General features: G+C 43.8%; 2 protein-coding genes across 8 annotated transcripts; one reads left to right on the plus strand and one right to left on the minus strand.

Annotated features, from left to right (window-relative positions):
* Positions 1-390: 390 nt before the first annotated feature.
* ACSBG2 (acyl-CoA synthetase bubblegum family member 2) lies at positions 391-22,303 on the plus strand. 5 transcript variants are annotated; one of them, XM_041127997.1, is made up of 15 exons: positions 391-409; positions 8,927-9,056; positions 11,461-11,540; positions 12,136-12,377; positions 13,401-13,489; positions 14,070-14,190; positions 14,639-14,719; positions 15,231-15,380; positions 15,582-15,758; positions 16,375-16,556; positions 16,822-17,055; positions 17,784-18,001; positions 18,949-19,088; positions 20,054-20,300; positions 20,699-22,303. In XM_041127997.1, exons 2-15 carry the CDS (start codon positions 8,932-8,934, stop codon positions 20,812-20,814), a joined length of 2,202 nt encoding a protein of 733 aa, XP_040983931.1. In that variant the 5' UTR covers positions 391-409; positions 8,927-8,931; the 3' UTR covers positions 20,815-22,303. The 5 variants fall into 5 exon arrangements, with proteins under 5 accessions (XP_040983931.1, XP_029889181.1, XP_040983932.1 ...); XM_030033321.1 differs by lacking the exon at positions 391-409 and adding an exon at positions 4,222-4,307; XM_041127998.1 differs by lacking the exon at positions 391-409 and adding an exon at positions 6,342-6,361.
* Positions 22,304-23,041: 738 nt separating this feature from the next.
* MLLT1 (MLLT1 super elongation complex subunit) lies at positions 23,042-55,684 on the minus strand. Of its 3 annotated transcripts, XR_005933722.1 has the most exons (13): positions 55,529-55,684; positions 52,259-52,439; positions 49,410-49,492; positions 40,450-40,593; positions 38,677-38,802; positions 36,375-36,920; positions 32,568-32,664; positions 31,637-31,748; positions 30,232-30,331; positions 29,937-30,008; positions 28,117-28,188; positions 25,247-27,598; positions 23,042-24,992 (listed from the first exon to the last, which is right to left on the minus strand). XR_005933722.1 is itself a non-coding variant. In XM_030033355.2 (12 exons), exons 1-12 carry the CDS (start codon positions 55,538-55,540, stop codon positions 27,470-27,472), a joined length of 1,674 nt encoding a protein of 557 aa, XP_029889215.1. In that variant the 5' UTR covers positions 55,541-55,684; the 3' UTR covers positions 23,042-27,469. The 3 variants fall into 3 exon arrangements, 2 of the variants coding, with proteins under 2 accessions (XP_029889215.1, XP_029889216.1); XM_030033355.2 differs by having other exon boundaries at positions 23,042-27,598; XM_030033356.2 differs by having other exon boundaries at positions 23,042-27,598; positions 32,568-32,655; positions 55,529-55,682.
* Positions 55,685-55,916: the final 232 nt, after the last annotated feature.

Here is a 55,916-nt window from a genome sequence, read left to right on the forward strand (position 1 = left end):
GTGACCATGTGTTTACCAGCATATTTTATCAACGCATTCATTCTCCTCTTGTTAAGCTTCATGTGGAAACTGCTGAAACAGTGTATTGCCCCCCCCACCCCCGTTATCTTTCAAGTCAATGTCCTGAGGTGCAACTACATCTCGGGTTGAGTCACTTGCTACCACTGACTCTGGAGTTGGAAATTTGTGAGCGTTATCAGAGGAATGCTAGCCCAGAATAGCTTACAGATCCAATGCCAAGGCTGGATGGGAAGGGTGATAAAAGTGAAAAGTTGTGTAAACTGTCTTGGGTCATTTAGGTGGCAGATATGACTTGTTCCATATGGGCAATGATTAAGCTGAAGAAGAAACTTATTTCCACTCTCTCTCTCTATCCACAGCTGTATGAAGAGATGATTCTTTGCTTAAGGTAAGAAAGAACCTGCAGATGGAATTTCTTCTGTTTCACCAGAAAGTGGGGTGATGTTCTGTAGGTCACAGGAAACCTGTGACCAAGATGAAGAAGAACGCAGCTCTCGGCAGCAGCCAGCTTGTGCCGCACCAACAAACTAAACCCTGTCAGGAAGAAGTTTCTAACCACAGTCGGGTGATTTGACATACACATGCCTAAAGTACCACGGCCCCAATCTGCATTTATCCTGGGCCTTGTCAAGGCACTTATCCTACCGCTCTTGTCTTGTGTGGGATGCCTCTGTCCTTGATGGCATCTTCTTCCACCTTAGTCTTCTGCTGCAGCATGTTAAGTACTTTCAAATGTCAAGGCAAGACAGAAACATGAAGGCATCATAGGATCATTTAGATTGGAAAAGACCCTTAAGATCATCAAGTCCAACCATTAACCTAGCACTACCGAGTCCACCATTAAACCATGTCCCCAAGTGCCACGTCTACACATCTTTTAAAAACCTCCAGGAGTGTGTCTACACTCAGGAAAAGGTGACTTATATCACAGTAGCCGACAAGCTGTGGCCTCCCAGGCATAGACAACCAAGATGCTGCTGTCCTACTGCAAGTGATCCAAGCAGACTGTTAACTGGAGGTTTTATCGAAATCATGCATATATCTGCATTTTCAACTTGTTGCAATATCTGGGTATCCTCACCATAAAATTTACCAACAGGAACAAAATGGGTTCTAGGGAGTTTTTGGTCCTCCCTTCAAGGTCGAGCCTGTGTTATCGACAGAGCTCGAGGCTGCTTAACTTGCAGCCATCGCCCTCTCTCTCACAATCTTGCTTACAAGCACAACTTAAAGGTAATGTGAAACTTTGGTTGTTAAGAGTCACCCTATAATGGAAAGGCATCTTCAAAGGGGAAGGTTTTTTAGCATTTCTTGAATACTCCGTATTTGCCTGGTATCTTCTGCAAGCTTGGTCCACAGTGAGACTCTGTAACCAAGAACTCTTCCCCAGCTCTCACACTTCACAACCTGCCTTTTCTAAGGGCAGCAGATGCGACAGTTCCTCAAACCTGTGTCAAACTAAAATTATAACTTTATACTAGTATTTGACAATTTATTTTATTTGGATAATCTATATTAACACTCCAATGTGGGCTGGCTGACCATTTAGACAATGCATTTCAATTGTTAGGTCTGCTTTACAGAGCCAAACACTGAGGCACTATGCTTGCTTATCTGCTCCTTTACTGTAAAATACACAGCTTTGCTTTGGATGTTGGTCTTGGCAGGAAGCACACCACAGGGCATGGCTTCGTCTGCAGAGCTGTGTTGATTGGCCTCAGATGAGAAACTGGCCTTTATTCCCTTTGAAGTCCCAGAGACCGAAAATATCTATGCAGACAGTAGATACTATTATACTTTTCTTCACTTGCGTCTCTCCTCCCTGTAGCCAACAAATGCAGGATTAAGACATGTATTTAATGGCTTTTTTTTCCTTTTTTCTTTTCCCACGTGCCAATCGATGTAACTTATGCTGGTTGCAATTTTCATGGCATGAAAATTCAATAAGATTAATCACGAGCCAGTGATTGGAACAACTGATACCTGCAAAGACTTTCCAGTCTTTCCTGGCCTAGCCAGCCATTGCTAAAATTCAGCCCAGGCGAGCGATTCTGTACTGTGCTAATATTTCCTGGAGCTGCTCGGGCCACCCTGCTCTTGATGCCTTGGAAAATGAGAACCCTGGGACTCCACTTGAGTTAATTGCTAGTAAATATAGAGCCAGCAAAGGCAATACTTGACAAAGGGTGCAGCTAATCCAGTGCATTTGCTAGTTTAAGCTTAACTACTCCATGTTTGTTTAGAAAGGGCAGGGCTGTGCTACCACCGGTCAATAATAACGGTTCTTGTAGTTACTCCAAGGTATAAGCTGATCCCCTGCAGGCAGTGAGAATGGCTCCTCTCCTCCCCGTGGCAGAGTTGCCTGACGACCATCTGCACTTATCTTTGCTCTTATCTGGTCCTTCACCAGTAACATGGTCCCCTTTGGTCCCAGAATTGATGGGAGTTTTGCAAACACCATGGCATCTACCTTGGTAGCGATGCAACCTCAGTTTGATAGACAAAGACACTGGGAGCACAAAAAGCAGCTTGCCCAAGGTAATTTGTTGGCTCAGGGCATGGCCAAAAATAGAACTGGTTACTCCTGCCACTTCAGTTAACCTTTGGGCCGTGCCACTGAATCTTTCCTTGGTTTGCTGAGAATTATGTGCCCCTTGTCAGCACAGCAGATACTGGCTAACGACCAAGGCATGACTGGAGTAAGGGGGTTAGTGGTCTGCTAAGTCTACAGATCTTTCCGATTTTCCAGATGCTGTTTGTATCCTTGGTCTTCAGAATAGATTTGCCATCTGAATCGAAATGGGGCCATGCAAAGGATTTGGACAGGCTGCAGAGAGGAGAAGATGAGATAACTGGGGGAGAGAGGGCAATATAGTGGAGCTGCAAGGAAAGGCTCAGACTGCAAGAGATGGCAAACAGCCAACAAAGCAAGCACTCTTGGGTGCCTGGACCTGCAGACGGCACAGTGCAGGGCTCCTGGGGCTGACTTGGCAGTCACCGTCTCACTGCGCTGCTGCTGTTTTGCAGCTGCAATATCCTCGGTGCTGTTCTGTCCTCTGGACCTGCTGCTGCTCCAGCTGCGGCCCTGACCTTCTGGCAGGAACTTCTCTCATGACATATTCCTTAGGTTTGCTCATCAACTAAATGGCACGAACCATACCCTCCCCACCCCATGTGAGTGGGGAATATGTCTGGGCGGTGGGGGGAGGGAGAGAAGAGTTCACAGGAAAAAACTCGATGTTTAGGAATTCTTGGTCTGCACGAGCAAAATAGCAGCAATAATTCATTCGACGGATATAGCTGTTTAGCTAACAGGATAAACAAAATTCTGGCTTTTGTGCAACTTTATCAGCTAGAAGCAACTGAGAACAGTTAGATGATCTACCTGACCATAACCGTTTTAAAAAAAAATGTAAGAAATGTGCCACTGGACTTCAGTTTCAATCAGCAAGACCCAGGGAGGACAGGAGATGGTGGAGCCGGCACCAGACCACAGGTTCTGCCCCGGGTCCGGTAACGGCGTGCCCGCTGCCGCCACGGCCAGAGCCGCCTGATGATGCTTGGGCCCGTAACGCTGTTCCGCACAGATCCAGCCCATTTCCTTCGCTTGTGCTGATCGGGAAACAACCGCATGGGGCTGGGTTTTGGGGGTTTTTTTGTAGGGGGAGAGGCCCAGCCTCCTCGTCCGCCGCAGCGAGCAGCCATCGCCCCACCGTTTCTCTTCCTCTCGCTTTTATTTCTCCTCGCTGGGCAGAGCAGGCCGCCCAGCAGCCTGCTGCCCGCACAAACACCTCACGTTTGCGGCCGAGTACCGATTTCTGAGGTGCAGCCGCGCACCCCGGTTTCGGGGTGACGGGGGCGACTTCACGCCTCTCCCACCGCTGCGCTGGCTCAGCCCGTCCTGCCTTCAAGCCTTAGGGGAGCTGAGTTGCGTTCGGAAGGGCCGCGGTGCTCGGACCGGGGCCGGCGGGCGACGCTCATCTGCGGCCCGGCCCGGCGGCGGGGGGGAACGACCGCGGGTGACCTCCGCCGCGGAGGCGGGAAGCGGGAGACGGAGGGGGGGGCGGGGAGGCGGGGCCTCGCCGCCTTCCGACAGGCGCCTCGCCCAATGGCGCGGCCGCGCGGGTCTTTCGAGCGGGGCGGGGGCGGGGGAGAGGGCGGGGCGGAGGGAAGAGACCCCGCCCTTTCAGGGCGGTGGCACCGCCCCCGAGCGCTCTAAAGGGCCCCGCGTGGCGGCGCGCGGCAGCCGCCGTCGTGCCGGGTGGGGGGTCGTCCGCGTTCCTGAGGTAACGGCGCGTGCGCGGGAAGGGGGGGGGGGGCGGGCGGTGTCGTCCCACGCGGGTGGTCCCGCCTTCCGCTCGCGGTGGGGTGCGCGTGGCGAGGGGCGGTTTCGGTTCAGCCGCCCCCTCGCGGCGCGGGAAACCCGCTAGCGCCCACGCGTGTCGTGACAGGCCCGTGTCCCGTCCCCTTCTCCCCCCTCCCGGCGCTGGGGGGGGTCGCGGGTCAGCGGTCTCCGGTCTGGCCGGGTCCACACGATGTCCCTGTGGACCTCTGGGTGTCCCGAGTGGGAGGGTGCGCGGCCGTGGGGCTGGGGTGGGTGTTGAACCCCTGCCTGAGCCCACCCGTCTCGGGGGGGGGTGGTGGTGTGTGTGTGTGTGTGTGTCACTCTTTCACTGCAAAATTAGTCTTTTTGGCAACTGCCGAGCTAACTTCTCTCAACGCCCCTTTCACGAGTGGGGCGGCCCAGCCGACAGAGCCGAAATACTTCCGAGTTTTTGGTTAAACAAACCCACGGTCCGTTTGCGGCCGACCCCTCCGGTCAGGGGGGCAGCGCTGTGGGCTGAGGCCGAGGAGAAGGCCCGTGCCGTCCCCGTGGGCAGCGGTCACCAGTCCTGTCCCAGTACGGACGGTGAATTAACGTGAGGTGACCTGAGCGTGCTGGGATGCTCCGGTCCCGACTGCGTCACCGGCTCCGAGGCGGGCTGGACTTCAGGTGGAGATGCAATCTTGGGCGGTGTGGAAGCTGGCAGAAACACGGGTGATGTGTCTCTGAAAACGTATCCCTGTGCTTTCTTACTCTGCCTGAGGGGATTTCCCACCCGCGGGCAAATGAGCGCAGATGGTGTAGTAAAGCGAAGAGCGGTTTAGGAAATAGGAACTTAAGAGTCTCCTGGTGAGTCACATTGCTGGGGATTTCACCTAAAATATCCCGGTGTCCTGGAGAAGCCTTCTGCATCAAATTTAGAATAACAACTTCGGCGGTGGCCGATGCCTCCCGCCCTCGGTGTCAGCCCACGCCGGTGCCCTTCTTGGGGTGGGCAAGCCCTGGGTCTGGCTGACAAAGTGATGTTCTGTGGGCAGCTTTGTTCAGCCCGAGCTCAGCTCTGAAGGGGCTGCGGTGAAGTCAAATGTCTGCCTGCAGTCGTGTCGTTCGTTCAAGATCTTTGGCGTGGTATCATCCTTATAGAGGTTGGGGTTATTTTATCTCGTGTTCTCTCCGCTCCTGCATCAGGAGGGCATCAAATAATTTCCCAGCACAGCTGTACGCCGACCTGTGGTACTGCCCAGGAGAAGACTTCTAGTGCTTAGGAAGTTTTTATCACTGCTCTTTTAAAAATGGAATTTATTTAAAAGAGGAAGAGGGTGTTGCTTGGCTTCTGTTTCCTCACTTAATAAATATTTAAAGAAAAGAAAAGAACAAAAAGGCCAAGTTTCAGTTTTGGTGGAAACGTGGAAAGGCAGTGAGAGAATGTGGCAGTCTCCTAAAGCTGATCTGCACAGCAAAAATTGGACCGGATCAGACATGATGTCTTTACCAGTAAAAAGAAAAGAAATCAGACACAGGAAGCAAAGTGGGCTGTGCTGGAAAATGTCAAGATGGCTGATGAACATATGCAGTAATTTGAATTTGAAGTGATGTTTTTGAAACTCTGTGTGTTCTAAGTAAAGGCATGTTCAGAGCCTATTATAAATTAAACCTTCACTCTTGTCTTATTGACTGTCATAAGTTTGCACATAGAACTTTTACTTTGTTTTGTCAGTGAAGCTCCGCAGCAGTTTCAGTGGAATCGTTCACCAACTTCCAGTTCTTCTAGGATACAGCGCTCCCTCAAAGCAGAAGAAGCTTTGTATTTAAATGGCTTAGGTTGTCACACAGGCTTAATTAAAAGGGAGGTTTCTTTCAGCAGGTTTTTGTTTGGGGGTGTGTTCTTCATGTTCCTGAGCATCTGTGGTGCATCACAGTGTGTTAACTCCTCTGGAAACAGCATGGGGCAGGAGAGGATCATTCATGATCTCATTCACCCCCAGTGAGCTACCGTGAGCGTTGAGCATGGCTCTGGTAAGCATGTCCATGTTTTCCAGTGGCTTGTGTAGCATAGCTGTGTTGGTAACTGAGCATCAGAGAAGGAAGGGGCTAGCTGCAGTACTTAGCAGAGTTAGTGAGAGTCTATATATTGGCAAATTTTTGTTTCTAACCTAAATTTGTTATATAAAATGCACGACTGACTTGGGATTCCTGTGGCCTGCGTTCACAAGGAAATTTAAATTTACACAAGCGGGTTGCACTTCAGCTTTCTGTTTCGTGGTGCAGGTGTACGTGGGCACTCCAGAAGTTCTGCTGCTTGCTGGTGCAGCGAGGTGCTGCTGCCCTCTTGGTGTTGAGGGCCATGTGGCATTAACACCTAGATTCTCCTTGAAGAACCCATCCTGCTGGATGTAGTGGTGACAGTGACGTCCTGCTGTCTCTCCCTGGACTTTCAAGATGTGCAGCCTCGTGTCCCCGATCTTTGTGCCGTACCTGCTGTGCCCACACTTGGGAACCAAACACCCATCAGCAGGAGACCCTGCCATCGGGGTTGTGCCCCATACAGGGGGTCTTGGTGAAGAGCACATGCACAGCGCAGCGAGGGCAGAATGCAGTTATGGTCTCCAAAACGCTTTTTCCCCTTGAGTGGCTGGGGATGATGCAGAAACCTGCAGCCTACCAGCCTGTCTGGGAAATGAGACTTCTGCCTTTCTTTGCCCAACATGTTTCCAACCAACCTCTGCCACCCAAGAGCTGGCTGGGCTGTGCTGTGAGATAGCCGGTGTGAGGACACCTCCCACCCTTTCCCTTGAAACTTTCTTGCTGTGTTAAAGAGCAGGTGGCAAGAGAAACTATAATTAGTGCAGAGGGAAAAGCTTCCTTCAGGGACATGGGGAGCCTTAAACTCCTTGTTGTGGGGCGCTGGGAAGGAATGTGGGTGCAGTATTGCGAAAGGGGGTCAGACCTGATGACAGCTTCGTCCTCGCCTCGTGCCTGGGACTCTGCTTGAGCAAGAGAGGGGGTGGTGACACCTCCAGCAAGCACCACGCAGGCTGGTAACTGGCAGGCTCTTCTGCATGTGGGTTTGAGTTCCCCCAGGCTGGGGAGGGAACTAAAACCCAGGTTTCACAGGTCTGGGTGGCTGCTCCTAGCACTGGGTGCTCTGTAGAGATAATGCCCCTTTTCTCACAGCTGTCCTATTAAAAAAAACCCGAACAACCCAGAATAAACCACTCTGGTGTTTTAGCCTAGAATGGGGTGTTGGGTGATGTCTTGTCAGTTATTGCGGAGCTTCAGAGATGGGATTTTTGGAGACATCCCTTTCTCAGCTGCTTGTGAATTCAACTATTTTTTGTGTTGTGAATTGTAGCCTGTAGCAGCGCGTGGCGTGAGCGGCGACGTGTCCTTGCGTAGATGAGTAAGTGGAGGGGGGGGGGGGGTGCTTTGGGATGTGGTTTTCTGGGCTGGAGGCAGGTCTGCCTGCTGTGAATTGTGGCTGGCCGTGGCTTTCCCCACCCGCCAAAGGCAGAAGGCTGCAGCTTGGCTGTGTCGGATTCGTTGGATAAAAGGGCTCTTTCCTGTTGCTCTTGTCTGTCATCATTGAGACAAACATGCTCTTCACATTGCCCGCTTTAAATTGCCTCTGTCTAATGCAGGTACAAAATAGCATGCTAAAATCCACTTTTTTAAAAAGACCAAGGTTAATGAGATTCATCTCCAGTTGGTTAGAAATCTCTTGAAACAATTAAAGCTCAGCCTGTCAAGTCATAAGCATCAAAGGCTTTTGACAAATGTAAACCTTAAATAAAATCAAGTTGCTTTCAGTGTTAGAAAACATTTCGTTTGGGTGACGACATCCCCTAATGACAAAAGTACTGAGTGCAGCGTAGGAGCTGCTGAACATGTAATGGCTGCAAAAGCACTGATTTTTATGAAAACAGGTTAAATCTCTGGGGTGTCCCAGAGCTGTGTCCCCCCGAGAGGGACCCCAAAGCCCGCCGTGTGCCCAAATCTGATGGGCAGGCATGGGGCCAGAGCTTCCTTAAGAGGCGGCGGTGTGGGGTGACGAGCCGCTTCCAATTGCGAGGCAGGCAGCACATGACATAAGATGCTTCAGATCTGCCTCCTGGGCGCTAGTTTAAAAATAAAGGATATTACACATCATCGTCAGCGCTGGTCCGGAGCGGCTGTGGGAGGAGAGGCTGCACAAAGGCGATGCGTTGTAAGGCTGGACCCGGAGTCCTGTGGTGGTGGGTTTGAGGGGAGGGTCTGAGAGCCGAATGGGAACATTTGGGGCAAAGGGAGTGTAAAATTTAAATTGTTAGGCTCGCGGTGCTCTTTCAAAGCTGTAATTGTCACGCTTGTGTTCGGACATGGGAATGGACGTAGCATCTACCGCTGATCAGGTTTTTCGAACGAACCGAGCGTGATGTGGCGTGTGCCGCGTCTGGTGTTAGAATTTACCGTATTTCATGCAAATACAGCAGTCTCGAGTCGTGCCTGTTTTGGGATTGCCTTAGTCAGATAGCTACCTCAATGGAAGCTGATTTTACTGTAGCATTTGATTGTATTTTAATTTTTTTAAACCTGTTTTTACAGGGACAATGCTGTGTGAGTCAGATGCACGTATGGCACTTGCGGAACCAGTCCCCACAGCTTATTTTAATTCAGATCCTCAAGGGAACTGTGAGGTGTCACTGGATGATGTACTGCTCAACTCTTCAGCTAGGTTTGTCTAATTTAAGATTTTATTTTCTCTCTGGTGACTTGTATACATAGGATATAGTTTGTATTCTATCATGTGTACTTCGATTAATTAAGATTTTTTGGGAACAGAATTAAATTTGCTGTACATAGCTATCACACAGAGTATGGAGCTTGAAGTAGTGTGCATTTAATATAAACTTAAAGCACAGGAATGGTAGAATATTCTGTGTAAGTCAGAAAGATCATATCTTACAAAGGAACCTCACATAATTGTTAATTCTATGTAATTGGGAGGCCACTGAACAAATACTTAGAATACCTAGCAAGTACTACATTGTTTGTGAAGTGGTGTTGTAAACAGAGGCGTGCCTCTGTAGGGGATAGCTTCTGTGCAGTACCTATGCTGATTTTCATCAAAGTAGTCTCTCTGTAAATCTAAGCAGACTCTTACTAAAGAGCAGATTAGTGTTTAAGGGTCTATATCTCACCACAGTGTAATGGGATATAGCTGACAAAAACCTCTTTACTGCATTTTTTTCAGGCTGCATTTGAATCACATGTAGTAAGGGGGAGAAAAAGATGACTTGATTGACTGTAAGGGAAATAGCTGGGGCTTTTTTGCCCATATTACTGGGTCATTTGCATACTTTGATCGTAAAAGCCGGTGGAGAAATGGTGCAGAACTATTGCAACTGAGGATTAATTTGTGCTGAAAAATGGTCTCAATAATGAGGAGGAAACGCGTAGTAGGGAACATCTCGTAATTGCTTTGGGGGAAATAAAGAAAAAAAACCTGTTTACTTCCCTCTGGTTTCTGGCTTGCAGATTAGTTAGGGGAAGCAGTTCTGCTTTTGGACAGTACATGGGAGTAGCCATGTCAAATCTTCTTTATGCTTTAAACCTTATCGTATGCCCAAAGCAGTAGTAGTTGACTATCCCCTAGAAATTCAGAGAAAACATAAAACAGAGGGAAGCAATTTACCCCTTACACTGAAATTCACACAGTGCCTTGTGCTGAGTTATCTTCTCTTTGGTCTAGTAGAAAGGGAAGAAAATGTGGGGCTTGGTGGGAACCCTGCCTGGATTAGGCTGAGGAGTTCTCATGGGACCAGAGGAGCCCCTGCCTGTGTGCAGGTGTGGTACGATCGTGACAGGCCGAGATGTCGGGACTTTGGGTTGGGGGTGTTGTGATGTCAGTGGTCTGCACCCCTTCTAGAAGACCCAGGAATCTGTGCTAGGGAGAAACCTTGCACCAAACATTGCGATGGGGAAGAGTGAACACCTAGCACTGGCATGAAGAAACAAACACCTTCGTGATGGCCTGGAGCGAAGGGCCCCGGCAGGGCTGTTTGGCGAGGCAAGATGGAAATTTTGGTTCTCTGGAATATAATCTTGGGTCAACTAAAACTTGGACCTTAGTGCTACGCTGATGGCCCAAGTGGGGTATTGCCCAGGGTAGGGGAACAAGCATAATCTGCCTGTAGCTTGGAGGGTGGGATGTCCTTCTAGGGAGCAGAGCACAGGAACTCGAATACCAGATCTCGCAGGGTCTGGCTTCTGACTCGTGGTCTGAAGTGGGACATGCGACTTGATTATTCCTTATCCTCATCACTTACGGCTGTGAGAAAGTCCGTCTTGGAAGGGGACAGAGGAAGAACACTGTTCTACAACTGTGGGCGGGTGGTGTTTCACCAGATAGTGCAAAGCTGAAAGTAAAAGGGGCAACTTTTCAGCTGGCACCGCAGGACAAGTTCCTGGTGAGGAGCATGGCTGAAGTAGACGGGGGATGTGCCTGTTTCCATTCCTTCACAAACATCTGGTGGGAGCCCGATGCACTAACTTTATTAGGAATACCTAAGAACAAGATTTCCTGCTAAATCAATTTCCTGCTCTTCAGCTGGCCTGGCCTTCTGCAGGAAATCTCTGTGGGTTTCCCCACAGGGTGACGGGCCAGGGGAATTGCTGTACTGCTTAGGAGAGAGGCTTCGTTAAACTCGCATATTGCAGACGGGAGATAAGCACCAGATCCATGTGCCCCTTCCTGCCCCCCTCCCCCTCACTGCTGTATATGCTTTGTTTCAGGCACCTAGAGCAGACCTCTGGTATTAAATTATCACTGTTTTCTGGATGACGCGTTTATGGATTCTTCTGCAGCTTATCTGAAATGATAGCTACAATTAGGACAACATACATGTGTTTAAAAGCAGTGCAGGCAAAGCTTGCACACTCTCTGAGAGGGACCTCTTTCGTTGCCGTAGCCATGCAGGCTAGTAAAATTAATAAAGTCATCTGCAGAACATCAGGAACCACTAATCTTGTTTGACACCCAGGGACTAATATAATTAAGTGATGGAGCAAGCATGCCTAAGGTGTTCTTCAGCCAGTGTGCTAAAGCTTATCCAGCGCTAATTGCTTTTGCCTTGCAGAGCTGTTGAGGCCCACAGCATTGAGACAGTTGAAGATACTAAGGTGGAGGGATGTCAGGTAGACACGCTTGGTTTCAAAGGTAAGTAGAAGGAATTTTTAGTTACTGTGGTGTGCATAAAATTATTATTGAAATGAGAGAGGGATTTATCAAACCGTAACAATGGAAGAAGAAACTCAAATTGCAGGATGGTCTGTCCAGAAGCCTCTTGAACTTTGACTTTAAAGCATGCATGTGCTTTGAGGAGTAAGATAGGCAGTGTCACTGCCTAATGCTTGTCTACCAGGTAATAATGTACTACTTTCAGTCCTCCTTAAAAAAAAAAAAAAAAAAAAAAAAAAAAAAAAAAAAAAAGTACAGTGTATATGATTGTTGCAGGAACCTGCCACCTTACCAGTACAAGAGCTTTAGGGCAGCCACGCAGATTAGAGGGGGATGTAACTGGGAAATGTTTAACGAAATTTTGAAAGTGCTTTAGAGGCTTTATCTGTTAGTCCTGGTATAAAATACTGGGAGTCATATGGCAAACTTGCCAAGAATAAAAGGTCAAAAAAGGGGCATGGGAGCGGGTATATTAGCATTTGGTTTCATATGTTTGATACTTGTATTTGTATTTCTGCTATGGCAGCAAGCAATTTCTAAATGTAAGATGTTGAACACTTTTCTTTCAAACCAGCCCCTTCACCTCCTGCCTCCAGTGTGTGGACAACACGACGAGATGGAGAGGTCAGACTGAGGATGGATGAACAGGGCATAGGCAGTGAGCCACCAAAGACCGTTCATGAGCTACTGCAGGAAGCTGTTAGTAAATATGGTGATTATTATGCCCTTGCATCCAAAAAGGGTGGCCAGTGGATAAAATTAACATTTAAGATGTACTATGATGAGTGCTGGAAAGCAGCAAAAAGCTTTCTGAAGGTAAGCTTTTGATTAATTCTGCTCCTCCTTCATATTCAATTTAACTGCTGAAACAGCTGTGGTCAACTATATCTTAAAACTGCAAATTCTCTGAGTGAGTCTTAAAGTGACAGGGAAATACCTGAAAAAGCCATGAACAGCTTGGTAGTTACCACAGTGTTTTTGTTTGAATTTCTTGCAAGTTGCTTCCACATTCAACTAACAAAAAGTGCATAAGGAAACATTTAAAGAGAGATGTTTGAGGTATATGTCAAACCTGGACAACACCCCTCATGAGGTGTGTCAATTTTAATCTTTCTAAGAAAAAACTTGAAGGGATGCTTATGAATCAGACTTATATGTCCAAACTGGCTGAGCCTTTTGCCTGTACTGTTTGGAGTTAAGACACTCAGGGAGAGAAACCAACATTACATGTGCTTACTGTTATCATTATGAAGTCTTACTTCTTGAAGTTAAGGCCACTCTGGTTTTACTCCTATGGTGGGATCTTCCAGTCTACATACTTCCACTCTGGAACAAAACCAGAGAATGGCTGAAGGAGATTTAAAGACTGGGACTTCAACAGCTGGAATTTCATAGCAAAGTGTCTCTGACTGTCATTGGAGCTTGTTGCTTGTGTCATTATTCATATCTGACATATCTAACCTGTACTAAATGACTAAATGTTTCAGTAGATGTTGTCTGACTTGACCTCTCACCTTCTCATTGCCAGCCCAGAGGGAACTGATGACTACCTGGATTGCAGTTTTATAGTACCGTTAGGATCAGTGAGCTAGTGATACTGAGTGCAGAACCTAAGCAAATCCTTTTTTTTCCCCGCCTACTGATAAAGTGGGACAGTGTCTGATCTGAAACTTAACTGGTTCCATATTAGGTCTTGGGAAGTTCTTCAATGTGAATTATCGTATATAATAGCATGAATTTTTCCCTTGACATTGTGCTCACAGCAGAGATCTGTAAATTAACTCTAAGCATTCTTCAAAGGGAAAACAAGATTGCTGTAATCTCATGTCTTGTTTACAGCTGGGACTAGAGCGTTTCCATGGAGTGTGTATCTTGGGATTTAATTCTGCAGAGTGGTTTATTGCTGACATTGGAGCTATCCTTGCAGGGTAAGAATGAGTGTTGTCCCTTGACATGCATTTTGCTTTAGCATTCAGATAGTAATTTCAGTATTCATGTGAGAAGCAGTTTTTGATTAAAAACCCACAACAAACCAAACAAAAAACCAGAACAAAACCAACAGCTTATATTTGAGTTTAATGAAGATAGCTAGATCCTAAACTCTTTCTTTATTTCATTATGAATTAGTGAGACAAATTAATTTTTTTTTAGCCAGGTGCTTCTCAGAATAAGATGGACAGTAGGTTAATCCAAAAGCATGCTTACTTACACTGTGATTAAAAATATGATGGGAAATGCCAGAGAATCACAGCACTGGATTTTGATACCCTTCTTCCACCTGAGACATTTTGGTCCCTTACACCATTCTGACATTTCCCATGCCCCAGAAGAGAGCCTTTGCTCTTGGAATTAAGCCCTCCACTTTTTGTTGTTGTTCTATGGGATATTCTTCCTAAAGTTTTTCCTCTGTTAAAGTTTTAAATGGTCTGAATTTTGCCAGTAACTCTGCTTATCCTCTAATTCTGTGTTTTGCTTTTCTGTTTTGTTTTTTTTCCTTTTCTTTTGTAGTGGAGTGGCTGCTGGTATCTACACTACAAACTCTCCTGAGGCCTGTCATTATGTAGCAGAGAACTGTAGTGCTAATGTTCTGGTGGTGGAAAACCATAAACAGCTGCAGAAAATCTTAGAAGTAAATACACTTTTTAAATGGCTGGGGGCTACAGCATCCTATTGACAGATGTGGGAGGGTAATACCTGAGGGAAATGGTGGACCTGAAAGCAGAGGTGAACCCATCGAGCCTACTTGGTGTGCTCCCTGTTCAAGCCAGATGAGTAGTCACTAATGCTAAATCTCATGAGAGGTTAAATGGTGGTTCCACAGCTTAGCAAAGCCTTGAGCTTAAAATCTGAGAAGCCAAAATGAACAATTGAGCATCCCCTAGGTTGTCTGGCAACATCGCAGTCCAAATGATTACTGTCTCCAGTGAGGGTTCCCCATTCTTTTTCAATAGCACAGATGAGATTCTCTTAGCTTTACTTAAAATGGCAACTAGCAGTAGCATGTTAAGTGGTGGGCTACTTAGGCTTAAAAGGGACAAGCAGGATTTATTCCTTCTTAATCTCCCTTCTTAACACAGATTCAGCATAAACTACCTCATCTGAAAGCTATTATCCAGTATGGGGAAGAGCTAAAAGAGAAGAGACCAAATCTGTACTCTGTAAGTACTGGGCATCTTAATGGCTTGTAAACACTGGCTGTGTTTAGCTGACAGCTTGCAAGCAACCATCACCTTCCACGGGACTGTCATCATGTGAGCTTGTGTGGGTTTTAGTGAGGGATTGCTTGCCTCGCTGAAGCAGTAGATGTCTACTGTTGTTCAAACCTCGATAATCCATGTTGTAAGCGAGGGTGTTAGCATACTGACCTCTGCAAGGCAGCCTCAGGTCCCACAGTTATTCCAGCTCAGCACTCCTGGTGAATACCAGGGTTGCTACAGAGCTAGTAAGCTTCCATAGGGTGGATCAGTCTCCTTTTCTGCTTCTTGCCATGCCTCTTGTGGCAGTCAGAAAACATTGTGGGGTTAACTGCATATTTACAACCTCTTCCAGATTATGCCAGAGGTTTGGATGTAGGAGACAGTTTCCTTATCTTCATGTGTAGCAAAGGGTTTAATTTTGCACGTGAATGATAGCCTACAAAGTGATTGAGCTCTTCTCTTATATACACAGTGGAGTGAGTTCATGGACCTTGGCAAAGATGTTCCAGATACGCAGCTCCGTGAAATCATTCAGTCACAGAAGCCTAACCAGTGCTGTACACTAATATATACCTCGGGGACAACTGGACAGCCAAAGGGAGTAATGCTCAGTCATGACAACGTAAGTATCTTTTTGTATAGCTGCCCATTCCAAGAACTGTGACCTTAGGTGGGTGCTGAGGGAGGGCACAGATCAGCTGAAAAACATGCCTGATGTTAAGATCACAGGAAATTGTAGACTTTTTTTTTGTGAGCTGCATGTTCTGTGTTGTGCCTCCTCGGAAGAGCTGTCACTAAATACTGATGTGGGTTCTTGTTACAGTTGACGTGGACGGCATTGGCGGCAGGGCGTTGCATAATGCTGACAGATGCTAAAGAAGAGCAGGAACTGCTGGTCAGCTATCTGCCGCTCAGTCATATTGCTGCACAAATGTCAGATATTTGGTTGGCAGTGACATTCGGTGTACAAGTTTTCTTTGCGCAACCAGATGCATTAAAGGTAAAAACGTAAGATAATAAAAAACCCTATACCCATCCACCTGCTTGCAACTGGGCTTCATGCTTGAAAACAAACATGGCTGACTTATTTCATCATTCTGAAAGCTGTGCTAACTCGGTTTGTTTGCATAGTGACCAACTGCTCCTGTTTAAGGGTCTGTTGGTTTGACAGGTATAGCTGCTCTGACCTTTGCCTTTTGACTCTGTATCGCAAGCTAGGATAAGCTGACCAAGCACTTCACAACTAGGAGCTTCTGGGTGTCTCACCTGACACCAGTTCTCCGCCCCGACAGCTTGGTTGAGCAACGGCTTTGCATTTGCTCTGTCCACATTGCAAAATGCCACCACCATTAAATCTGTGTCCTGAGAAGAGACCGATTCTTCTCTTGGTGTGGTGTCAGTGTTGGCACTGAAAGCATCGACCCTTGCTGTCTTCTCCAAACCACTGTGGCATTTGAATGCTCCTGGGGTTCCTTTCTCTCGGTGGCACTGTGGTTGAAAATGAGCAATTCCTCGGAATTGATGGCCGAGTTGTAGCCCTCGGCTAATGGCCAGTGCTGACCTGAAGTCTATACTGAAGCAATTTTGAAAGCTGTATTAAATTCCGCTTTGCTCAGGGCACCTTGGTAGACACCCTGCGGGAAGTGAGGCCAACTGCTTTTCTGGGAGTTCCTCGTGTCTGGGAAAAAATGGAAGAAAAAATGAAATCCATAGGAGCAAAATCGTCAGCATTCAAAAAAAAAGTGGCATCGTGGGCCAAGGGAGTCGGGTTGCAGACAAACCTGAAGCGGATGAATGGGTAATTATGAACTACACTTAAGGGATGTTACAAATATTAGGAGAACTTTACTATCAGATCAGGAGTTATATCCCATCTAACATGCCAGACTTATGGACAATAAAAGCCAAATGTAGTGCTTGGACCAGAGGGGGAGCAGCAAGGGCTGGCGGGGAAAATAATTAATTTTTTTACTGAATAAACGAAAATAGGATGAAGATGAAAGGAAGAAGGGGGAGAAGTTCTACTTGGTGACTGAGATCTTGTAACTGTTTTTCTCCTACAGGTATTCGGAAGTCCCGGTGAACTTCCGCATAGCCAGGCACTTGGTGTACAAGAAAGTGCGAAAGGCCATTGGGCTGGACCGGTGCATGAAGTGCTACACGGGGGCTGCTCCCATTACCAGAGAGACGCTGGAATTTTTTTTAAGTCTGAACATTCCTGTGTTTGAGCTGTACGGCATGAGTGAGAGCTCTGGGCCTCACACGGTCTCTCTACCTCACGCATTCAAGCTTACCAGGTAAAAATATCTTTCTGTGAGTAGAGCACTGCTGGCTGGGAGGAAGAGTTGCTTTAAGGTTTCTCTTGCATCTGGCATGTCCATCTTGCCTGATGCAGCTCATCCCCAGAGTTTTCCTGCCAGTAAAAAGTCACTAGGGAGCCAGTTCCTTTGGTCACATCTTGCAGATGGTGGCATCTGCCAAGGGCAACAGCCATGTTACTTAAATTTAACTTGGCCTGGATTCTCTAGGAACTGAAGAGGAAGCAAAGAATTCATGGGAAGAAGGAAGAATTAGTAACTCTAGCCTACAGTTCACTTTATTGTCAAATTAATAAATGCAGTAAGGCTCTGCTGTTGCTTTGAATGACTTGTTCAGTCCCCGTGGGTTCAGTCTGCAGAGTGAATACCACTGTCAGTAAAAGCTTGCTGCCAAGGACATAAGTCTTCTAATTCAAAGCTCAGGTGTATGGGAACAATGGGTGGAAAACACCAGGTGTGTGAACACTGATCTCTGCAATAACAACTTCTGTAGTTCCCCTTACATAAGCAGATGCCTTTTAAGTTTGTAAGTTCCTTGCTGAAGCAGTTGTAATAAAAAGCTGCCTGGCTTTGTTCAGGTGCTTTAGCTTGAGAGGGTACTGCTATAATCTCACTCTGCTGCTCAGCTATTGAATTAAAAAAAAAAAAAAAAAAAAAAAAAAAAAAAAGGCAGCAAGCCATGGGTTTGTGTTTGTGTTCTCTTTAAGCTGTGGAAAGGAAGTCACAGGCTGCCGGACACTGATTCATAAGCCAGATGGAGAAGGCAATGGGGAGATCTGCTTCTCAGGAAGGCACATCTTCATGGGCTATTTGAACATGGAAGAAAAAACCAAAGAGGCAATTGATGAAGAAGGCTGGCTGCATTCAGGTGACCTTGGCAAGCATGATAAAGATGGATTCCTCTACATCACTGGCAGAATTAAAGGTAACACATCCCCTGACTTTGTTGTCTTGAGGTTGCGCAGTACTGTGATATGATGCATTCAGACCCTGCTAATTATGTGGTTGTGGCTTGCACAGAAGAATAAATACTTTTCCCTCTAAGTTTTTAATGTGAAGATGGCTGCAGTGTGTCCTGCCACTGAGCCTGTGACATGGTGTGCGATGGGAGGAGAGGGATGACCTCTGAAACCACTGTGTGTTTGCAGAGTAGGGAAGAAATCCTCTGATTTCAGAAGCAGTAGTTAATGCTTTGTTAGCTTGTTTTACAGTGCTGAACCTGTCCAGGTCCAGCTGTGCGTACTGCCAGCTCCCTCCAGTTTCAGCTAGCTTTGCTAGTTGATCGCTAAGAGAAAACAACAGCTTAATGCAGTTGTGAAAATGGCTTGCAGCAAGGCAGTTCTTGGGACACCACTTTGACCAACCCCAAACAAATGCAATTTCGCGCAAGATTTCAATCATCAAAAAGAGATAAATGGTCACGCAAAGGAGCTGCTTGAAGAAATCTATAAGACAGCCAAGAAAGGCAGGCTCTCCTCTGCTCTGCATCACACTGCGTAACTTCAAAAGCTCCGCTTTGCCTCAGCAAATCTTTTACTTCAGTTTCTGAACAACTTGGGTACCAACTTACATTACCTTAGAACGTAAGGTGACTGTGGCAGGGTACTAGGGCACTAGTACACCATAGCCCGTGTTCCCAAACTGCAGACATCTCCGGAGCATTAAAGCAGCTTTTGCAATGCTGTTTGCATGCAGACCTCGGTCTGATCTCTCAGCCAGACTGGAGTCCTTCTGGTTTGCTGCCTTCTCTGGATGTTGGGACACAGACTCACTATTTGATCCGGTAGACACAAAGGAGCTAAAAAGTTACTTCAGACTGTGAAGGAAGGGGGAAAAACTCTAAGCATTAATCCAGATTTGACTGTTTTCCAGAGCTCATCATCACTGCAGGAGGTGAGAACATTCCTCCCGTTCCAATCGAGGATGCTGTAAAAAATGCTGTTCCCATCATCAGCAATGCAATGTTGGTTGGAGACAAAGCAAAATTCCTTGCTATGCTTCTAACGCTAAAGGTAATGGAAAAGAGGATGGGAATCCACCTTTGTTGCTGAATGTGTTTGATTCCAGTGAGGAAGATAATTGTTACACATTTTTACACTGTCTCCTAGAAGCAGGAAGCATCGTGGAGTATGACTTGTAGCTGACTTGCAAACAGCAGTTGTAACTGTACAGAAAAATGAGTGTTGCCACTTGATTTTCTGTTGTTCAGGGCAACTGTTTCTCTCTGTACCCCAGAGGGCAGAGACAAACAGAAGTAAAAGACCTAAAAGTGAGACTGAAAAAAAAAAAAAACCCTTTCTGTTTTTCTTACCCATTTTGAGTAGCTCCCAGAGCAGTCTGGACAGTAACGAGCTGTTAGTGTTTTCTTTTTAAGACATGGGCTTTAAACTCCACAGTGACGCATCTGTGGTGGCCTGCACTGACTTCTGTCTAGAGACCTTGCTGGCTGGTGAGTTTTCAGGACAGTGCTAATTTGCTCATTAGCGAGACTGACTGCCAACCTCCTCGCCCTCCTGCGGGGGACGCAGAGCCAAGCCCTGGAGGTGGTGGTGCTGCGCTTGTCTTAGTCAAGTGCCACATGCATTGACTTCCAGCAGACCATTAGGCTGCTGTGGGATATAGGGAAGTCAACTGTAGCCTGGAAAAAAGGTCCAGAAAAAAGGGATCAACTTGGGATAGCACAGGAGGAATTTGCGAGATGAGCTCTGTACCCAGCTTGCTCCTTGGTATTGACATGGCTGCTGAGTAGGCGGAGATCTGATGGAGTTTCATCTGCCTTTTGCCTCAACGGGTTTTCACTTGAAGCAGTGGTTTGCGTCAAGCGTATGAAAATTGCAGGGGCTGCTTAACGGGACAGTTGGCACTGGGGTGGGGAAGGAGATAAGGCAAGGCGGCTTCCCATGGCGGTACGCTCACTCGTATGAAGGGAATCAAGTGTTCAGCTATACAGCGTTACCTGTTCTGACTTGGCTTGCAGTGCAACGTAGATGTAGGAACTGGCGAGCCAGGAGACGATCTCACTCCAGAAGCTATTGAATACTGTCAAAAACTGGGCAGCAAGGCTACAAAAGTCTCTGAAATCATCAGCAGCAAAGACAAGGCTATCTACGCGGCTATCCAGAAGGGAATTTTGGCAGTCAACGAGGGTGCTGTCTCAAATGCTCAGAAAGTCCAGAAGTGGGTCCTTCTGGAGAAGGACTTTTCTCTTGCTGGTGGAGAGCTTGGTGAGTGGTGGGTGGGGAATTTGGGGTTACCCCGTCACCCCTTCCTTAGATATTAAACAGACAACACAACCAGGACCCCGAATACACAGAGCTACCCATGGTCCTTCCTTGCTGTGGCTTTTCCATGTCAAAAGTTTTGGGGAGGGTGGGATGAGCTCCCACTTCTGTCTAGCTGAGCTGAGCTGAGCAGTGCTTACCCTTGGTTCTGTGTTGTCTGTTGCAGGATGGTTGTGCTGTTCCTATTCACAGGGGAAGGAAAGGAGATTTTACTAATTGCAAAGAGGAATTTAGAAGTCAACGTCTGTTCACGTCCTCCAGGCTTGCTTCATTCCAATACCGGTTTGTGTCCCAAAATGGTTCCGTCACCATTAAAATCTTGTGCTGTATTTTCTCCTCAGGCCCAACAATGAAGCTGAAGAGACCAGTGGTGGCACAGAAGTACAAAGACCAAATCGCTCAGTTTTACATGGATGCGGATACACCAACCACACCAGAGAACGCTCTTCAGCAGTAGCGTGGAGGCTTTGTGCTGTGGACTGCAGCAAGCCTGGAGGACGATTCCCCTGCTGTCAGCCTGGGCTCCCCAGGAAGGATTCCCTGGGTTCTGTTGAAATAAATGAGACTCAGTCATCACACCACCTTTCTGCATCGCTTAACTGTACATTTTTTGGCCCGTGTACTGCAGTGTGTTGTGTTTGTGCCCAATGTTTTGCTGTGTCTGTGTTCTAATGCTGAGATATTCCCAAATATCTCTGCTTCCTATTTTTGTTTTTCCATTTTCATAAGGGCTATACAATATTTATCTTAAATCCATATTACATGTTATGTTTTAACCAAAGTTTTCTTTTCCTGAGCTGAATGTAAAACAATCAGGAACTGCACTTTTCCTGCTGAGGGAGAAAGGCAGATTTCTTTTTATAGCGGTGTACTTCACTCCCCCCGCCCCATGCATGTTTAACTGCATGCTGATGACATCTGAATTATTTTAAACCTCTTTACCCACAAACTGTCTTCTGTCAAAGATGACAAATGCTGTGTGACCACACACACTGGCTCAGTGTGTATGTGGAACCTCACATTTACTCAGTTTGTCTGTGCAATATTTTGAGTCTGTTTTATCTTTGAGTTATAATGAAGCCATAAATGTATTGTTGAAGTAGTATACATGGCCTGTGCTCTGGGAAGTGTTTTACACGAGGGACTACTTACAAGGCTGTGTACAAATGTGTGTGAAATCTGTCTGTAGTCTTACAATCATAGAAATGCTGTCTTGAGTGTCCTGAAACAGGTGGAACGCTGGTGGGGTGGGGTTGGCTGAGGCTTTGTAGAGAGGAGATGGTTGCTCAAAGGCTGGTTCTTTTGGATGTCTGTGATCAACCATTCCAGCAGCTGTAAAGGCCCTTTACAGTGAGTGCATTGGATGGGGGGGACAGAGGTGGCCTCCTCCAGAGCTCTTGAAGGTTCTACAAGGCTCACTCCAGCCTGCCCAATGCCTGGAGGGGCTGTTAAGCCCAACAGCAAATGAAGGATTGCTTTTAACTAGAAATCTTTAGCTGAATACAAGTAGAACAGCCAGCCCTAGTTTTTGGGTCTGAGTAATGTTTCCCATGGCCAAAGGCAGAGCACCAAGCGCTGTCCAGGTGCTTTGAAGGGAAGCAGCCACACTATTAAGTAACACAAATAGCTCAAGCAAACTGCTGGCTGCAGCTCATAGCTGTACCTACAGCACTACTCGGTATTGAAACCTTGCTGTGGTGGGCAGTAACAGTACCTGGAATTGGGCACCTTAGGTGGGGTTTTAAACCTAAAACTTTCTGTCTGATCTGATCAGTGAAATTCCCCTTGCACATGTGCCTACAGGACCTGTACAGAGTGGTAGGTAATGCATTATTGTAACCGCTGCTGATCTGCAAACTTTTGCGTTCTCAGCTGTATGAATCTGAAATGTCTCCAATGTTCAGAGGAATGCATAATAAATAAACTCTGCAGTTTGTGTCTCTTAATACTTCAGTAACTTCTGCAAAATAACACTTGACTCTGTGGTGAGGTCAGGGTCCAAGGTGACAGGGCAGTGAGCAGCAAAAAAGTTTGTTTGCCTTATCACAGCTGATCCTTGATCATTATCAAGGGTGAAGATCTCCTCACAGCAGCAGGAGGAGACCCACATGTACAAAACACTCCAGCAGTCAGAAGGGGAATTAAGCTCCTGGCCTAAAGCTTTGCTGACAGCCTGTGGCCCAGGACTGCCTGTGCCAGAGCTCTGCCTGTCACTGCGTGCCAAGTTCTGAGACAGTTTGGGAGCAGCAGATAACCTCTCTGCCCCCATGGAAGCAGAGAGGGAAGGCGTGCACCCACCTGAGACAAACCTCTGTTCTGGCCTGCTCGCTCCACCCAGCACTCACGGCTCCTTCCTGCTGCTGGCAAACTGCAGGGAACCCAAACGCGAAGCTGCAGTGGCAACAGGATTTAAGGAACCGACTTAAAACTCCACCGGTTTAACAGCCATCTGAGTCTTCCCCCAGACATACCGTGCTTAAAACAAGTTTCCTTTTCCTTTGCTTTTCATCTCCTGTGCCCCGGCGTGGTGCTGCCTGCAGGCAAGGGGCTGGCAGAGCTGCAGAGCAGCCCCTGGCCTTGCAGCTTCTGTATTGCTAACGGAAAACTGTCGATAAGAAGGCGCTTTGGGAAAGCCTCATTGCTGTCCATGGAGAAGCAATACAACAAACAAAAAACGCTTGAAGTTTTACTTTTCCATCTTACTTTATTTCACTTTTTCTAGAAAATTCCTCCATAGTTCCACAAATTTAACAAAAAGTTTAAAATTCAGGACAAACAATCCTGTAACGTATTACAAACATGATTTTTTTTAATCTTGAAGTTAGTCTTGGGCCAGCTGAATTTCTTACAGCCGAGTGAAGAATTCATTTCCCAACACAACTTTTAAAATCCTCAAGTGACAAGGTATTTAATACCTCGGCTCTAGGCAGAAATACAATTAAAAATTATCTAGAAGTTGAAGTACTTACATTTTTCTTTAGGAGTGCAAACTCATCTTGTCAGTTTTTGATGGCTATTTCTCGCCCCCAGGAAAGCAATACCGATCGATTTTCATCTTTTTAGAAGTAATACTCGTACAAGGTGCACGATGGTTGTCTACAGCATCGACACGAGCGTGCCAACTAGTGAGTGCCAGGCACCTGGGCTAGGAGAGAGAAGCTTCGTCCGAGTACACCGCCCGTGCTCCAGTGCGTTCGCCAACATGGCAGCTGAAATTTGCAGAATCAGAGTGACTCGGGTCTCTGCTCGCAGAGAACGTGACAGGGCAAGCTCCATAAGGGAAGTTTAAACCTCTCTCACCATCAAATACGTTCAAGATCTGACAAAAACTGCTTCTGGATTGTTGCATCAATTGCTTTGCTAGTTCTGATGCTACCACCGCACACAGCAATAGAAGAACTGGTGGCAAAATCATTGCACTTCCATGTATTCAGCCTGACCACGGCACAGCCAGTCTTGTTACCTACGTGTCCAATATTCCTCAGCTGGTGTTTTGGGATCCAGCCAGCCTTACTATCCTTTTTTTTTCTTTTTTTTTTTTTAAACAGTAAATGTCAGTAATCAAAGCCTCAAGGCTTAATACATACGCAGACCAAGACAACAGGAAAATACTCCTGACCCCTCTTTTGCCCTTCAATACAAAGGCCAAGGACAAAGGAAAAGCTGTGTCCTGATCTTACCTCCAACACGATCAATTCAAAGCAACTCTGAAAGCCTTCAGACTGATCAGCACTTGTTCGTGCCCTCAGTAACAAGATGAAGGACACTGAAAAGTAACAGAGTTCTGTCCATTTTCCTTGGAAAAACCATTATGGCTAGAAGTCAATTTTGGATATATTTTTTTTTCCTTTTTTTAACAATGCAAGCTACTACACATCCTCGAAGACCTGAAGCAATGCTGACAGCAGCACCGCCACCTCCTTCCTATAGTACAATAATCCATCCATGCTCTCAAGAGTGACACAAGAACAAACACTTTATCCACAAATACCTGTACACGGCATGTTCAGAACAGCATTCAGCCAGCCTATAGAGAATCTACACAGGGAACTCGTTCATATGTAACTAGAAGGGGACACAAGATGAGGCCCAAATTTGACCATTCTTTGTTTGCAGAGTCATTCCTCCTGTGGTCCCCGATGCTACCACATACCCCATAAAACAACAACTCTGTAGAACAACTAAGTACTTGCAAGAAACCTTTTAGTAACAAATCAGCATGTGCACACAATGAAAAAGAACTATTGCTGGGGGAACAATCCTATTTCAGGTTTTCAAGGAGATTATAAACAGTCTAAAAAAATCCATGTGTAAAATACTTCTTATAAAAACCAAACAAAATTCCTATCAATGCTCATTAGACTTCACGAATAAAGTCGGTTCCAGGACAGGACGATGCCACAGCCGCAGGCGGGAGCCCCGGGCACTTCCAGCCAAGTTCAGGAACACCCTCCCACACGTGTTCTTGGACTGGCTGGGAACAGCATGACCATTCAGATCTTAACGTGAGAAGAGGGCAGAAGGGAGGTGGCACCTCCGATCCCTCGTGGGGTAACTCTGGAGGCTACTGACAGTCCCAGGAGAAATACTGCCAGGATGGGCAACACAGATGTAACAGCTGTGGGAGTAAGTTACCTGGGTGGAGAGAGGAGGCAAAGACCTCAGGGGATCTCGGGCTCAGGCTGAGCTACCACCGCTGCTCCTATTGCTTTGGGGACAGGACAATGTCACCAACCCCACCCTTCACTGGGGGCAGCGGGCAGGAGGCATCGCGCGCCAGGGGCTGCTCTGCACGCCCAGGGAGCCAAGTCTGGGGCCGTAGCGACCGCGCAAGGCCTGCCTCCTCCACGCCACAGACCCAACAGAGACCACGAGTAGTTCGCACGTACCCACCACGCCTAACACAGCACACGGGAGAGTCTGTGACACTCGTGGACTGCGTCTGCCGTCCTCCACCGCAGTGCATCCCACTGCCAACCAAGACAGAACTGCCGCTCCTCCTCTTCCCACTGTCCTCCACCTTCTCAGCATGTGTACATTTGCGCACAGGGTTTCTATCCAGGCTTGGCATTGTCCATCAAGAAAGAAAACAGCTGAGATCACTGTCGTGACAGGGTTTGCACCTGGTATGAGCTTGATTTTTTTTTTTATATATATATATATATATATATACACACATATATATATATATATACACACACACACATACACACACACACAACACATGAAAGATGGTACAAAGACAAAATTAATGGGAATCGGGTCAACATGACCCAACTCAAACAAGCTTATCATCATATTGCCACTTAAGTTGATTAGTTGCAACATTTCCATGATAAAGAAAGGGGTAACCCAAAACAAGGGACTGTAATTTCATAATGGAGAAGGGACAGCAAACCCTGGAGTGATACAACCCCCCAGCTCCCACATGGGGCTTTCACAGATATGGGAGGTCCACTCATGAGCAGAGGGCTCCTCTGGACCGCTGCTCTCCTCCTCACTGCCTGCAGCCCACTTAACATTTGGCAAAAGCTTACACACTGATTGGAAAAACTGAGCAATTCTTAGAAAAAAATCCCACCCCCCACAAAAACCCCCAAAACAAGAACAAAAAAACCCCCAAAACACAAAAAAACAAAACAAAACAAACCCAAAACACCCCCAAAAAACTGAAATTAGGGAACAGGGGTGTAATACAGTTTGGATGAAAGCTACGGGACTTTCCTCACACCAACCTAGACAACACTTGGAAGTCAATACTAGTTTAACTAGAAATATATGAATTATTTTGGATTAGTGTTTACTGTTTCCTGCCATTTCTTGAACAGGCAGCAGGGCGGGAGAAGGAGGAAGAAACAAACCTGACTTCACTTCTTTTTACATCAGCGCTTTCCAGGTGTGTCCAAAAGATAAAATTCTCCCTTGTTTTGGTTTTCCCAAAGTACAGCCACTACTATAGGGGCCACTGTAGGAGATTCCTCTTTGAGAACATAGAACAAAACCAATCACGTATTTTGGCAAAGTTATTAAACACTGACAAATGAAAAGACGACAGGTGAGCCCCTTCCAGAGCACAAAATGCTTTGAAGATTGCTGTTCAGCTTCCATACACTAAAAATTGTCCACAAGAGGCATTTTAACAAACAAGTCAAATCTTATTAAGCGCCCTTCCCCTGCCATAGCCATTAAAAAAAACATAACAGAAAAACACACCCTTAAGATCGTAAGACCCAACTAGGCCCTTCTTATACATACAGTACATACATATATATAATATATATATAAAATATACAGCTTACAGTTTTGTAGTCCTATTACAGTTAAAGCAGACTGAAAGGAGTGAGACTTTGTTTAGGAGCTCAGATCAACAAACAAGACATCTCAAAACCCCAGCGGGAGACAGCAGATTCTAGAGGCCTCTTCAAAGAGCACGAACTGTCTCTGCAGGAAGCTGAAGGTCCTGCGCGTGGAACGATGCCCTGTAGGAATCGGGAGCCAAATTACAGCAGTGCTCTGTACCGAACCGCGGCAGAACTAACTTGCAAGTGATCAAAACTGGAATCTGTCCACTTTCCTCTTTAGCAGACCAGCAGGACCCCTGGGAAGCCTCCTCTGTCATCAGTCTCTTGGCTAGCTTTGTAAAAGCCAATCTCGCTTACACAGCATGAACGCTTCTTCACAGAGCTGGAGGAAACGGGACTTGCTAGAGCTCTCCGCAGGCAGGCTGGTCCCTAGATTTGGTGAAGAAAACATCGTCCACACTTCTTCAGATCTCAGAGACGCCTGAAAATGTGCTCTTAAAACACAGTTTCTCGAAGTAAAACCAAAAAGGTCACACTGTGCAGCTAAGTGCAGCACATCTTTTGCTCTACTCAGGACCTGTGCCCAAGCGTACTTATGAAGCTAGGGAGGACAGACTCAGCAATATGGGTGCTTGTTTGAAGCCTACAAGAAAGTGCAGCTGGCTGTGCATTCATAGAGCATGGCTGTTCTCTAAGGCAGTGCTTCGGGTGAATCAAGATAATAAGAAGGCCTAGTTCCATGGGTTCGTTTCCTGGTACCAATAAACGGGATTTCTGGTTTCAAAAGCAGCCTGCTTCTAAGGCCAAGCGTCATGTTGCTACTGCTTCCAAGTAGCTCTGCAGCTTACGGACGGTTGTCTCATCCAAGGAGAAGAGGTCAAAGTCAAAGGTTGTGTTGGTAACATTAAAATGCCCGGTTTCCTCAATGAGATTTACAATCTGTACAGAAAGGAGACAAGCAAGGATGTATACAGAGACCCCATAAAGATTAAGTACAGCAGAAAGGCCAGCAGATACAAAGCAACCCATCCAGTCCTTTTCTCATCCTTTTAGAATAGCCTCAGAGATGAGAATGTCTTGCAACATGAAGGGAATGCTCTCCCAAAAAAGCAAACCAGCTCCTCCTGCATGCCTGACTAGCTCAGTCTGGGAAGTGAGGTGGGCATATTTCTTTCCTTTTAAATTAGACCAAGAGAGCCCAGCTTTCGGACTGCTACCAGGATGGCAGAGGAAAGATGCATAAACCACACTTCTGTATCTTTTCCAACAAAAACATTGCATGCACATCTGATTTTTTTTTTTTTTCTGACATATCTTTGCTTTCCAAGTGAACCAGACTCTCTCATGAAGGAGAGGCAAGTGAAAGGTCAAGCATCACAGGGGTCCAGCTGAGACCCTTGGACACAAAGATTACCAGAGTACAACAGCTTGCCAGAAAGCTGACAAATGATCTCTACCTGCTGTAGCACATTGCGCTCTCGTAGTGCCATTAGTCGCCTGTGAAGCTCCACTAATTCATCAGTGTAGGCCTGTAAAGGAGGCATGAACAGAAATAGTGACATATGTGGCATGTTGGTATGACTGCCAAAGTGACTTTCCTAATGAGGATCAGAGGAACTTGAGGCCCTTTCAGACATGTTCCTATTCCCAATTTTTCCCCTAAATTTTTTACTGCCTCCTCCATCCTTATCAAGTGCCAGGAGACTAAAGACTTCACATAAATAGGGATGGTCTGAAGACCATCAGCAAGACTATTTAATGACACCATTAAACAAACACCTGTAACCAGCTTTAAGAAGTGGTCAGAACCTTTGAGCTTAGAGGACCTCAACAAGGTGAAGTTCACCTTGGTGAACTTCAGTGTGAGTTCTTCATCAGCGGGTTTTACTAATAAACTCCTCATTACCTGAAACTACCTACATCAGTAACCAATATCCCAGCAATCTGTTGAACAATGATTTGTGTTTCGGTAAGGAAAAATTCTTTGAGTGCACTGCATTCCCTGGTAGTTTTACGTACACCACAATGGTAAATGCACAACTGTTTAAAAGCTCAACATGTTAATTGTTCTTATATAAGGGTCATTTGTTTTTTTCTCTCTTTTTTTTTTTCTTTTTTTTTTAATTTAGGCAGCCAACAAGGCAAGTTTCTGTTGGCACACTATCGCTTACAGGGAATAGATTCTTAATCTGTAGATTGAGAGTTGTTCATGTCTGTATCAGCAAAACTGAACTAATTCAGTAACTGTACCAAGGCAAAAAAAAAATCCTAAACTCATCCCCCCCGCAAAAATTTGTGAAATATACCCCTCCCCAGCACATTCACACAGAGACAAGCATTTTTCCCAAAACACCCAAACAGTACTGAATGCTATGCTTGTTGGGAGAGCTAGTATCTCTTATAAAACCTCTGACAGTTGGAAAAGCTGATGGTATTTCAGGCACTCTCTTCAATGGGTCTCAAGGGTGTCCCCTTCTATCTGTATTAAGTAGTCTAATAAAAGATACTATTACCTACAAACCTTGCCCCAGATAAGCCATCTCAGCTATGGTTAACAGCGGAAGATTTTGTAGCTAGCAGGAGACTCGGACGCAAGTACCTCCAAGATCACACTTAAATCTAACATGAAGTGATTAACCTATGCTGTATTGTCCTGTTGAAAAAGTGTTCACACACACAAGTGAAAGCTAAAGACTGATTCTTTGATTACTGTAAGGACCTCAGTGATTAGACTAAGGAAAAGTATTAAGCTCCCATTTAATTGATTTCTTTACCAAAAAAGTCACAGCGGGAGAACCTTCTGGACAACTTGGGGTTTGGCTATTTGCTTGTGAGTTAGCCATGCCTTACGAGCATGTACACTGCTCTGCTTTCAGTGGAGGCAAGAAAAAGGGAATTTCATTGAACAAATAAAGGTTTCAACTAACCCAGCAAAGCAAGCATCGAGCAATATCTAATTTGTAAGATCAAAGACAGGTGAAAACTGCCTTTTAATGAAGAGGCACTTGCCACCACAGCAGTGGCCAGGCCATTGGTTCAGACAAAGGGCAAACAAATAAAACAGTTCTAACATTTTGCATATGGGAACAAACTGGGTGTCCATCTATTTAATATACACAATTTCTGCAGCGTCACTCTCCAAAGCCTGTCCTTTCAACATCTGTTTTTCATTACACTCAAGCTTTCAATCTGCCGAGACAGAACAATGTGAACAGGCTAGGCTGATTCAAATTGTTTTCTACACAATGTTCTATGATATGCAAATCCTCAGACATACCTTGTCATATGTTCCCTTCTTCAGGATCTTCTCTGGCTTGTTACAAGACTCTGGGCTTTTTCTTCCAGATGCCTGAGGGCAAAAGAAATCAACATTAAGGAGCAAAGTTAGTTCAGACAACCTGGTGGTTTAATGGCTTGGATGCACAGCACTGAACAGAGAAATTACCTGTCTGATGAAGACAGGGTAATAGGGAAAATTTGGTGCAAGTCAGAACTAACACCATGGACTGAATACAGTGCAGCAACCAAGAGTGGTGGAAAGTAGTATTGTAAGGGCATGTAGGATGCAGTACCTTGTTATTTGCTGGGGGCAGTTTCTGACCAGGAGGTGGCTCTCGACTTGGCAGGCAGGAATCTGCACTGTTATCACTGTCGCTGTCACTAAGGCTCAGTCTGAAAAACAAGCAGCAGAGAATTAGCATCATCAGGTAACAGGAAACTTACTTAGCTGTCAACTGAACCACACAGTGTTAAGTGAAATTTTCTTATTTATCATAGACTTATAAATTGTCTGGGAGAAACAGTCAGTCTGTAATTTCCAAGAATCCCTTTCTTCCTAGCTGATGTCACCTTTGCCATCTTCCATTCCCTCAGCAGGCAGAGTAGGGAGTTTTAGTTTACACTCACAGCTAGCAGTTCAACTCTTTCATACACAAGTCTGCTTAGAACAACTAAGTACCACCTGATTTTCAAAAATGGCAACTGTTCATTTGGGGGATTCATTCCAAGATCACCAAGTACCTGCATGATTGGCTTACCAACACCTCCACTGAAAACATAGGCCAAAAAAAAAAAAAAAAAAAAAGCATTTAGTGTTTCTGTTGTGACCTTTGAGATTTCCTATTTATTCTCGTTCTTCTTGTGGCCCTACAGATGTATTATAGCAGGTATCCTACTTTTGATGAGCCTGAAAAACTCTTTATTACCTATCCCTTAAAGGTCTAAAAAACATCCTTCAAAGTCTCTCCATTCCTCTTTTAGTTGATAATGACAGAGTGCAACAATGGCTTTTTTGTTTGTTTGTTTTTGGTGAGCACAAGCATCACTTGAAATTTGCAGCTGCTATCTGGGCCAAGCCTTTGGTTTCAAATATTCAGCCTGAGACTCCAGATTTGGCTACAACAGCGTTTCCTGAGGGGAGAAGGATGAAATTCAACTATTTCCATTGACTAAAGCAGGAAACAGCTGTTAACCAAGTCCCATAGGAGTCAAGTAACCAACTGTCAGCATGCACTATCGGCAGACTAAGACTTCTCAGTTTTGTATCAGTCACATGCAGTAAGAAGAGCACACATGCTGACAGCCTCCACAACACTTCTCTAATCTCTGCAGATCAAAGGTGTCACACACCATTCAGCTCAGCAGAGATCTGAAGACAACAATTAGGTGACTATTTTAAGGGGCTCAGTCACTAACACCTGCAAAGCTCAACATGTACCACTTTGCAGTGGCTTCCTCTCTTTGAGCTCCGGTGATCTCTCTTCATCCAATTCTGTTCCCAGCCTGCTGTTGTCATTGACTCTGTATCCCTACTCTGTGCTAAGTACTCCACACATCTGCCCTTTCTCTCCTTCTCTCACACTTTCCTCTCACGCATAGCCCCATCACTTTGATTCCTCTCTCCAAATGGAGGGCACACAAAAATACCAAACATGGAGGGCAAGACCACAAACATCTTTCTTCCTGATTTGTTACCACCTGGAATCCCGGCTGACTGGGTTTGCTTTGACTGCTGCCTCTTCTCCAGAGGAGCTGTCATCATCATCTGACTCCTCAGACTGTAGATCTTCCACCATGGAGCGCAGTGGGCCTGGGATCAGAGGGGAGAAAGCAAGTCAACACCAGGACAAGTGCAGCAGAACTCCATCCAAGCTATCTGATCTAAACTGGATTAGTGATTATTAAGATACCTCAAGATTTCTCAATAAGACGTCACTGGTATTTTCATTTTTCACAAAGATATTGCTAAAAGACACTGTATTCCAGTCTCAAAACTAAAGCAGAGTTGACAAACCTTACAACTGCCGTAAAGCCACCCTAGCCTCCCCCCAAACCCTCCCACTCTCTTCTGAAATGAAAACAAAAGGACACATTTTTCATGCGTTTGGGGACTATTTTAAATGTCACTCAAGAGACAGTACTTGTAGTAACCCAGCATATGCTAAGGTTAGAACATTTACTATTGCCGCAGTATATCTCTTTGCATTGTTAGTGGAGGAATCTGAAAAAGAAGCTATGTTATGCACTGGCAAAGTGATGAATGTCACATTTATAATTTTTAATAAAACATATGAAATTGGAGAAGAAATCTTCTGGTGACACTATAGATCAAGCAGCAGCAAACACATTTATAAACTGAGGCAGAAACCAAAGTCAACAGGGAAAGAACCAAACCCAGAGAGATACCCTACTCATAAATTAACTGCCAAAACAAGAAAAATACTTGTTCATGATTATGCTACGACATTATTGCCTTTTCTTGCTGAAGTGTCACAGCTTCAACACATGGTTGCATACAAGAAACCATATTAGACTTATATATGTTGCTGGGAAAACAGATCTAATTCTCATGAGCCTTTTAAGGTTATGCAAGGAAGATTTTTAACAAATTTTATTTCTTGCAACACACCTTGACTGTGGTTCTGAGATGGCTCGAAATCAGAGTCAGAGCTGGAGTCGGAGCTGGAGCTGGAGTTGGAAGGGCTGGACTGGACAGACTTAACCCCCCATAAAAGGGAAAAAAAGAAAAACAATCTTAACCTTTCTAATCTGGAAAACCAGTGCAGAGCACAAAGCACAGTGAGACAGAAGCATTTGAGCACTCTACAACATCGTACATCACTGAATGCAGCTCTTAGAATTACAAAAAACATACAAAATGCAAGGTGAATAAAAACAACATTTATGAAAACTGTAGCTCAGCACTCCTGGGCAGTGGCATCAACAGCTCCCACCAAAACTCTTCACGCCACTAGTTTCAAATAGCCTCAAGTGATGAAATATAACATCTGAAAAATGTCAAAGTGAACAACCCCTTACTTTGAAGTGTGAAAGATGACTTGTACACAACCTAGAACAAATATCAAAGCCCTCTTAAAAAAGTGTATTTATTGTAACCCACCAACATTCCCTCTGAACACCCTGTACTAATCATTAAACACAGAAAGGACACCTATCCTAACTGGCTCACTTGACTCCAAAATTAGTTCTAATTTATTAGTATACCCTCAAAGCAGTTGTTTCTACATCAATTTGAGCAATCCACTGTACTGTTTCCAGTTTATTGTGAAAACATAACATAACCAGTTAAACTCTTGTGAAACCAACTCCACTGACTGTCAGCATTCAACAGAAATGCCAGGAGCATATGCAGTAAGAGTTAGTAAAAAAGATAACACGAACTACTGCTAATAACATCATCCAGAAACAAAGTTTTAGTGCTATGTATGTGTTTAACATAAAACCAGATATTGTACAGCAATCACATGCTTTAGCTTAAATGACCGCGAGGTGGCAGTGAAGGCTAAATCAACTATTTCATCCCCAATAGCAGCAGCGACTATTACAATAATCTTAAAGGTTTTTTGTTACTCAGTAGGATCTAGTTTAAAGATTCTCAATGTACTGTAATATTATCTTGCCTTTTTAAAAGTAATTCCCTTGAAATTTAGCATTTCAATTTCATTGCACCATTCCTGGGAATACACCTATTACTTCCACTACCAAATCCTGATGCTAGAAAAATCACACATTCCCATTCATCAAGAAACTTTACTACAGAAAGTGTTAATACTATAAAAACATTGTAAACAGGTAGGAAGAGGCACATTAGCAGCTTTGGGCATTAATAAATGAAAGCGGTAGCAGGACTTTCATCCCAATACCACCCTTCCGTATAATTTATCACCCAAGTATTGTTAAGAGTTTCATTTATTCAGCTGTAAGAAGGCAGGGGAAAATGTCAAAAAGACGTATTACAACCCTTGTGAATTATTCAGTAGCAAAGGAGAATAATTTGACAATTCCAATATCTGATATATTGGCACACTGCAGCAGCCCTATTTGTTTAGAAAAATTACTACAGGAAAGCAAAAGAGCAGTATTTTCAAGACAAAGGAGCACAGCTCTTGTGTCTTACCCACAGATTCAATCCTAACATCCTTCATTCCTGATAATCTAGCAGGTGTTCCCTTAAAATGACTTAAGAGGACCTCAGAAGCAGAGGCTGGAAGTTGTATAGACCCCCGTCTTTCCTTTTGCCATTAACCCTATCAGCTATTTCAACCAGGAGGCATCCAGCCGGACATGCTCTGCATGCTCAGGCTGCAGTTACTGTCACCGTGATATGACAAAAGCACATGCCGACAATGGAAAAAAGCAATCCTGCTCTCACATCTCAGCCTCTCCCTTTTGTCAGCACTAGCATTTAGGCAGCCAAGCATGAGGCCAGTTCGGGGAACTGGACTTGATGGGGGAAGGAAAAAAAGGAGAGGAAAAAAAAAAAAAAAAGAAAGGACAACTAACTTTCAGCAGGAGCTGAAATGGAAGGAGAAACTCCTCCAGCCCATTGCAAAGTCACACGAGCTCTCATGCCAGCAGCACAAATGAGAGCAAGACTGTTCCTTTCAACAGCAGCCTGCAAAGATGTCAACTCAAAGCAATCGTGGAGTTGCAGCCTCAGAGCATGTTGCACAATACGTTGGCTGCAGCAGCAAAGCTGATTTAAGAGTTTCCGGGCCCCGGTCCACCTCCAGCTGCTCATTCGCTTTAGTGATGTGGCTTACCACACAGATCCACAAACAGCTGTACCAGTACAAACGATGGAGTAGCAAACTGCAGCGCTGGGAGCAAAAAGAACCCCCCAGGGTGGAAAAGGAATTCAAACAGTCTTCTCTGCTGATGCCAATGCATTATGCAGTTATACCCTTAAGCTTCAAGTTCCACAGAAACCTAAGCTGATCTGACTGGCAGCTGCCACGGTTCCCCCTCCATCACACTGAGTATTCCTACCCTTCTTCTGGGCTAGCACTCAAATACCTCTGTCAAGCATCCAACAGACACAAGAGCTGGTGCAAGAGAGGACACAGAAGCATAGAAAGCTTGGTGGGGCAGGACAGGACTGCAGCAGACGCTGTGGACCCACAACCACAGTTTGTGGTTTCACGGAACAGTCTAAACAGCACTATCAGCTTACAGCTGCGTGGTGAGTCCCAAGAGGATGGATGACACCTAAGAAATAATGAAGTACAAGACACTCAGGACTTAACAGAGATCAGCAGAGTACAGAAGCTCGCAGTGAGAGCCATGTATCTGGAACAGAAATGACAGGGCTGCTACACACTGATGCACTTCAGGTATAAGGCTAAAAGTGGAGAGGAGTGGCCTCTTTTTAACACACAAGCTACACATTTAATCAATCTGGAAAAAAATCTTTGCAGAGTAACTTGAATTAACACTTCCCCAATAAACTCTTCTACTGGGAATCCTTTGCAAAAAATCCTTTCTGAAATAAACACATCAATACTTACTGTATCATGGTGCTGATTAAATCATAATATGAATTGTCCCTAGAAGATTTATTCTCGTAAAACAAATCTTTCTAAAAGTGGTCAGTAGGAAGCAGTTCAAAAATTAATGTGACATTATCCTGTGAATCCTATTAGAAGATATATGGCTTCTTTATAGCTAATACAAAATATACAAGCAAAAAGTAGCGAGAGTTTGGATTTAGGTTGCGAGTTTCCCCTCCTACTTTTTTTTTTTTGTCTTCTTTTGGAAAACAATTTTAAGACGACAGAGGATGAGGAATGTTTTTAGTTGTAAAAAGGAAAAATATTTAGACAGCTTTTAAAAATAGTAGTACAATAACATAATTTGTTTTATGTTTTACAACACAACTTATTTAGGTTTAGTGGCATGCGGTTGTATTTTGAGCTTTAGCCAATAGCATGTTTCTTACAGGCCATGTCAGGAATAGGGGGTTTTATTTACATTTTAATACTGGTTGTTTTTTTTTTTCCAGAAACAAAACTGAAATTATTTGCTCCTTTTCTGAATCAAGATCACGTTCAAAAACATTATGTTATCATAAGCAGGTAGAAAGCTTATCTATGCGTACTATACTCTAGCTCTATAAATGTCACTGCAAGGGATGAACGAGAGACCATAACCTTAAACTCCAACTTTTAGATAACTCTGCCTGCAGATAAATCTAAATAGAACTGCATATCTGAAACAGGAGGTAAACCAGGCAGCAGTAACGATAAATACTGATAGGATTTTCAAAGAAGAGTTTTATTTGAGATACAACCCAGCCTAAGCATTTGCTAGTCTGGTTCTCTATCTTGCCTAAGGGAGTATTTTTGAACATCATCTTCACGCGTGGATTTAAACAGCATACTTATAAAATTCAGGTAAAGGACAAATCCCTACTCACCTCTGACTTGAAAGAAGTTTCATCCTCTGAATTTGACTCCTCCATTTCCACAGGCTTTTTGATCTCCTTGGCCTCACTTTCAGATTTTACCTTTTCCACTTTGGCATTCATCTTCTCCTTGGTTTGTTTCTTCTCTGGATATGAGGAAGACGAGGTTCTGGGAGATGTCCCTAGGATATTCTTTACCCCTTTGGAGCTACTCTTTTTTTGTTTTTTGGCACTAGGCTTTGGTGACTCGACATTGGAGGGCCTCTTGCTGGAAGACTTTAACTCCGGCTGTGGCCCGCCCTTTGGAGAAGTGTTCTCCAGTTTGGTCTCCTTCACGGCCAGTTTTGGTTCCTTGAAAGCAGCTTTTGGAGGTGCCTTCTCCTCCTTAGGCAGTTTGTTCTCAGTTGGTTTTCTGGAGGAGTCCTTCAAAGGCTTGTTTTGTTCTCTTTCAAGGTCTTTGGAGGAGTTTTTGCTCTCAGAGTCTTTTCTTGGCCTCTCTCTGTGCTCCTTGGTTACTTTGTGTGGCTTGGATGCCTTGCTACTTTCCTTGTTTGCATCCTAAAATTCAGCAACAGAAACATGCAAGCTAGGTATGAAACTGAAGCTCTGCACAGAATTATAAACACATTCTCATAAATCACATTGAAGCATTTGTTTCATGTAGACATCCACCCACAGATACCTAATGTACTTATCTACCTCTGAGGTAAACATCTAGATTTCCCTAAAGCTGATAGAGAGAAACTGACAGTAGGCACTTACACATCTACCTTGGAACAGGATGAAACATGTTTCACAAATGCCTGTTCCTTTCCATGGTCTATAAAAGGAGGTCTATAAACATCTATAGATGTTTAGTTCAGATTTAATCTGCAGGGTTAACATCTGAAGCCAGATAAGAGGAAACTCACTCTAGCTGTGTTACGCAAAGGTATACTTCGCACCATATTTCAGAGAAAAAAACCCCAGCAACTAAAGAGGTTTTTTTAAGGTTAAATCACATCCATGGCAAACGCCAAGTTATGTTCGCAGCCTAGCCCCCAACTCACACATCAACCACATCAACCACACCGCAACTTCAACAAAAATGCTGAATGTCCCTACAACGATAAGAGAGCCGAAGTCTGTGATATCAGCAGGCATTTTATCACCTTTAATTAAGAGCTTTAAGACACCAATCGTTAGGACCCTGCCCATCCTAAGAGTCAGGTATACAGGAAGGCAAAGGAGTAATATCCTTTGCGAATTGTATGTGAACTCAAAAGACTTATAGAAGCGGGTCTTGTGGGGAGACACTGGAGTATGAACTGGGCATGCTGAGACAGAAACACACATGCACCTCTGAAGGCAACCTGGAGGAAGAGAAGCAGGAGACTATTGTCTCTTTGGCTACTGGTGATTTTCACCAGAGCTTGGGTCAGAACCCTTTATTTCTCTTCCGTCTTCTGTTTTCTAATGCTTTATTTCTGACCAAAATTAAATCAGCCACTAACAGATAAGTCATCTTTATTCTGTTTCATAACATCAACGTCAAAAAGCATGACTGAAGTGCCAGAAGTGTTTAGAGGCCTGAAGAAAATGGATATCAGAATTGATTTACATTGTAATATGAATTGCTGTTAATATTTGTGACTGTTCAGGCTGATAAAGTGTACGTAATCTGCTTCAAAACACATCGTTTGTGGATTGTTTCTCCTATGTAGAATTATACAAAAATAATGCCATCACGTAAGTGAAAAAAAGAAAACTTAAGGTTCTTCTGAAGTCTCAAGAACTAGATACTGGTGGATGCAAACATCAAATCTTGAAATCACTAGTTTGACCAAGTGCAGCATATTTTATGTTCTTCACACCACTACCCTAAGCAGTCCTAATGACAGAGGAACTGCTGACTCTCTACTCAGCCTTGCTGCTAAGAGATGCAAGGACTCAAGAGTGCAGCTTTACATGACAGACAGTGAAAGACCCACATAATTCATCCTCAGCATTGAGGATACAAGTCAAAACAATCAGAGAGGACTTCATTCAACTTTATCTTCTGTAGCAGATCAGGAGGAAGATATGGTTCACCAAAAATTCCCAGTCTTGGACATTTAATTTTCTTTTCAAAATTTCCCTGGAGAGAAGTCTAGCAAATCATAAAAGGGCCTCCTAAATTATGATAAGTTCCAGACCATTACCTAGTGAACTACAGAGTACAAGGAAGAAGGTTGCAGAATTAAAGTAGCCAGAAACATCTGCTAAACAAACTCTTACTAGCAAGCCCTGAAAGACTTCTTCACCTCAGGATGACACAAAAGCATGCTTCACTGACCTTTGACCCATGGGAGGGTTTGGTCTTCTTGGGATCAGAGAAGGCAGAGAGTGGTATTGTGGGTAACATAGGATAATCTGGACTTGGCCTTGAAACAGTTTCTGCTCCTTCTGGCATTACCATTACCTAGTAATAAAGAGAAGAAAAATTATGTATGAGTAAAGTCGTGTGGACTATTAACACATGATTATGTTAAGTCACTTGCTCAATTAACACACTATTATTCATCTTTTGAATGTTTTTTCCCCTGCTTAAAGGCCATAAAAAGATATTGTCTAGGTAATGCTCAGTTTCAAGGCAACTCCTCAAACACAGAACATTAAAACCACAAAAAAAGTGAAAGGCAACATGCAATATCAAGTATCTTTCCCAAAGGGAACACCAATATTCTGAGCACAAGCAGGCAATAAAGCTCTGGACAAGAACTGTGTGTTCTGCTGCAAATGCTCTTACCCTGCAAAAGGGTAGCAAGATAAATCTGGAAGGAATGAGCAAAACTTCATCAATTTAGGAGAAGCTGAATTCACTCATTCGGGGGGGGGGGGAGGAAGCAGGCCTTGGGTGTCTTCCCTTCACAATATCTTAACACCAAGCACTGAGCTCCATGAAACACTTTTCTTCTTACCTCCCCTATATTCTGTCAGAATAAACCTGTTGAAAATTTCCACTAGATGAATGGTATCAAAACTGATTCACAGATGAAACACCTCAATACATAAGGAATACAATAATGCACTGTGAAAATCCTAGAAAGCAAATGATGTTCCAGCCATCCTATGGCTGAAATAAACACCTTTCTCTTTGTGCCCAATATAGAAAAGCACTGGCACACCGAGGAAGTTCTGGACAGATCAGCTTGGAATTCTTGCCACTCCTGAGATTTATTATTGACAAACTTCCCCATAGCTTTTTTACTTTTCTAATTTTTCAGGCTAGAAACATGTTTTTTCAGAAGAAAATTTTGCCAGCAATTAAGACCATCTCAAATAAAGTCCTTGAACAGAACATAATTATACATTACTATATATGGAGGTGTCTCAGAATACAGTCATGACATCCTCTGTCTGGTTAAAAACTTCATGCACTTCATGGCTTGTACTAATTTGCCTACATCTTGTAGTTATTTGAGGATCATTTCTTTAGTTTATCACTGCATATTACTTTCCCAGAAGTAAGAGTTCATCCACAGTAGCAAGCCATATCTTATTGTGCCTTCAAGAGTCTATTTTTTTTCCTCCCACACCCATTTTCACTCTATCTTCTAACACTTTTCCTTAATTTTTTATTATCTAAGCCACAAGCAGCCGACCTCAGGTTTAGAGGACATTTATTGACCAGGAAGTGCTAAGTATTAGGCTTTCCTGTGGCAAAAGTGAGTAAGGAATAGACTGGAAGCCTCTCCCTTTTCTTGAGCTTTTCTATACTGATACAGCTCACGACACTAGGAAGGTCACAGATAACTGTAACTGCATGATGGACAGCGTGCAACATCCACAGAAGACATCCATTTCCAGAGGGGTTTTAGTGCTTTGATATTAACGGTCACATTTAAATTGAAAACAAAGTGCCACCAATCACACCAGCAATGGTTTAGTTCTGCTTCAAGTGCTCCAGTCGTATAACCAGGAGTAAAAATTGGCTGGGTCATCCTTTAGATGAACGTAGAAAACTGTAGCCTGCTGGGCTGCAGCTAAAAAGAAACCCCAGAGCAAAATGAGATCACTACGCTGTTTAGCAGAACCTCTTCAGATCTCCAATCCCTTTGGCACTTACCCCTCCAGCCCTAATGAGTTTGCGTCTGAATTCCTTGGTGGGATTGTTGAAAGTCAGTTTCTCACAACGAAGGTGGTTCACAGGTGGATTTCCCTCCAAATTTAAGAACAGGTCATATGTGAAACAAACCTTTTTCGGCTCCTCCTAAAAACAAAAAAGACTTTGGGAAAACGGAAGAAGTTTGGCAAGTACACAAAGTCAGAGGATTCAAACAGTCACTCCTGAAAATCCCAAATAAACCACTGAGTAAGTGTTGCCTTTATAGAGTTTTTCATCATGAGATCAGAGAGCTAGAAATGAAACTATTTGTGCCTAAAGTGCCTGAGGTTAACATACCGTTCATCGGAAACTCAGGCATGGCTTTTCACTGCAAAAGCAATGCACGGACAAGGATACTGACTGACAATTGTCTGTTTAAAGCCATTCAAGTCTTCCTAGGCAAGCAGATTCACAAGCTTTATCCACTATTCTGTTTTCACTGAAATTCAGATCCTATCTCCTTTGGGAAGCAACTGAACTATAAGTATCAATATTAAGAAAAGCATAATCCTTTATTTAGAGAAGGAACAACTTCTAAACTCACAGGATCTCTGCGGGTACTGAGAAAAGATTAAAAGCAATGGTAAAAGGATGACTCGTTTTGTAAAATCCTTTTCAATATGCATATTGCAGGGGCTGAATGGGAACATATCCTAAGCTTTTGAACTTTCCAAGGGCACTTTCACTGAAGAAATCCGGAGTTTGTATGCATGTTGGGGATCATCTGCGCCTCACTGGTTTTGTTCCACCTGCTGCAGAAGCACAGCAAATACTCTGCATTTGCAGTACAGAATGGAAGAAATTTCTTCCTTTTTTTCTCCCCAAATTGCAAATATTGCATACTTCTTGTGTATTACAAATATCGATATGACATTTCCTGGTATTATCTTGTATTCTGCATTTCAAGATGAAAACTCAAAACGTGGCAAAGCACACAGAGCCTTACAGTACATTCAGTATTTACATGAATGCATCCCACATGCCTCATTCAATGCGCAACATCAAGCAGCTGCACAGCAGTCTTTTCCACAATTCATATCCAGCAGCTTGATTTCCTGGTGTAGTTGCATTGTTGTATGGGAACAGACGCCGCAGGCTTCTAGCTCAAGCCATTAGATTTGCTGAAAATAGGTTGAAGCATCAAACAGCTTCAGACCACACTGATTCCTGCTGTTTGCTTGGTGGATACTAACGTCACTAAAGAAACCATTTCTTTTACAAACTATACCTCTAATAATAAAAAGTGTGGTAACCACACCTGGTTTACATCAAAATCAGTACCCTAAGCTCACCTGGGAGTCAAGGTCTTGGGTCTTAACTCCCCAAACAGCAGAAGGCAGACATCTAAGCAGACACATACAATAGAACTGTCTCCCATTAACAAGCAAGAACATGCTACCAACATGAGGGTCTTCAGACCCTCTTTTGGAAAAGTCCTGAAGAATCCATGCACACTTGAAGAGGTTCAATGTCTACTAAAACAGATGAATGGCAAGAAGAAGAGAAGTACTTGCAAAATACACTGCATTGTCATTTTCCTCTTTTGCTACAACCATTCTCATTAACTGAATCATTAGTGAGCTCTGCATGTGTGTGCTTACACTGGAGTTAAAACAGCAGCTGTATAGGGTCCCTCAAAGTCTAATAAACTTAAATGAAGGATGAATAGAAAACCAAATGTGGCCTAAGAATGGTTTCTGAAATGCTCTTCCTAGTTTATAACACAGAGTAAATTGATCTTGGTTATATTAGCAAAAGCAGGCTTTAGTCAAAAGCTGTTAAGCCATCACATTATCAGAGCTCTGCTTTGTCATTTGCTTGTTTGCTTTCAGAGCAGGAGAGGGGAAGCAGATTCATTTCCCTTTTATCTTAGGTATCCCATTTTTTATATACACTCAAAAGCAGAGAACCTCCCAAATATTTATCGTACCTCTGTTGAGGAGCTTCCACTTTTTGTAAAATTAAGACAGTTTTTCAATGTGATTTTTCTCCAACTCAGAGATCACGACCACCCTGGGAACCAAGCCCTAGCCAAGTACCATGATCATTAAAATATCCTTTGTATCGTCTCAGGCCATCAGAAGCCCCCCACCCAAGTGAATAGTTAAGATTACAGCACTCCTAAAAGAACGAGTACAAAAGTCTCAAAGCAAAAAGCTGCAAATAAACATTCTTTCCTTTACTGCCTTCACTGACAGCTAATGATTACAGCTCAAGACACTCCAAAGCTTAACCCATCCGGTCCTCCCTAAAAAGTTCCTCCCTCCAAACAACCACCAAGTTGGGGGGGGGGGGGGGGGGGGGAGAAGAAGGAAAAAAAGAAACCCCAAACCAAGGAAAATCTCTCTCAATTGACCTGGACCTACACATCTAACTTTAAATGGAAAGCCACACTGATTCCACAGTGCCACACTTCAAAGCCTTTCTAAATCACATGTTGAGATCTACACATCCTGCTGCTTGGAGTTGCAACAGAGTGTAAGTACTTTTTCACCCTACGAACTTAGGTTCAGGCAGTCTGTTTTCATCCTGCAACACCATTTCAAGTACTCCTGCTTGAGTAGCAATTATATGCGCAAGCCAAGCTTTACTCTTAGCTGATTCCACCTTCTGATATTCAACCCTCGATGTCAAAAAGTAAAACTGAAAGAGGGAGAGACTTACTTTCTGTGGATATTTTGTTGCTCTCTGAGACCATACGCTATTCTAAACAGCCTTACTTCCAAGAAAGGCTTTAGAAAGAATGGATCACATCCATTTCTAACTGGTAGATATTGCAGTTATTCAGATTAAAATTCAATGGTCAATTTGGACATGAAATGGTTAACCTGGTATTGGATCTCTCAGCAAGCCACCTTAGAACCCCAGTTTATATCTGTCCCTTAAATCTTACGATGCCATAGAAGTAAACTAGAAGAGTGTACCACAGACCTAGGGCCAAGCTTTTATTTGCAGCAGCCATAAATTTCCCTCCATCCAGTGAATCCCCCTACTCCACCTCCAATCTCCAGAGCTGAGCACATCACACTATTTTTACTGTTTTCCAGCTTCCTGTCTGCACTGACTACCACTGCACTGTTACGAACACTAAAGTTGCTTTATTTTTCTTCCGAGTTCTGAAATAATGGGTTAAAGTTCTTTTGGCACTTTTCACAAGAGGAGGAATTTTTCAAAGTCTTTTGTTAAAATTTCCTTGTCCTGTTTTTAAGGCAGGGTGTGCCCTTTGCCACTTAACACAAATCAAAAGAATTTCACTGGTAGTGTGCGCATAAAGCTCATAAATCACTTTTAGAAAGCCATAAAGCAAAATTATCTACAAAAATCTAGCACACCAAGGAAGCAGACTCATGGTTATTCAATAACTATAACATCTAACACTACTTCCCTTTTGCCATAGATCCAGCCTGACAGAGTCATTTATCCGTAACCGGTCCATAACATCCGTATAAATGAAACCCCCTTTCCAGGCTCGTACAACCCGTTCGACTAGTCTTCCACCCTGCTTCAAGACAGGACATTTAAAAGCGAATAGCCCAATATTCATTTTTTGAAGCAAGTAGCCTTATGTTATACTCTGCTAACAAGTCCATGAAACACCCTTTTCTTTTTTGAGATTCTACAGGGTTAAGTAAAATAACAGAGAACAGCATTTTGGAACTCTCCCCCATCTGAAGCCTATTACTTTGTTTCAAAATTAGGAAAATATACTCACTGCTCAAAGACAAGCATTTAATAATCTACTAGCTCTCACAAATACATGATATGATGCTGGCATGGCTAGTAAAGCTGCTACATTTGACAAGGCTTCCTTGCCAGGCACTGCAATCTATTCAGCATATGGAGATGCCTATCGATGTGCCACACTGAACAGCTACCGAAACACATAGAGCCTGAGTGTTTTGGCCAGGAAAACAGTCTGCTCAGATAGAAGAATGGCTAAACTGATAATACATATCAATTTATGACAGAAAAAGGTAAAAAAAGATTCATCACTCAGCAGCAGCACAAAAGAAAGTGCTGCAGGCTTGGTAAGTAAGACCATAGAGAACAGACCTAAAAAATGTCAGCAACAAATGCTTCCACTTCAAGGCTAGACAAAACAACAAGTTTTAATCCTCCTTCCACAACTTTCAGCAACACTGAATAACTAGCAGGTCAAATCTACTCCTCCTTTCCCCAAACCTGTACAGACCCTGCCCCAATAACACACTCATTTGTTAAGTAAAATCAAATGTTTCATGCAAACACGGGCTCTTCAGCAACCTTCCTTAGGTGTAATTCACAAGCCAATACCTTCCTGATGGCACAGTCCTGACACGTAGTTCTAACTGATCTCCAGTTTCACCTACCCTGCCACACGTGCAACCTACATTCGTCTCCACTGAGTTGCTACTTTGAAACATAAGTAATTTTTCCCTTCCCCGATATTTTTCTATGTATTTTATATCACACCTCTAAATATTGCAGAAGGGGTAAAACATGCATGTTTTTATTTTGAACCTCACTGGAAAAATCAAACAGATTTCTCTGCTTTCTTTGCTTACCTCCCCTTTCACTAATAGAAAAAGCCCAAGTTACATGTACCCATTATGTAAATAACTGGAAGCCTTTTATCTCTAGCACTGAAATTGGGAGGTAGTATCTTTAAAGAGACTTTAATACATCATCTTATCCATGTTGCATTAATATCATCTGCCTTATATCAGAATAGCATGAAAGTATACTAGACCTTTAGCTTTTGGGGGCAGGGGGGATTGATCTAATTTGATCAGGATGCAAAAAATGTAACGGGATGAATACCAAAGTCATACCTGTATTACAGCCTCCAGATTACAACATACGCCACTATAAGAGATGTATCTGGAGACAACAATGAGGCCATGAAAAAAGTCTTAAGACTGTTGAAATTGAGTGGGGGAGAGGGAAGAGCAGTAGAAAAACAGCAACACATTTATTGTACCCAGTTTGTATTGATTCAAGCACCACAAGCCACTCACAGCAGCCCTCGTTACAGAAAGGAACACAAAGGATTTAAAAATAAAAATAGCATACTAACATTTTCAGTCCAACAATCCCAAATGATCCACTATCATTAGTCAACTGTGCTTTCAAAAGCTTTATCAATCAACCTACTGAGACCCTGCCATTTGTTTTTCAGGTTCAGTTACAGAGGCAAAGGCTCTACCAGGCCACCAATATCACATAAGACTGCAAGGCCTATGGCCTGTGTAGACCACCGCAACTCTCTAGAAAGCTCAGATATACAAACTGTCCAGGTTCACAGCAATATTCAAAATATATATTCTGTAATTCAAATGACAAGACTGAGAAAGCACCTACTTACTGAGGAACTGAATTACAGCACAGGAAGGACAAACACATGCCAACAAGGCATAACTTCGTAGAGGACAAGAACAGGCTCTTGCACCTTTTTTAATGCTCTGCTGACACTTCCCTGTCTGACAGAAGGGCACCAAAAGCTTCAGGGGGACCAAGAGCACCAACTCTACTACTCCAAACAGACAACAACAATATAAAAAAGCAAGTTAATGGGCAGTTTTATGCAAAGTTGCCTAAAAAAAAAAATCCCTGATAAAGTTCATTAAAATCATTCTTAAGCCATTCTTAGTAAAACTGTTCCTCAGCAGTGAACAGGCCCATGCTTCTCTAGCCAAAGCAAAGAGTACACTGGCTCTGACAACCACTATTTATCATCCTAGTTACAAATTAGAACAGGGAAAGGAAACGGCTAAGAAAGGAGGCTTAAACTGTGGAAAAAAAATTTTCAGCCAACCATGGCAAAGATCAACCTCCACAGATTAGTTCACTCCCTCTTTAAATCCTTTCTCTTCTCACCCTTACAAAGCTAAACATGCATCGATAAACAAATCCCAAAGCCTTTGCAAGTCTTGTTTCAACTGAGAGGACACACATCAACAAAAACGTGCTAGAATTTAGGGAGCATATGGCCAGAAAGACCCACCCAACAGACTCCTGCCCAGCCACCTACAAAATAGCGTTTTCTACCCAATCCCAGAACCAATCCATAACATCTACTTGAAAAGAGTTATTCAAGGATGAGTCCCAAATGCTGTAATCAATTCAGGCAAATTCAGAACAATATATGCTCTACACACAACAGCTGATCCCCACCAGTGTCAACAGGTTTACAGAGATCAGAGTGAACATATGGTCTCAAAGTAATAAAGACTTATTTATTTGGTGTTTTAATGTCATATTCTTTAATGCAGGAGAAAATAGACTGTATTCTAAAGGCTTTGCCATTCCTCCTCCTCCTCTTTCCCAATCTTTTAAATTGCTGCTCTATCCCAGTCTTTGCTTATCTTTTGTCTTTGCACTTCTATCTTTGCAGATTTACCTCTTACATTTCCTTCAACTCCACTTACTGAAAATACTCATAGCTGTTAATATTTCCAGATGGCATTATCACCGGGTAATAGTGGTCAGAGGAGCCAAATTCTTCACATCGTCAGGCAGCTAAGCTTCCAGCAATCATAAGTACCATGCTTAACTTCCAAATGTGCAGAAAATATAACATTTGCTGACATAAGGATGGAAAAATTACTTTTAAGCAGTAAAAGGAAATTTCAAACAACTTCAGTATAGCTCACGTATTTCAAGTTCATGGTTGAACCTGGGAACACGTCTCTGTTCAAATGACATGCTGGAAGACGGAAGCCATCATGTTTTCCCTCAACCACTGCTTGCCCGAATTTAATAATGGGAGGTGCTGTCTGAAACTCCTTAATTAGTCAATTTGTCAATCAGCTTGAAAGTGGAAAAGAACTTCTCCATAATGCATGCATCTAAAAAACAGGGCAAAGATGAGTATTTTAAAGATTTGTAGTTTTGAAAACAATTCTGCAGCTAAACCTGTTCTCATATTTATTTTTCATGTTTCTGAACACCAAAATGCCAAAACCAAACCGCCTTCTCCTATAAATTAACTGCTACTTCCATTGTTTCCAGTAAGAACAGAGACCACCTATTTCCCTTATTTATAAAACCCATCCTATCACTAACACTAGAAAGAACAACTATGCAGTCACATGTTCATAGAAACAATGAGAAGTGATGACCCCGGTGGGTGTGAAACCAAGTTATATCAGAAAAGCTGCCAGTTCCATATTCTGTGAGGAGCATACGAATATAAGGGATGGAGAGAAAGAAAGCATACGAATGCAGAATACAGTCAATGCAAATAAGCGCACCTACAAAAAAAAAATACAGGAGAGGCAGAAATGAGAGAGAAGGATCTGAGGACTTGTGAAAGACAAAGCCATTGGAGACCTGCAGGGAAAAGGCAAGTGTGAGAAAAGACTGGGGGAAGAAAGGAAGGAAAAATAAAAGGTAAGAGTAGAAACAAAGCATAATTCACCCATCACAGTCATTTGAGATTCCCCTTACAAGAAGTTATCATGGAGAAGTTGACATTTTTCAGTCAGGAACATAAAGGTAGTTTTTAAATCTGATCTAAGCCAACATACAGTGCAGATGAAGAGTTTCCTGATTTCCATCCAAAACCTCAGCAAAGCCACCAGAAGACAAACTACTTTTAAGCTTTTGAGGGTTTTTTTTTTGCATTCAAGCCGTAGTTTTCAGTGTTTGCCAAAAAAGCTGCTTCTATCAACAACTTTCATCCTCTACTCTCTAACTGCCATTTCTCTTCACATCCTTTTGGCTTACCCCACCCACCCAAAAGAAAGTTGCGGGCAAAACGTTCCCAGGTTTAGAAGACAAGACTTCTTGTGGTTCAGTCTCATTATTTGGCTTATTACTCAGACTCATAAAGTGGGGTAAGAGCAATGTGGTAGGCTAAAAAACAAACTAAAATGTTAATTATTCACAAATGACACCGCCAGGAGAGTGTTCTGTGCTAGACTGGGGCGAGAAGGAAACAATAGACAGATACATTTGTGGGAGGTACAATGGAAAGGATGCTGGAAAGCTAAATAGAATTAGGTTGTTACATGTGGTCTGCTGTCAACAAGACCTGGGGTAATGGCTTGTGCTTGGAGGGTTGAGGTGGGTGGGAGCATACATTATAGTGATGTAGCTTAATGGTCAAATTTTTAGTTTATCTAGGTTCCCTCCTAGGGATGATAAGAGCAATTTTTTTCTTTATTTTTTATTTAAGTAGTAATCAAACCCAGAAAGATTTGGTATTCATGTTTAACAAAACAATTTAACTGAAACTGAGTTAATATGAACACAAGTGCCCAAATCCCTATTTTCATAACCTTCTTCAAGTCATGCAGCACGTGACCTCTGTGGTAAGACTTAAAGCAAGCAATAAATCCCAACTTTTAACTTCCATACACTTGTTGGCAATGCATCTTAAGATTTAAAGTACTTAGTGTTTTCTTTTTGGAAGAGTACTGAATCAGAACAACGGCATTTTTAACATAGCTGTAAATACTTGTCCTATATATGCAAATGTTTGTCTTGGGCCTATACAAATTTTATACCTGTACAGTTAATTTAATAAGATTGCAAATTAAAAAATTGGTTTTTTAATATATTGCCAGTCAACACAGTATTTACAAATGTTTATAAAAATCAGTGGTTTATGTTTATTTACTACCCTATTGGCATAAAATATTTTAAACTGCTTTAGTATTATCCATGCTAGAGAAGCTTGCTACAAGTGGTACAATCTCTGTTCAGAATCTCTAGGACCATCACACTGTCCTGATATTACCTTTCTATACAATTCCATTTCTGCCAAACTCTTTCTTTTGAAGTCTGGCAGGAGCTTCCAACTCTCAGTTAAATTCTATTTATTAGACTAATAAAAAACACACACATAAAACAGTCACATAATTTAGAGTCTTTCTGTCAGGCAGTTTCAGGCTCTGGCACAGCTCAAAACAATTAGAAGACCAGAAATCAGATTCTACCTTATTTTTGAAGTGCACTTCAATGGGCATAATGAAGCCTGCGTAGCCAGACTCTTCCACTTTGTAAGGGGGCTCCTTGCACACTGAAAAGAGAACAGACAAATGTTAACTTTGAATATAATGCAACTTAATCTGAGCCAAAAGGAGGTGCAAGATGAGAAATGGGCCTCTGACAGCTCAGGACACATTTAAAACACTGACCTTTGTGGGGGAAAAAAAAAAACCAAAACAAAAAAGCCACCAAAATAAGATGGTGGTCATAGGCTTAGTTAAGAACATGAAAATCTGTTCTTAGCTCCTCCCATGGAAAGGAAACATAAAACACTCCATGCCAGAGTCTCCATGAGATTCTTCCCCTCCTTTTGCAGTGAGATACAATTACATTTCTGTGCTGTTCCACAACAATGCAAACTGCCAGTTAAAGCTGTCTCACAAAAAAAGGCAAAGATCCAAAAGGTGGGAATTGGAACAGTATGGGAAGCTAAAATTTACTTTGATGCTCATATTTATTAACCAAAACACTATACCACACAAGCAGATTTTTTTTTTTTTCTCCTTTAAATGCTTTCCTGCAATGCTCAATCCTTGTAATTACGTAATGGCCATACTACAAGCTGCTTCATCCAAACGTGCTAACAAACCTGAAGGGCAGGTGAGCACTGCTATTTATTTCACATACAAGGAAACGGAGAAAGGTTAAACAGTTTGCGGCTAAGGTCACAGTGCTGCTTACTGCAGAAACGTTGATTACAAAAGTTAATCACTTCTAAGATTAATCTGTGTGCTTCCCGCCTCTGTTCCCCCTGTCCCGCTACCTGTTGTATCTTCATGCTACTGAATACTTCCCATCACCTACCACTGCATTTCAGTATAGTGATAGCTGACTCAAAGGATTCTAAGATCATTTATTGGGCCATGACATAGCTATACATAACAGCTGCCAGAAGAAACTTGAGACCAACACAGATATTCTCGCTCTCAGGAACCGGATGCACTTCCATATAATTTATGCACTACAATATATGTAAATAAAGTCAATTAAGTAATTAGAGGAATTCAGTGCAAATCTTTTTACTTTCTCTAAAGAATTCCAAGTAATTAATATGATTAAGAAACACTACCTCAAACCTACAAGGCACACAAATTATTTTTCCTTTAATGTAGATATATTATCCCCAGCTCTAAGCACTTCCACCATGATTAAGGTGCTAGAAAGCAGTACTCAAAATTCAACTGTGAAAAAAAGAATGTATCTCAAAGTAATAAAAATCTCTAGACTTGCTTTAACTTGAATTTCATAGAAGAACCCTATCATTTAGGGGAAAAAGCCCAAAACCAAAGAACTGTGCCAATATGGCAGCAGGAATCTTAAGACTATCTGCCAAGCAGCCTTTGTTCCTCTGCCACTCTATTCTAACAAATTAAAATTACTACACAAGCAATCTGCTAGCAGCACAAGCCTACCTTCACCAGTAGATTTTGCTCCAAGTAAGAGCAAACCATCTGAAGAAACCCTTCAAACAAATCTAGAAATAGTATGCATACCATTTATGTACAACTCAGACACACTTCAGTCAAAAGCGAGCTGGCATCATGAGCAAGCTTAAGCAAGCATGCAAAACCTAGAGATTGGAAAAAACTGTCTCTTTAAAGGTAGATGATATGGCAACCAATTGAGCAAAGACCTTGTACTATCCCAACACAGTTGTTTGTAATAAAGTAATTACACCAGACAACAAGAATTGTAGCACAGCAGATTGTAACTTTTATTCATAAATTAGCTTTCAGCTCAGTATTGCACTTGCTTGTCATACATCAGTTTTAGTACATCAATTTGAAGGAGATATTATTAACATACAGACTAGATTCACATCCTTATGAGCTGAACACCTTTGAGTTACTTTCCACTATGGACTCTCACAAATAACCAATGTAGTAGGTAGTCCTAAGACATCCTGCGTGACCAGCAGTCTTCAAAGTAATATTTCAAAGAATGCACATTATGAAGTAATTTACAGCAGTACTCTTAGGCAGCCAGCATTCCTTGTAACACTACATAACAATAACACTGCAGATGCAGTTACACAATCTTAAGCAGATCTAACTCTGTGCTGCTGCCGAAAAGGGCAATTCCTGCTCCTCCACCTCAACCACGCGTTCCTGCTGCCCCGTGCCAAGAATAAGGTTCATGTTGCTGCACAGTCAGAAAGAGCAAAGAATAGATCCAGCAGAAAATAACACTACAATCTGTATACTCTCCCCAACCATGCTGACTGTCCAGTGCTTGCACACATACATGCAGCTGGAATGTACAGCCAGTGGCAAAGAGATCATCACCCCTTTGGCATCACTGATTTCTGCTGGGTTTAATACTACCTGAACTGGCACCTGAGACTAGAAATTGCAGAAATCCTGATGGCTACTTAATGACCAATGCCAAAGTCTACATACTCCAGTATGTATACGAGCCCAGTATCCGAGCATCTCCCACCAATCACATGCTTCCAGCTTGTACTGGCAAATATTAACAAATTAAACCCATCCTTCCCATTTTGTAACATGAATTATCTTCTACTGTCACTAAGTGTCTTGAGAACCTGCATGTACTAATGCTTAAGTAAGAGGATAAAGCATCTCACCTCCAGGCCTTTCATCAGAAGAAAGGTCCCATTCTCTCTGACCTTCCTCAAACAAAGACGGTAAAGGTTAAAGCTGAAGCACACGCAACGTACGTTTTGCTCCTCTTTAAGAAGATATTTTACAGAAAAGTGACAGTCCAAGACAACATTGACTTGCACAATGCTCTTTCATACAGAGACCTAATAATGGATCTTTAAAAATACACTCACCTCGCTTGGGTTTTGGGAAGCTCTCATGTAGCCGAAAGACCACCCTTTCCACAAAATGCTGGATGTCACACTGCTCCGGGCCACGGACAAACACCATCCAGTCATGAGTAAACCCTTCGGTGGTGGGCTTTTTTCGCAGTTGGGCTCGGTGCCCCAGCTCCAATTTTACTTGAACCGTGCACTGTTTTAGAACAGAGGTAAGACCATAAGCAAAATGAAACAGCTTACATGTTAGGCATAATGCTGAGCCCCACAGACAGAAGATGCTAGATCACCGCAGGGGAGGAATACAACAGCCTCCGTGGAGAGATTAGTCTCATACTGAAAACTACAGTGTTGTCAACAGAAAAGGTACATAAAAATAGCTCCCAGCACCATTTCATACCTATTTTCTTCCTAATATTAGCATTGCAGAGAAAACAGCTTTAGAAGAGGGATAGGTTTATCTGCCTCACTTATCATCTAAATTGTCAGCAAAGTCCTAATTGCAGAATCTTTATTTCTAGAAAGTGTCAGAGACAGAACTTGATGTTCACAGCTTACAGAATTCACAGCACTGACAGAAAACTAATGTTAAAACAGGAAAAATTAGATCATGAATTGGTGATTTATGATATTCTCTAGAATATGTAAGCCATTAAACTATGACACTCTTTGTATTCTTTTAAATATATTTTAAGACACTTTCAAAGGCCAAGTTAACATATAGCATGCCTTCACAATATCCAACACTAAAATGACCTAATTCCAATTTGCACTCCCGAATACTACTCTAATCATTGAGTAACAGAGAAGGTGTATTCAATGTCTCACTCAAAGCACAAAAATCCCATTAAATGTCTTAAAAACCAGATTAAATTAATTGTGAAGATCCACATATTATTGCAGACTTCAGAGCCAGAAGAAAGGAAATGAATTAAACAGATGTAACAGAGGAAAGGCAAACGTGATTCAGACACAAGTTAAAGCAAGCAAATCTTGGGGCAATATTTGTAGACAGGGAATAACACCTAAGGTATCCAACTACTTACTCATTTTGTGCATATATGTTATACAAACTAGACCAGCAGCACAGCGATCTTGAACTAAACGCATCAAAATCCACCTTCAGCAACTGGAAGCTTATAAAAAAAGGGGCAGTTTTTAGCCTTTACCCCATTCTTCACCTGAGGCTTAAAAATAAGTGTCATTCTTTCTGGCAGTTCTCAATTACCTTTGGGAGAGGCAACATTATTTGTCATTACCTATATTATAGGTGGACACAGAGCCAAACTGAGGGCATGATGTTAGACAACGAACATGGAAAGAGAAAGCTTCCTGAGCTCTAGATGAATGTTTAGGAAAAGTATTACCCTCATTTTCCCACTGAGGAACTGCAACAAGGAGTATGACCATGATTAATGTTCAAAAAATATTTTGCATATCCAACCTGACATTTTATGGGAATGTGATTTTTCAGAGCATGGTTAATACTTTCTGAAAAAGCATAAGTCACTCAATCACAGTATGCTTTTCTTTGTAAAAAGATCACCCAGGAGGCCTACAAAGTACCAGGCATCAAAGCTCAACCTCCCAAATTGCAGTCCAGTTCTAATTTCAACTAGAAGCCTTAACACACTCTCTCAGGCAGTTATCTTTATAGCAAAATACCTTCAGCTGCCATCCAACGCATCAATTCTAAGACTCAGGGACAAACTCATCTCATTAATTGCTTCACTGGTATTACTACAACATTTCTTTAGGTTACCTTCCTCTGCAAGTTCTCTTGGCAGGCCATTTTTTCCCATTCTGCGCTTTAGAGCTTATCTACACTGGCTCCATCTCGCTCCTGCGCTAAAAATGAAGGTACACGGCTGTCTGTTCTTTCATGTCGTATTAAGGAATAAGAAAAAAAGCAAGGTGTGTTTCACTCAAAGCACACCAATCTCTCCTATGGTGGAAGAACAGTATGTGGAGACAGGCTGCCTAAATCCTAAGCTCCCATAGAAGGGTGCTTGCAGGCCTGCTTTATCTGGGATACTTCCCACAGTGTTCATGCAAGCGTTCACATCAACTGAGCCAGTCTGTTCTGCAGCTTCACGTTATCGATTCCATAATTACCCTTTAAATTGTGCTACTGTTGCCAGTTACTACCCCTCTCCAGAGAAGTGCAAATGACTGTCAGTCTACAGAATTTGCCTTTCTAGTTGAAACGGCTGAGAAATTTTAGCTGAGAAACAGATGGGACTATGTGGAAGAGAACAAAATTAAACATAAAAGAGAACTGCTTAACTGAGAGTGAAAGTTGTACTTGCTATACTCCTCACATATCGGTCCAATTAACAATCACTACGAATTAAGCCAGAAGTTGAAACACATTTGAAAATAAGATCTCCCAACATAACAAACATCCAAAGTTGCTCCACTGAAAATGGAGGGGTTTTTTTTCCAAGCGTGTCTCTCAACAAAGGGAAATCAGGATCCTATTCAAACAATTTGTAGTAATACAAAGGAGTCTGCTTTTCAACTTCTCAATAAACATTCTGAAGGCTGCTCCGGTTTTTTGTTTGATGTGCTAATTGCCTGAAAGCCGTAACCAGTTTCCATTCGCTCTCCTTTGGCCGATTATTCAAAGGATAGCGGGGCTCACCTCCTGAACCTCAGGCTCGTAGGTAACCTGTTACCAGCTCGCACGCACTCGCACACAAAAGGCCTGAGCCAGCCTGCTCTAGATCACCTCAGGTAAACTTCCAGCATCCATCCCCGCCCGCTGCAGCACCGCCGCGACCCGTCCGCTAACCGCCGGCTTCCCACTGCCTCCTCGGAGCGGTAGTAACTCTCTCGGTGGCATTAACCCTTTACACCGCTGCTGATGGGGGTAGGAACGCCGGCACCACCCCTCCCCGTAAATAAGCCCGGGCAGGAATTTGCGGGAAATGCTGCTGCTGCTGCCACCCCCCGCCGCGGGCGAGGCTGCAGCGCGGCCGCCCATTAAGGGGCGAGGGCTGAGCAACCCCCCCTCCAAAAAAAAAAGGGGGCGTGGGGAGGGCGTGTGACTCCCCAAACTGGGGGGCGATGCCCCCCAACACCACCGGGGAGAATCACACCCTCCACCCCCCTCCAGGACGGGGGTGGCCCCCCCCCCGATGCAAGGCCCCCCTCCCCCGGTGCAGGAGGGGGGGCCCGGTCCCTCCCCACGCGTGCCCCCCACGCGGGGGGGGGGGAGGGGCGGCGCCGAGGGGCCCCACCCCCACGGCGGCGCGGCGGGGCGGGCGCCGCCGCTCCCCTCACCTGATTGTCCATGGCTGGGCGCAGCAGCGCAGCGGGCCCCGCTCGCTCGCTCGCTCGCTCCCGCCGCGGTGGTTTAACGCTGGCCGGTCGGCGGGGGGGGGTCTCTTCCCCTCCTCTGCTTCCCCCCCTCTACGAGCGAAGCCGCTCTCCGTCCCCCCCCACCCCCCTCCCCGCCGCCTCGGCCGCCGCCGCCGCCTCCTCGGTCGCGGCCCCTCACGGCCCCGCCGCCGCCGCTCGCCTCATTGTGTGTCACTCACAGGCAGCAGCCCCGCCCCCCCCCCCCCCCCCGCCGGCGCCCGCCCCGCGGAACCGGAAACCGACGCCAGCAGAGAGGCACCCGCCCGCCGCCAATAGCCGCACCGCCTCACGCCTAGAGGCGGGGTTTCCG

The sequence above is a fragment of the Aquila chrysaetos genome, chromosome 12 (assembly GCF_900496995.4).
Source record: "Aquila chrysaetos chrysaetos chromosome 12, bAquChr1.4, whole genome shotgun sequence".
Lineage (NCBI taxonomy): Eukaryota > Metazoa > Chordata > Aves > Accipitriformes > Accipitridae > Aquila > Aquila chrysaetos.

Bases quoted from the DNA above. Each gene is read 5' to 3' on its own strand.
- ACSBG2 (XM_030033320.2), top strand. From the start codon at position 8,436: ATGCTTCAGATCTGCCTCCTGGGCGCTAGTTTAAAAATAAAGGATATT. The intron at 15,381-15,581 runs GTAAGTATCTTT...TTCTTGTTACAG, and splicing joins TAATGCTCAGTCATGACAAC to TTGACGTGGACGGCATTGGC. The intron at 16,557-16,821 runs GTAATTATGAAC...TTTCTCCTACAG, and splicing joins AACCTGAAGCGGATGAATGG to GTATTCGGAAGTCCCGGTGA.
- MLLT1 (XM_030033355.2), bottom strand. The intron at 40,594-49,409 runs GTAGAATCTGAT...TTTTGTTTTTAG, and splicing joins AAGTGCACTTCAAAAATAAG to GAGGAGCCGAAAAAGGTTTG. The intron at 30,332-31,636 runs GTGGTAACAAAT...CTTGTTTTTCAG, and splicing joins CCAGTCAGCCGGGATTCCAG to ACTGAGCCTTAGTGACAGCG.